Source organism: Dendropsophus ebraccatus, chromosome 2, assembly GCF_027789765.1.
Source record: "Dendropsophus ebraccatus isolate aDenEbr1 chromosome 2, aDenEbr1.pat, whole genome shotgun sequence".
In the NCBI taxonomy this organism is placed as follows: Eukaryota; Metazoa; Chordata; class Amphibia; order Anura; family Hylidae; genus Dendropsophus; species Dendropsophus ebraccatus.
Genome location: NC_091455.1, coordinates 110,411,763 through 110,483,851, shown reverse-complemented (window position 1 = coordinate 110,483,851; position 72,089 = coordinate 110,411,763). Strand labels below are relative to the sequence as shown.

Sequence of the window (72,089 nt, the reverse complement as noted above, 5' to 3'; positions counted from 1 at the left end):
ACATTCTCTTACTAACAAGGTGTTCCCTAACTTACTGTATGCTATAGCATAGATAAAGATTTTTAGCCTGAGAGAGTAATGTCAACCTGAAGAACGTTTTATGTAAAAGACATGTTTAACACTTTTTTTTTTATAGCTTTCATAGAGAGTGTTACCTCTAATACGAATTAGAAAAAAAACTCAAGACCCACAAAAAGAAACATATGCAGGGATTTTACAGTTGTGGTCACAAAAAAAGTCCTATTGACACTGGTTTTCCCTGTTTTTTTCAGGAGTGCTAACATTGGCAACATTGACAACCTGCATATATTCTAATACCCTGAATATGAGAATCCACTGAGATTGGCTGGGCCCGGGACCTTATTAAAACAATCTGTAATAACTGTTAAGGCTCTGCTTTAGTTTTTCACAATTGTGAAAGCTTTACACCTCAGTTATACAATTTAAGTATTAAATTAAAGTATTGTGGAAGTGTTATAGAATTGATAAGCTTAATAGATGAATAGAAATTGGTGTAATGATATACTGTATTAAGATATTTATAACTAGGGTGCTACATTATTCTTACTTTACTAAAAGAATCAAGTCTTGTCCATTTTCTTCACTATTATTAAAGAGGAAGTCCCAAGAAACTTAAAAACGGCAGGCAGGGAGGGTGAGAATATAATGAACAAGTAAACTCACCCCTCAATGTTCCCGAATTGTGCCGCTTCCAGCTCCTGTTTACTGTCATTTTCCTGGTACATCACATTTCCGGCTCTTCAAGCTGCAATGTCTCAGCCCAGCGGAGCGATTGCCCACTCAGCCAGCCACTGACTGGGGTGGTGCCCTGCCCCAGTCATTGATTGACTGAGCAGGACATCACTGACTGTGCAGGTAGGAGAACTGCAGGTCACTGGCAGCTGTGAACAGGACTCTGGAGTGATGCTATGGAGCACAGGGATAGGTTAGGTAATGGCGTTTATTATTCCCCCCCACACCCCTGCCTGTCTGTGTGGGACTTTCCCCTTATTGATCTTAAAAAGGTGTAGGTGTAAAAATTTTGAACTTTTGAATCCCAAGTTATCATGATAAATGGTACTTCAATAAGTATATAAGCATTAATGCTTACCAGATTCTACAGGTTGTCAACTAGTAGTAAACTGGTCAGCTATATAACACAGAATTTAAGTTTAGGGCTGCATTTACACACAGTAACATAAAACCAAAATATAGTTGTGCTCTTGAGTGAAAACAAAACAAAACATGAACAGATTAATTTTGTGTGTGTGTGTGTGTGCAAAAGCAGGACATGATTAATGTTGATTTTGACTGTCATAATCAATTACGGTCGTTATTCTATACAGTGTGGGCGCTGCCGACCAATTCCAATTTTGCTGTATTCATACATTGAAAATACAGCTGTATTTTTAACTCCAAATTGCAGCCATATTTTGCCCCAATTTAATGTGTGTGAGCATAGGCCTTAATTTTACCAGGTCAAAATCTGCATGGAATGTATGTATTTTTTTTTTTTTTTTCCATCATGAGTTTCACAAACATGTCAATCAATAAATTGGCTTTAGGTCAACCAGCGTCCTATTGCATACACCTTTTTCTCCCCCTAGCCAGAATCATACTCCACACTTATGAGGGGAAAACACTTCGAAACAGCTGTCTGTGGATGGATACCTTGCTTGGGTGGTTTCCTTGACTGGAGTCATTCCTTGGCTTGGTTGTTCATTTCCAGAGGAAGGTCTGGCTAGCTCACTGACGTTCAGAAACATGTGATGATGTCTCTGCAGTATTTTTGCATATTTGTTTTTCCAGGGGGCAATGTCCTAGATAAAGTGACGTTAAGACACGTGTTGGTGTCTCTGTGGTGTTTTGGTTGCTCCCCTGAGGTCAACCAGCGCCCTCCGCAGCATTTATGCATATTGTATCAGTAAATTGGCTTTAGGGATGATGAAAGCTGACAATCTTGACTGTCGGTGAATTGTACTAGCAAACCTCTTATAGCTGAGCCATATTTAGCTTATATAATAAATCAAGAATGAATTACAATATGTTAATGTCTCCAAAAGGTAAACACAATTACTCAGACTTTTTGAGAGATATTAAAAAGTTTTCTATGTTCAAATTCTTCCCCACTCCATGCAAGCGATGTTGCTTCATTGTTTTATTGGCATTAAAATAGTATTAAAAGCAGAAACTATGCTTCCTTCCACTTGAAGGACATGATCTTTGGTCTAGTACTCTGTATGACTTGTGTGTAACACAAATCTTTCTAGTGACCTCCAAGATGTTTGCAGACATTAATTAAGTTACTGCAAAGCACATTTTTCACTGGATAATAGTCCCAATTTATCAAGTTTCCATTTAGTGTCATTTACATTTTTATTTCCTTTGTTAATTAATTACATTTATTGTAAACCTTCCAAATCCTCCATGTACACAGGGATCTAAAAGGGGTAATCTCATCAACTACTAAAGTTATAAACAACTTAAATATTTTTGCAAATACTTTCCATGCATTTAGCAACTTGTCTCCTCCTGATATGCTGCCTGATTTTCTCCCATTGTTGACAGATTCTTGTCAAGGTTATAGACCACCATTCTGCTTTAAAAACTGTTTCCTGGCTACACACACACACACACACACACACACACACACAATCATGCTATATATATACACATTATAACTATATATACACCTGCCAAACAACTGCTTTTAGAGTAGAGTGGTGGTCTGTAACCTTGTAAATGAGCTATAAGCACTAGGAGGAAAAGAGTAGCATATGATGATGGAGAATTTTTGCTAAATGAATGTATTTGCAAAAAAAATATTTAACTTGATTAGTTCTACAACTATAACTTTATTATTTGAGATACGAATACCCCATAAAGTTACTACAGTAATGTATGTGTTAATTAGGAATTGTTTAGGTTTATTCTTGTTTATAAAAAAATAAAATTCTTTAGATTTTTTTTTTTTTTTTGTATCAAATGGGGTTTTCCAGTAAACAACACACATTACATATCACCTGTGTCACAAAAGATGAATGGAACACACCACTATTCCATTCAAGTCTATAGTACCAGCAAGGATAGTCAAGTACATTAATGATTAATCATCATTAGAAGGGGCAGACCAGATGACCGGATGACCGTCAGTCCTAATGGTGCTCCAGAGTGGAGTTTATCCCGACTTACAGTGCGGAACCTGCTCCAGGAGGAAGGTAAGACACATCTCTTCCTCCTCAGCATCCCTGATGCTATAGGGAGCTATCAGCAGGTTAGATTCATCTAACCTGAAAGTTCTCCTTTAACAGGGGGACATTGTTCTCCAGTTTTCATAATCAGTATGGGACACAACAGTTGGTCCCCCACTAATCATTTGTCTTAGTTGGGTAACATTGAAACACAGAAGACTGACAGCAAGGTAAGACCACATATAGTTTTCTCTTCCCATATTTTTTTATCTTGAGAGACTCTTGAATGAGGCTCCACAGGCTCTTTTTTGCATATTCATATTATCTTAGGATAGATATATACGTATCCCATACGTGTTTAAATTAACTTAAATGACTAAACCCCTTAAAAAAGCAACAAGAAATGTTTCATGTCTTCTCCTTACTGGGTTAAAACACCTGCCTATTGGAAATCCCAGAAAATAAGCAGATGTAATAATCTCATCTAAGTCAGGGTTTTATAATACTTTTCAAAATATGTATACTTGGGCTTGATGAAAAAACTATTTTTAGCATATTAGTGACAATATTCTGCTGAAACACTATACACAACTTAAATATAAAAACACTAATACCAACGGAGAAAATTACATTACCATTTGAAACATACTGCACAGGTTTAAAGACTCATGAAAATGGTTTAGTGAAACAAAAGAAAACAAATGATTACAGCGTAATAATAAAGTCAAATCTTCAAAACAACAAGTTTTCTTCCTGAGTCTACACAAGTAAAAGAATACATCTGTATTTGATCAAAGAAACTTCATGCATATTTTGTGCCACATTCATTTATGCAACCTCAACTCAGGAAGTGTTTTTGATTGCAGAAATACATTTTCAGCAGCACTTGATATTTTATTGATGGCGGAGATCTCCTCCCAAATGCCTCTCAATTTCCCAAATCAAAACCAGCAACACCTGGAGCTAAAATGTAAATGATTAGCTCAAGATACAATGTCACAGAAAAGACAGCAAAATTTCATTGCTCGAGTTTTGTGATGCAACTTTTTTTTTTTTAAAGAAATTTGCTAAAAGCTCTTGTATTAAAGACACAAAAAAAATTATGTAAAAGACAATCATTAATGGCTCATCCACTCTAGGGGTCTGACCTAATCTTTCTTAAAGGAGTGGATACTTTCTTTCCAAAAGGAGCCAAGGTTAAAGGGGTTGGCCACTTTATAGTAAAATAGTTCAGTGTACAGTATTAGTAGGTGTACTCACTGTATATACTGACAGCCGCCCCCTGTGTACCTCATAGAGCTAATATCAGACTCTCCTCCTCCAGACTGCCCTACTCTGTGATGTTTCTGTCCATAAGATGGCTGTCATGGAAAAGCATGTGACCATGCCCTGCCTCCCAGTGCCCACCCTTGAGCCTGTATATGCCTATGATGGACACAGGGGGTGGGGCATGGTCACATGCTTCTTCATGTCATCTGTCTTATGAACAGAAACACCACAGAGCAGGACAACACAGCCGAGAGGAGGGGAGGCTGATTTTTAGCTCTATGAGGTACACAGGGAGCTGCTGTCAGTATTTACAGTGAGCACAGTTACAAATATTGTACACCGAACTATTTTACTATAAAATGGCCAACCCCCTTAAGTTAAGTTATTACAGCACCACTCCATTGAACTGCCCAATTTTAATACCACAAATATCCTTAAACCAGGTGTGGAGCTGCTTTCACAAGGCAATCTATATTTTCTCAATCCTGTACAATCCCTTTAAGTCTGTGATTTACTTGTGATTCAAGTAAATGCAATGGAAACTTTTTTAAGCTTGTAAAAGCATTTTATTGCTGTGGGCTTTAACATAAAGGCTGGATAACAATTTAAACCCATAAGGATTTACAGTTAACTAGAAAGCGATTACTGTTGCTTGCAGACCACTGCAAGAAATCTTTAGAGTCCCTTAAACTATACCCTCTGGTTTTCTTAGCACTGAAAATGACTGTTTTGGTGTTTACAATAACTAATCAGATCTAAGCACTGTTGTCCCAAGACTCTAGTCTCATTCAGCTCAACAGCACTCACTCCTGCTCCTAGGGTCTGACTATAGCTAGGACTCTATGCTTAATTATAAGAAAGTGGGAAAAAGAAAGAAAAATATACATATCTACAGCAGTATTAACCAGTTCTTAAACCAGTTTTAGGCTATGTTCCCACACAGTATTTTTGGTCAGTATTTTGCAACTAAAACCAGGAGTGGATTGAAAACTCAGAAAGGCGGCTATGTTCACACACTCTTGAAATTGAGTGAATGGACATCATTTAATGGCAAATAACGCCATTGTTCTAAAACAATGAGTGTTGTTTTAAAATAACGACTATTTTTTGCCATTAAATGGCTGCAATTCAATTAATTTCAACAGTGTGTGGCTTTGGTTAAAAAATACTGACCAAAATACTGAGCACAAATACAGTGTGGGAACATAGTCTCAAAGGGGTTATCTGGGTAACAAAAACAATATTCTAAACTATCCCCCTTCCCAATACCACCCATGCTTTGAACATGTAAAATTCTCTAGTCTAGGTCCACTCTGACCATGCTCAACTCCCTCTTCCACCCCTCCCTTTGTAGTCACAGGACATGCAATCTCCTCTCTGTGGGCTGGGTAAGTTGTCTATTGACTTGGTAACCTGACCCCCAGGAGACATGATCTGCATAATCTCCATGCACCTGTGCTGTGTCCCTGAGGCTAGATTTCTGTAATATATAAAGTTATAGTTCTATCTCTGCTTGCTGTCAGTGAATGCAGGCAAATGTACCAATTTTTGTGCCTCTGCTCTGCATATTGTAAGTGTTAAAGATGTACTTACAGTCTGGAAGCAGAGATCTAAACCTACACTACACCCCTATCCCTGGAAAACAGATATCTGTTATGCAGCACATAGCTACATCATGTGCGTGTCAGCTCTGCTACAGCATCAGTTAGAATACATATTAGGGTGATGTGATGCAAAATCAGTGAAAAAGGAAACAGTCTTGTGTTTACTGTGCAATAGTAATGACAGCAGTGGGCAGTAAAGAAAGCTCAGGGGGCGGGTATGCAAATGGACCAATTAGGGAAATGCATGATGGGTAGTTAGGGTAGGGTAGTTTCCTATCTTTGTTATAGATCGGCTTTTAGAAAAACTTGAAACTCAGGAATGGCGGCAGCTAGAAAGACTCAAAATACTCAGGGGGAATTGATGGGTAAGACCAGCTAGCATTTCATTATTTATTTTTTTATTTTTTATTTTTTGCTCTTAGGTGGAAAACCCATTTAAGGCTGGGTTCACACACTATAAAAAATAATTAAAATGTGGTAATTTTATGCAAGAATAAATGTGTGAACAGATAAAAAGGCCACATTTTGCAGTTGGTTGTAATTAATTAATGGCTGTTAATCCATACAGTGTGTGCTCTGTTGGCCAATTTGCCTTTGATTACTTCATTTACTGAAGATACAGCCATATTTTCAGCTCAAAATTTTTGAAGCATTTTTCTTTTATTTTATGGTGTGTGCACATAGCCTTAAACTGGGTCTTAAACTCTTATCAAGTGATCATACTAAGTAATCAATTTGATAAAAAGCACGGATAAGTCATTCTCTTTCCTGCACCACATTGGTTTACAGCATCAGTTTGCATTACTTTAGAAGAACCTTTATAAAATTTATTGTTCTGTACTCATTGAACCATGAAGCCTTACGTGTGTAATATGCATGGGCAGACAAAAATGATTTTGCATTTATTTTTTAGCTTTTTATATGAACATTATAGCAATTAAATCCTATGATCTATTTAGAGAAAAATGGCTTGTCACATCCTTTACTAATAAAGCATGTACAACCATAATCTCTTTTTATGTATAGAGGTCACTAGAGCCTAGAGATTCTTACCGCTAGCCTTTTTCAATGTAATATGCAAATGAGTGACCTTTTATGTCAGTCTTGTAAGATGCTGGTCATTTGCACAAGCTTGTGCGCAAGGGAATTAAAGCACAGAAGCTTATACTTACTACAAATGAAGGCGTCTAAATCTTTATGTGCATAGAAAATATATTATATTTCATTTACAGCATAGCTAATTCCAAACATAATAAATAATACAGCTGAAGACCTTAGTAGTATGGGATGTAATCTTACATAAATAGTTTCTTCAGACATATACCTTTAGGGAAGTAATATATTCTTCTGTGTCTTGGATTTCCTTACAGAATTGTTAAGTACTGAATTGAGCCTGAGTTTAAGCACTATGTCTACTTTACAATGTGTTATTTACTTAGGGTCTTGTGTTTTTTACTTGGTCGGGGGTTTCCCAGTGTAGCTGCTCAGCATGACAGTGTCTGCCCTTATGCATGGTTGACTTGGAAATGCTGTAGGGGACAGTTTGATGGGAGTCACCGCACTGTCTCTTACAGCATTTCCCAGTCAGACTAAGTGAAGGAGATTTGTGAAAAAAAACAGGCATGACTTCTTTAAGGGTGTTCTGATGTAAGACTAACAGATGCTGACTGTTTGGAATAGTGACTGATTGAAACAGTGGATTGCCAATGTGAAATGGACAGGAGTTAGGAACTCCCAAGTGCCACTACTTTATAGAAAGTCGTGGGGCATACAGAAGGCAAGAAATATCACAGAACCACAGTTTTACACCATTTTACACAGGCCACACCAAGTTTATAAAAAGTGGGCAGAACTTAGCATAAAAGGAGGCATGGCCCAAATGCTGCCTACAATATACGCTAGAGAGCTATTGTATATTGTAGCTGAAATGTACCCTAGCTTGGGAGCTAGATTACGTTTTAAAATGTGGCATGTGGGATAGACGATGTGGTGGCTGATTTTTTTTAAGAGGTGAGTACTCTTAGTCAGTCAGTCCAATGCTAAGGCTCTGGTATTTTACTATGGACAGCCATATGAGACACCAGTCTTAGTAAATTCACCCCCAGATCTGCAGGTAAATAGTGCAGCAGCCCTTGGGTGCCTGGTGCTCCTGCATTTTACCTGCACCTAATACACCTGTGCTTCATGGAGTGGAGGATTATATCTGTTACTTACCCTAATGTGTGTTCACAGGAAGGCTGCGGTCCATAGCATGTTCCTTCTATACTGTGTTGAGTGTTGTTTCTCACTATTGCTCAACAATATTAGGGGAGGGAATATGCAGAGACTTTCTCATGTTTTTAGTGATTCACCTGAGATTGAGCACCATGGAGTGCTGTTTATTTGTATTTCTCTAGTGCCAACTGTGTCATTACCTTGTGAATAAACAGTTACATTAACTTGTGTTAAGACCAGTTAGAATATACAGTATATGACCATGTTAACACATTGTATGAACATTGGCCGTTGTATGACCCGGCCGGGTCAAACAGCAGCCAACGTCTGAGTTGTTCACCCGGCCGGTACTCCAGTATGGCTAGGAGCTGTACTTTTCACTGTAGCACAGACTATCTTGTACGGCCGCTGTTCACTGAATAGCAGCCACACAAAATAGACCTGTCAGTTATTTTGAGCGGCCGCAGAGAACCACAGCCGTAGTGTATACAGTGTATATACACTATGGCCGTGGTTTCCTATACTGTATTGTGATCAACTGCTGTCATTAAACAACAGCCGTTGTTGCAGCCGGCAACAACGGCCATTGTTTAATGTGGAAATACAGTGTGTGAACGTGGCTTCTGTATGTAGAATCAGCAACCAGGACAGAGCTACCTATATCAAAAAATCCTGTTAGTTATGTCAAGAATTGTATTTACCTCATTTTACTAATTGGTCAAAGTGATTTATGTTCTCTGTTTTGTTCACTGGCCATAGAAATTATATTCAGAACGTTTTTAGGACCTGGGTAGAGATAAGGCAAACTTAGAAAACTTACTGATGGGTGGATTCATCTAGGGAACTGTGAATGCTGTACAGAAGTCTAAGAAGGCTGTAATGATAAAATGTGGATCCTCCTTTTTAAAGCTTGGTTCACCTCAAGTGATGAGGAGAGCAGAAAGAGACCTTTTTTATTATTCAAATAACAGATCCTTAGAGAAACTTAGAAGTATGATGATGGAGTAGTTACAAGTCAGGACTTTGTATATAGAAAAATTTTCTATTGCTAGAGGACACCTCAAACTCACTGATAACAATCCCTCTCTTTTGTAAGTTCTTCATTACCTATATGATTGGGGCAAAATATTTGAGGACTCTACATTTCAGTTTCTTTTCTATACTACCATTTGGCTCAAAAAACATCCGTTCCTCCTCAAATCCGTTCCTCCTCAAATACTTTTCTATCAGTAGGAAAAAAATGTTCTCTGTATTAGAGAAAGACTATGTTGAGATATTTGATCTAAATGTAGACTTATTTAAAGACTACAAAATGCAAGTCAATGAAGATCCAATGTATACAATTTTATATGTGTCAATGTCATAGACATTTTTCCCGGACACATCCCGATACTACACCTAGCCAGTGGTAGATCATGGGGTTGTCCAAGATAGTGTAGGTGCGATAAAGACCGGAAACAGGGAGATGGTGAGGAAGGTGGTGCAACAGGAGCTTTTACTGAGAGTTTTGAACACACTTTTAGTACATTATGACAAGTCATTTAGACTCTCTTGTGGAAATGTCTTGGCTGCTTTACAAAGTGCATAACTAGTAGAAAGTAAATTACCAGTCCTGTAGTCATTACCCTGATTGGGTTGAAATACCTCCTTAGCCTTGAGGTTTTTCATTCTTTACAAGAACAAGTCTGCAGAATCTGTTCTACATAAAGCACAGGGAACATCTTAAGCCCGGCTGCATACCAACACTGCATTTGTATGGCAGGAGAGGTCCAAAAACAACATAGCTTGTGGTGTTACATTGTTTATGCTGACATCAATGTATATCGGAGCTTTATGAACGGCACAAAACAGCCCACTCAGCTGTTTTTAAAATCTTAGCCACCTCCAGCAGCCACAACCAGGCCAAATTCAGCATGTGGTGTTATTTTTTCTAGTAAAATGCTGGTCATTTTGATGTAAACCCATTAGACTTCATTAGAGTTCAAGGGGTTTGTCAGATGCTGTTGGGCCTTGGCATGCAGGGGATTGGTACTGCGAAGAAGAGTATGTATCCAATGAAAATGTACCAAAAAACATAAAACATATCTTGTGCTTTTTAAAATTTGTTTTAAATACACAATATTTTCTTTGAAACAAAAGGACAAACAATGAAACCTTCCTCTTGTGCTGTAGCTATGCATGAACCTTCAAATCAATACATGAAAAGATATATGTTAAAACGTTTAAAAAAAAAATGGAAAAAACAAATAAGTAAAAACATTTGGATCAGACAAGAAAAACAATTTATTGAACAAGTAAAGTGGAGCTTTCCAGAGTACCATCAATAATAATTACAGCACTACCTTTCATTCCTTTTAAAATACAGTATCTCTCGTCTATAACAAGTTAAAGATTTCTTTTCCTGCGTCCACAACTACAAAAGCTATTCGCTTATTGGTGCAGGGTAGGTAGTCAATATGAGATTTATTGATCTAAATTTTGGCCAGTATTTGGTGTTTTAGTTATTGGGCTGCAATTGAGATGAGATTGCTTATTGTATACTTTGCAAAAAAAAAAAAAAAAAAAAAAAAGCTTTTTTTTATCATAAAATTGTATACAGCAAAATTCTACAATAAAACTTGCAATTTACTGTAGACTTGCTACAAGTGCATGTCTGTGCTGCCCTTTTGTTATGAAAGGAGATGGTGGAGAATCAATTGTGGTTTTGGAGGGATGATCAATGATAATTGACAATGTGAATATCCAGAATAAAAGAAAGCCAGGGGAAATAAAGATTCTAACAAGTTTGGTAAAGGAACATAAGGACAACAGAGAGTCTGCTCATATCCCAGTCAATGTCATGTACTTGCTCTAACTTTTGGTGTAGTAAATAGTGTGCAAGTTAGAAAGTCAAATGCTGATAATTACGTGTTAAAAAAAAAGACTCAAAAAAGGCTAAAGACTTTTTCTCTTGAATGGAGCAGTAATATTGTGACATGAATTTATGGCCTGATATATGTCAGCCAAGAATTTACATTCATTTCACCCATTTGATTGCTTGACTGACTTATTTCATGCCCTCTTCTTTAGTGTGATGTGTGGAACATCACTAAGCGAACATAGGTCTCCTTTCCATCTATGTGCAAATAAAGATTATGGAAATATATACCTGCATGCAGAAGCAATGATGTGGATAAGGTGTGCCAAATATTAAAATAACTCAAAAGACTGACAGATAAGAACACTAATTATTGCCAGATATTGCAATTTGCAGTGCTGCATCAATCTATGCCGTTTAAATTGATGATGCAGGTCATCGCTGTAATATGCCTTTTATGATATTCATTAGTTTTATCTTAGCGCAACATGGAGTGAATAAATTTGTGCTATCATTACAATATGTTAGTGAATATCAGCTGCATATTAATAGTGAACTAAAGTTCCTTCCTGGATTTCATACCTAGAACAAATAAAAATGGTAACATTTATTGATAATATTGCCATTTTTTTTTTAAATCTTATTACAGATTCACTCTATGTTCACACATAGTATTTCTGTCAGTCTTTTTGTCAGTCTTTTTTCAACCAAAACCAGGAGTGGGTTGAAAACACAAAACTGTGCAAATCTTTCCATTGTAATTTTGCCCTGTCAGTTCCAGTCCTGGTTTTGGTTGAAAAAGCACTGACCAAAAGACTGACGGAAATACTATGTGTGAACATAGCCTAAAAATTAACAGGCTGAGTTACTGATGGGTTCTTTAGCTCTGTATATACAAAAGAAGAGGATGGAGCTGAGTTAGGTGAAGTCAAGGTTGGTAACATGTCATGTAATGTATTGAACTGGCTTAGGCTATATTCACACTACGTAAAAGTACGGCTGTTATTGCCATCGGCAACAACAGCCGTACTTTGTACGGTGTGGAACACTGCCTTTACTGCTATGGGATCCAGGCCGGAGCGTATACACATAATATACGCTCCGGCCGGGATCCCATACGGCGCCGCAAAGAACTGACATGTCAGTTTTCTGCGGCCACAATTCAGGGAATTGCGGCTGCAGAAAGGCTTGTTAGTTCACACAATGAAGAAGCCGGAGCCGCTAGCTTCATTGTATGCTATGGGAAGTTCTGATGCGGGCGCGCACTGATGTGCCTGCATCAGAACAGTGCGGCTGGAAAGATCATTCGTCCGGTACTTAAGTATCGGCCGGAATGATCTTTGCAGAGACTAAATACAGAGACTAAATACAGGAATATATAGGGGGTAATAGTACTAAGTGATACCCAACATGGTTTTACTAAGGATAGAAGTTGTCAAACCAACCTAATATGCTGTTTTGTTTTGTTTTATAATATAAAAAAAGGAATAAAAGCTTTAATAGGGAGGGTTACTGTGGATATAGTAGATTTTTCAAAAGCATTTGGAACTGTCCCTCATGGACGTTTGATGGGTAAATTAAAAAGGTTGTCCAGAATTTTTCAATGAACTAGCATTGCATTGACCTCTATGGGTGCTGCATATTATACATACACTTATTTTTTTTATTTGTTTAGACTGCTTAGCGTGTCCTCAGGCCCAGTCATGTGACCACCCTGCCTGTGTTTTCTATACTTCCTGTATTGTCACATTCCCTTCCTGTTCCTGCCAGTGAAGGTACAGTGATGCATCAGGTGGGTGGGGTTATGCATCCACATTCCTTTAGCCCCACCCCTGTAGGAGGAGCTAACATCTGAGCCCTGTAGAAACTGCAGCAGTAAGGGTAGAGGGGGAGGAGCTAGATACAGAGAGGAGGGGGTGGAGTTGTAAGCTTGCAGAGCTATGATGTCACTGCTGACCCCTGTGACCTGGAAGTTCTTTATGTAAACAAATCCAAAAAGCAGCAACAGAGGATGCCCAGGGAAACATAGGTAAAAAAGGGAACTAAGGGAAAGGGACAGTTTTCAAATCATTCCCATTTGCAATAAGAAAAAAATTTTGGACAATCTCTTTAAGGTCTATGGATTTAGAAATATTTGTAACTGGATTGAAAACTGGCTAAGGACTGAACCCAGAGGGTGGTGGTCCATGATTTCTACTCAGTACACATTATAAGTAGTGTACCCCAAGGGTCAGTACTGGCCCCCCCTTCCGTTTTTTCATGATATAAAGGATTGAATTAACAACAATGTTTCTATATTTGCAGATGACACCAAGCTTTGTACTAAAATACAGTCTATAGAAGATGTGCATATATTGTTGGGGGATGTACTAGGGATGAAGGAGTCCTGACCTATGAGACTGTTGGACTACAAAGAGAAGTACAGTATGCCATGCAATATTCATCATTAAGGCTGGAGAGAACACCTGTGCAGGAGCTGAGGCCAGAAGGCTCCTTGAGCAGTGTTGCATCTGTATACTGGACTAGAACACTGAATATTTGTTTTAAGGGTTTAAGAATAGAAAACTACTATGGTTGTTTCTCAGGTAAACTGATGGCTTTGATAAAGCTGCATCCTGTGTAGCTGCAATATGAAAATTAACTAGATCAGAGATTAATTCTTGATGGCTCTTTGTCAGTATGTCTGACAGGTGAAACCTGCTGTGCCCGACTAGCTACATTTGTGACAGCAACTTGATTTGAGGCGAGGTATGAAAATTGTGTCTGTATAAATGTGAATTGTAGCCAATTCAGCTAGTTACTGAATGAGTCATCCTCATCATTTCTAGCATGAAATATTTTTCTTTTAGACTACTAAGCTGCCTGGATGACTGGTCTATTGCAAAGATATCTGATATCAGAAAACTTTGTAAAATACAATATGTATAAAGGGTTAACCAATTTATCAATTTATTAGTTAATACATATTAAAATGTATATTATATTGCAATAGGAAATATTTTTATATATTCTAATAGGGTATGATAAACTAAAGGGGAAATCATGTGGACACCCATCGACACTATCACAACTCTTCTACATTCAATGAAGCTGACCAACTACATATTAGCTCCCTGGACATTGAAACTGTCTGTGAGAGTTTTCAGAATCATCAATCCCCTTAACAAATGGAAACCAGAACAACAACAATCCAAAACCTTTTTAAGTACTACTTAGAATTAATAAACCCCTTAGCTATCATTTCTCCTCTGCATGGCACAACCAGAGGGTTTTGATGTAGAAAAAGAAACTGGATGGTTTGATTATGTTTTGCAAAAAAAAATCCTTCTTAGAATTAGCACTTTATATGTACTGTATAGCATTAGACTAAACTATTGGTGGCTACCGTATTTTCATTCATATCCCAAATAGGATTATATGTAACTAAAGCAGAACAACTGAGCACAAAAAAAAAAAAAAAAAAACGTTTCAAACACCAGCCTGTGGGTAATCCTAACACTGAGGATTTTAAATATTAGGGTCAGCATTAGGCTTGTATTGTGTACAATTATATCTACTATACTGGGATTAGGTTCAAAAAGTTATTCTACCTAATAAAATGATGATAAAATTCTACTAAGTCATACATTTTACAAGGTTGGATGGTATGTAACTAGGAATCCCACCAGAGATACAGAGATTGTACATGGGCCAGAACCCTTATACACTATACCCCCAAACTATAACCACACATCTTTATAGCTCATCTGTTAATGATGCAACCAAATATAGATACAGAACATATATGACAAATACATGTACGACAAGCAGTAATAATAATTGTTGCTGCAATCATCATTTTTGCAGAATCTGTCACTTAATCACATGGTCCATTTTTGAATCCTGTCATTGTTATTTCAACTCAGTGACATTTCTATGAAGAGTAAGTTTAACTTTCACACATGTGACCTTTGCAAAATGCAATTTTACAGCTCCAAGTTACAAGGCTCACAAACAAGCTCATTTACATTGGAGCTGCTTCCCCCAGTTACACAGAATCTCATTAGAGAGGAAAAGTACAGAAGACAACTTTTTCAAATTTATTATCTTTATTCGTTTTATAAAAAAAAAAAAAATAAATAACATACACACAATCTTATAAATCAAATATCAATCCCTTCCCTAACCACCCCCCACCCCCCCACTGAGCACGTTTTATTTATTTATTTATTTATTTTCCATAGATGTTATAACTCAACCCTCCTTCTCTTCCTTCTCATAACCTTAACTCGTTCTCCTTCCTCCTTCCCTCATATCTTCCATATAATCCACAAGCTTTCCTCCATCCTATCACACTCGGGCTTTCCGGAGATATCCAGTTTTTAACTATTTGTAACCTAGCAACAAATAGTAACTTATTCAATCTCACCCTATCTTTTTTCCTCTCAACCTGGGTATCTTCTCCCAATAGCACCAAACCCGGGGTAAACAAGATCCCAGACTGCACCTCTCTCACTATTTCTTCTACTACTGCACTCCAGTATTCTCTTATTCTGGGACAGTCCCACATTAGATGTAACCAATCCGCAGGTCCTCCCCCACATCTGGCACAGCTGGGAGTATCTCTTTTCCTTATTTTACACAGGAAGGATGGAGTATAGTAAAGTCTATTAACAATATTAAATTGGATCATTTGATGATTACTGTTTAGAGACACTGACTTAATATTTTCCAAAATTCGTTGCCATCCTTCCTCTGAAAATACTCCTAAATCCGTTTCCCATCTACCCCTGCTCTTGATATTCATATCTTATAGCAAGTTTCTCTTAATTTAGCATAAATCCTTGCCAAACCCCTTTTCCTATCCCTCTTCTCTAATAATGTTAATACCTCTGGGGACTCTTGTATAAAAAAAAAGGATCCTTCTTTTCCGACGCCAAATAGGCAAATTTTAGCATTCCAGCCAACTTATACCTTTTAGACCGTACTCTCTCTGGAGTTCCAACCATGATCTCAACTTACCCCCTATAAATGCGTCTTGCAACTTTTCTATACCTCCCTCCCTTAGACCCTTTACATCTTTTAATTTCGCAATTTCCTCTAAGTTGGTGTTCTCCCATAGTGGTGTTTTATCTATGGATCTAGTTATTTTAAGCTATTTCTTAATTGACTTCCAACTTTTAGCCCACATTTGGACCGATGGAAATTTATCCCACTCTCTTTCTCCCAGCTGTCCAGATTCCAATTTCTTAATTATCCCTCCTCTCACCTCTCTCCCTCTCCTCAAGACCCACTGTATAAAGGGTATACTCTCCCCCTCCCACCATAAATGTAATTGGGCTGCTAGGAAGTACAGTCAGATCTGGAACCCCAAATCCCCCTTACCCCTAGGGAGGCAAAAATTCTTAAGACGTATTCTTATCCTTTTTCTCCCCCAAATTAATCTATTTAATAACTGCTCCATCTTCTTAAATGAAGTCTCGTCTATCCAAACCGGGGTGGAATTTAACAAATACAAAAGTTTAGGCAGTATAATTGATTTAATCAACATTACCCTATCTATTTTTGCTCTAACCCATTTTACCCATACTCCAACCTTCTCCTTTAAAGTTTTCATTACTGGAACTAAGTTATTTTCTATAAACTCATCCACCTTATTTGTTACTTTTATTCCTAGGTACCTAAAGCTCTCATTCTTCCTCAATACTCTAACCTTAATGTGCTGTGGCACCATCCGGTCCACCCACGGACCAGAGAGGGGCATCAATATAGATTTCTCTCAATTTATTTTTAACCCCGATAGGCTGCCATATTCTCCCATTATCCTCATAACTTTTCCCAGTGAGGTTTTCGGGGCTCTCCAAGAACAACAACATATTGTCTGCAAAGAGACTCACCTTATCTCTCCCTCTCACTCCAAATCCCTTTATCTTAAGGTCCTCCCTTATCCTTAAAGCCAAAGCCTCCATTGCCAGAATAAACAACATGGGAGACAACAGACACCCCTGTCTGGTTCCTCTCTCTAAAGTAAACCCTTCTGATGTTAATCCATTTACTGAGACTACTACCCGTGGTTCCGCAAAAAACAATTTTACCATTTCCACATATTTTCCCCCCAAACCCATCTTTCCGAGCACCGCCCAGAGGAACTCCCACTCTACCCTATCAAAGGCCTTCTCGGCATCCAAAGACAGGATAGAGTGGGAGCCCCCCTCAGAACCCACCTGCATATTATGGAACAACCTATTAATACTATTTTTTATATGGCAGCCAGGAACAAATCCTCTCTGGTCGGGGTGGACCAGATCCCCCAGCACCTTTTTAAGCCTACTGGCCAATACCCTTGCATATAGTTTTACATCGACATTTAACAGGGATATCGGTCTATAGGAATCCGTTTTGCTACTGTCCTTTCCTTCCTTATGAATAACCACAATTCTTGACTCTCTCATAGAGTCTGGTAGTTTCCCTTCTTCCAGGGACGCTCTCACCACCCTGTATAGTGCTGGGATCAAAAATTTCCTATATCTCCTATATGCCTCATAGGGCAACCCGTCACCCCCTGGCAACGTGTTCCCCCGTGACTGCACCAGGGCCTCACTAAATTCTTCTTCTAATAGGGGAGCCTCTAATATCTCCCTTTTTTCCTCAGATAACACCGGAAGAGTCACTTTCTCTAGATATTCCTGTATCTCCTTCTGCGAACACCTACTCTCCGAACTATACAGCTTCTTGTAGTATTCGAAAAGCAAGCCAATATTCCTTCTGGGGATTTTATTTCCCTTCCTCTCTCCTGTATCAATGGGACATATTTTTCTTTTTGATTTCTTACTATATTCATAATCTGTCTATTAGGCTTCCCACTCCCTAAGTGCCACTCCCTACCCCAAAACATAAGCTATTTCTTGCCTTCCTTTCTAACATATCTGTATACTCTTTTTGGGTCTTTTCCCATCTTTCTTTTGTAATCTCTCCAGGATTGGCTATATATTGTTCCTCTAATTCTTCTACCTTCTCCACTAACTTCTCTTCTTCTTTTTTGAACTCATATCTCTTCTTACTAATAGATTTAATTAAGATTCCCCTCAAATAGGCTTTTATTGCGTCCCATACTATTACATCCCTCGTCGATCCCCAATTACACTCTATCATCTCCTGAAGCTGCATCCCTATCTCCTCTTCATTTCCTAAGATCTGAAACCAATAGACAACTTTTTAAGCAGTGTCCTGTTAAAACAAGAGGATCTCTCTTCGTAAGCATGCTCATGAGGTTATCGTAGCAAAACAGGTGCCGCTAGTATTTGCTAAAAGAAAAAAAAATTACTGGATGTGCAATAATGTGGCTTTGATCTTTGTCATCCTTCACTGGATAGAAAGGTAAATAAATGTTTGGTAACATCAAAGACACACACACATTTCTCTGTACATAATAACACAATACACAGCATAGTGCACTTGTTTCCTACTTTTCCTATGGTGACAAAAGTGGTCTCCATGGCTAAGCTGTATAGCTTTGTTCACAAAGCATTTTCTCTTTACATTACATTCAGGGGATATGGAATCCTGATATGTGCCAATATACATATATATATATATATACACACACACATATAATATATATATATATATATATATATATATATATATATATATATTTTTTTTTATTTATTTATTTTTTTTATTAAAAAATTTAGGGGGGGAAATCCAGCTCTTCTGGGAAAATCAGATTTGCAGACACAATTCCCAATCCTTAAGATTTGCCATGTTTCACTAAGAAGATAGTAATGATAGTATGAACAGACACATAACACACTCTTTTAGGGTCTGTTCACATAAAGTAAAATCTGCAGATTTCTGTGGCGAAGCTCTCTGCCAGGGAGTCCTGCCTGCCATTCATTTCAATGTGATCAGCTTGCGTGCCTTCGCTTCCATGCGCGAGTTCCCCCCCCCCCCCCCCCCCCCCCTAATGTTGAAACTTTTTGGTTTGGCCCCAGGTGAGTGAACAGGGGCCTATGGATACAATTAAGGCGTGCCTATATTAGACTTAATATATACGAACATATACTTTATGGGTTAAGAAACAAACATGTCATTGCATCTATCCCCATCGAAAAGACATATTGCTGGCTGAGCTTAGAAACTTTTTTCAGATTTTTCCTGATGACTAGTTTGGCTTCATAGATATGGCTTTAACAATCAACAGTATAATTACAATAAGTGAAAAGGGTTTTCTGATCTCACAGGAAGCAGTACACATCGGGGGGGGGGGGATTTATCAAACGTGCCCCCAACATACTGTACTGCTAGTTGGTTTGCACAAAAATCTGTGACTCCTTCTGTGCCTGATTTATGACTATTTACGGCTGCTAGCAGGGGTAAGACAGAGCTTGTGTACATTGTGTAGCTTTCAGTAATAAGGCAGGTTAACTGGATTTACTGAGAGGGGTGCACCTCAGTAAATCTGGTATGGGGCATTGGGTCAGGGCTTTACCGGCATGCAATGATGCCCCCTGCCCCTCCAGCATCTTTGGACCCAAACATATGGCTGCCATACAGAGAACAGAGCAATGTACGTTTTTTTAGATGTTATATCTAATTTAGTAGCACAGTGCTTTAGGATTAATGGTATTGAGCCTTGCAGCAACTAATGTATTTCATTCCTCCATATTAACAAATAAGCATTGTAATGCAGATTTACAGATTTAACTAAAGTTTCTGAAAACAAATTCAATATTCAATACGCATAAATAAATAGTATGTCTTATAGCATGGAAACTAAAAATAAGACACTATTAGGCTATGTTGCCACTATGAGAAATAACTGCTGTCTATTGATAATGACGGACGCAAATTATGATCAGAAATCTAGAATACTAGAATGATATGCTATGACTCATTGTACATAAAAAGAAAAAAAGGAAACACAGTGGCGCTGCATGTGCAGGCGGATTAACCCTGTGAGATGTGTATGTGTAAATTCACACAAATGCACACTCACCTTGTTAGGTCGTACGTATTAGGCACGACTCTAATGTAGGCTTGTAGGTATATAAGGAGGGCTGCTGCCTTCCACCTTCCGATATCCCTGGATGTGGGATCAGGACTGAAATCCAAATGACCTTGCAACAATGGTGGATTCCTTGGCGCTCAAACCTCCAGGCACAGTCACTCCACTTCAATCAAGATGCAGAGATTTCCAGTATTTTTGCCAACCAGATGTGTTCTTTATTGCTACGCGTTTCAAGGGTTAACCACCCTCTTCATCAGGCATCATGATGCCTGATGAAGAGGGTGGTTAACCCTTGAAACGCGTAGCAATAAAGAACACATCTGGTTGGCAAAAATACTGGAAATCTCTGCATCTTGATTGAAGTGGAGTGACTGTGCCTGGAGGTTTGAGCGCCAAGGAATCCACCATTGTTGCAAGGTCATTTGGATGCTATGACTCATATCATTGTGACCTGTTAAACTATGATAGTGTATGTATTGTGTCTCCTCAAAAATTACATTCCTAGACCAATCTGATCTCTGCTCTTCTAAAAGTGTGTGTTTTGCCATACACATGTTCTTAGCAGTTTTCACCATTTCTGTATCAGTGAGTAGGTAAAGGCAGGGACACAATCTGGCTATACATAGTAAGTATGTGTTGGCCTAACGCAAAGATTTAAGTGGGATAGTCCAACCATCTAATTTGTAACATGGCCTCCTAATTTCACCCTCAACAGAGGCCAACACGGAGAGAACATGGTACAGTACAGTACAGTACTAACAACTCAGCCACTGAGCTGCCCATGCTGGCTAATGCTACCTAGGGCCAGAAATAATCATCATGATCCTGAATTCTAGCTGTAAGCTGTAAGGTAGCAATAACGGCGGAATGGCCATTGCTTGTACAGAGTGTGAACATAGCCATAAAGGCACAAGCAGTTGCCAAAATATGAGGTCATAATGTCTCTTATCAAGTACTTGGGCACTAGTGTCTTTATATGTACAATACCCAAGACTGGTTCCCTTTCAGTGATATGGCCATCAGCTATCTTCTTGTAATGCAGTGTGTATGGGGCAGCTTGACTGGGTCCTGATTTGCCACTGAGAAAAAAAGGGTCAAGAACAATCCACTGTTTCCCAGGAAATCTGTTTTCTCTAGTAACAACTTACCCCCCCCCCCCCCACACACACACACACACTACACATGAACAGGGCCCGAGAGCTATGGCCATATATTTACTACTAGGCACCCGTGGTCCGGTACCTAGGGTAGCACCTTGCAGGGGGGCAGCACAAAGAAGCAGGGGAAAAGACAACTTTTCTTCTTTGTTTTTATATTTATGGTCTCCCATCTCCCATTCTGACCAGTAAATCTGGTGTAATTTTGAGGGGGGGGGGGCTAAGATTGATCAGATATTAATGTGATGTTCAGAAACTAGAAAATCATGATGCTAATTGGTAAGTGACGATGGGGCATCTTTATGTTTAGTGCCTAGGGCAGTAGCAGCTGTTAAAATGGCCCTGCCGAGAGCACGGGTCGATGGGAGATTCAGGAGAGGTACTGTAGGTATTATGTATGTAGCTTATATTAAGCTAATATATGAACTTCAGTAATCCTGTCCTAATTAGTGTCTCTAATGATGGATTTAAAAAGCAGTGACTACAAATATGGGGTATGTTATTACAGGGGATAGTGCAGCACATTTTCTCTAGGCTTTACACTTTTTCACTTTCCTTGACGAGTTTGGTCACAACACTTCAAGTTAGCATAAGTTACAATAAAAGATCAGTCTAAACTTTTGTGCCATCATTTCAGAGATGTTCTTTGTAAAGTGTCCCTTTATTTAATGAACGCTATACTCAATCCTTACTTAATCTGTTCACATTAACCTGTTCCTTATTATTCTACTTAGCATCTCTTAACACATTGAACTTAATATAAAACTATTGTCTCATTAATATAACTTAGCCAAATGTACTATGTGGCACTGCTCAGTATGCACAGAAAAGTTCTCCATCCTATAGAATGCTCAAGCAACCAGCTAAACCGCATGATGGTATATGTTCTGATATTTAGAGGACTCCATTAACTGCTCTGTATATCTTCCACTCTTCAGATATTAACAGAGGTACATTCAATTTTTACAGAACACTTTATCACTAACACACAGATGGGATTAATGTACTTCTATGTCTGTCCCATTACATCTCTTATTTGGCAGATTGTGATCCATTTTATGGACCGTTAATATATTAGGTAAGTACTTTATATAAAAGTCAACCAGTAAATATTAACTCAGTTTAATAATATATATCACAATGAACATACAGTTATTAGGCAAAATGGTATACATAAGCTATTACGCATGCATTTCTCTATAGAATGTCCATAAGTCTAAAATCCACAAAATAGTCATTGATTTTGTATAACAATTGTGATAAGTGCGTTCTCGTCTCCATCACACTTTAATGACACATATCTTAAGTCAGTCACTAGAGGACAATGGACTCTGGGAGACCTAAATCTGTGACCTTAACCTGACAAAAAGAGTCCTTGACTATCATCCGCCAACTTTGAATGCAGAGTGACAGGATGAAATACCTGATTCCTAATCTGGCTTGACTTCTTGATTTAACACTTTATCATATTTCTTTCCTCTTACTGGTCAATGGGGGCTGGGAGAACAGATTCACCTGCCTTGAAATAACCTAGAAATGATTTATTCATTTTCCCTGTAATTCAATGTAACATTGATCAAGGTACAGAGATATATGGGGAAAGCTCACAAGCTGTTGTCTTTGTAACTCATATCATCCAGCATTCTAAATGTTTTATCTGCAATAAACAGATATCTTGCCTCTTCCACACTGTCTCTTAGGTACCGTAGACCTATTAATACAGTCAACTATTCTATAAATAAGAACGTTCTTCAAGAGAGATGGAAACATAGTACAGTCCTGACATTAACGGCTTGTTTTATGCTCTAGATATCCACTATGCTAGAATCTCATCCCAATGCATGTTCCCCTGATATCAAACCTGCAGACGGACACAACCAGATTACGCCCGGTCCCTTATTTAGTCAGCAGAAAAATATATTAGCCCCCTCCGCCCCCCCCCCATTAACACCCAATTAATGTTTCCATTACTAGTTCTTTAACTCCTTCCATAAAACCTTCTCCATGATGACTCTCTCACACTACAAAGTTTCTGTCCAAAGTAAGAAAATGTAATTCTACAGAGATTCATCCTACCAATGCATTATTTTTCACATTCTGATAAAAAGATATTAACATTTCCTTTAAAGACGATGACTCAATCTGCTTAGCAAAGCTTAGAGACAGCCTTCAAGGCAGCACACCAGCAACATGAAAAGGTCAAAGCAAACAGTTCACTCCAGAAATTGACAGCATAGTATCAGGGAAATAGTAAAGGGAGAAATAAAAGCCTTTTTTATTGACAGAGATAGAAGGCTGATTTGCTGCAGTGCAGACTGCCAGTTTACTCAGAAGTTTCAATACACAGCCCTTGGAAGGATGCATTCGCTCAGATAAAGGATCACTTACCTTAATTGAGATGCTTTCTGTCCTGAGGTCCAAGCAGCCAACCCAACACCCAGCAGGTATATGGCAAGTGCTGGTAGTGCTGTCCCTTCTCCTTCTGACTATAGCCCAGCTGAAATCCTGAGAGCTTCTCTTGTACAGAGTGGTATTGTGCCACTGATCTCTGTATAATATTTCCAAGCACTGTGCCCTGGACAGAGAGAGATCTTCTAACTAGGGCAATAGGCTCCTGTCAGGTCCCTTGAGACTAAGGATGATCATTGACCTGATTAGTGTTGAACACTCCCTACATACAGAGAGAGCATACAGAGGATTGGATGGTGACAGGAGAATTGGGGGGAAAATGCACAGGAGCCACTTGGGAACGCTGTCTTTTCCAGACTAATGGATGTGTAGCTGCTGAAGCTGTGCAATTTGTGAGGAGGTTATGTACAGTGTTAACCAATGTGCTACTGCTTCTCAGTGCTGCTGCTGATGCTGCTGCTGCTGGAGGAGAGGATACAGTAGCTGTACACTGTGCTGGAGAAGGTAGCACAGCCTCATCCTGCTTGTAGAACACATTAATTGGAGACTGATGGAGCTGTTTCATAACAAGAGACTTAAATATGCAATTTTCTGTAAGCTAGCAGATAAAGTAGATTAACACACTTTCTCTGACCCCAGAGACTGATTCTCCATTGCAACCCCGGCACTGTGAAATGAATCTGGTGGTCCTACTGAGCCTTAGCCTGATGCTTGTCTGTCATAAAAAAAACTGTGCTCCCATACAAAATAGCCCGGTTTAACTCCACGGCGGAATGCTGAATTATTTCAGAGGAAACCATTCAATGGGCAGAAAAGTACAAAGCAGCTGTAATCTGACAGGGAAAGAAATTAACTCCTGCTCCTATAGGGATGGGATTTTTTCCTAGATGGGGAAACAGCGCTATGTTAACACCAGCTACAGAATCCGATCAATAGATGATTTTGTATGCTAAAACAAAAAGAGCAAGCAAACATAGAAGTGGTTCACTATAGCGTTTCATGAAAACATATAGAAATCTATATTTAGCCTCTTCATAGAAATAGAGAAGTGAGGATGATGCATCCCTGAGTGGTTACATTTTAATTAGTATGGTATTGATGGTATGGATTGCTTTAAGATGCTGCATGCTTGTAAATATTACATTACGGATACAAACTTTATTTATTATTTTATGTCCAGGGACCCATTATATGGTGTATCTTTGTATGTTATGCGCCAGGTAAAAAGGGATTATTAAAACAATTTACTTGCCGTTGTATATTATACTAAGCAAATGTATATACTACAGTTACCAGGTTTGAGGTTGTGCCCTTTATGAGCAGCAATGATGTAATGTGATGTCACCGGAAAATTAAGTGGCCTCGGTGTCCATGCATCATGTCAGCAGGCACAATCTCCTATGCTATAGGCAGAATACTGGCTGCCATAAGCATTGATATATATTCTGCTGCTTTTGCATGGCAACAGTGTGAATTTAGATTTTGCTTGCTGTTATTGGGGGGATACCACTCGTAAAGGCAGCTGGAAAATAAAAGTGTCATAATATACACATTCAGATTGATAATCCTCTGCACAGTTAGAATGTAACCATTGCAGTGCTCTCTCTAGCTCTCATCCGCACCTGTCTGTTTTGTTCCTCTGTATCTCCATCTTTCTGTTTCTCTGTCTGTCTCTGTATATGTCTCTTTCTCTTGATCTGTCTCTTATCTTTCCTTCTCATTATCAATCTGTATCTCTCTCCCCATCTCTCCCTCTCTCCATCTTACTCTGTCCCTTTCTTATTCTTACCCCATCTGTCTTTCTTTTCATCTAATCTTTGTTTCTCTCTTTACCTCTGTCTTTTTATCACACTTTCTTTGTTCTCTGCTGTATTCATCACTATATCAATGCTGCAGACTTTTCGGCTATAGATGTACATTCAGATGTGCACGGGGGATATATAGTGATGAGCACTAATAAACCTTATAGCTGCATTATGTTTCATCCTCTTTCCATGCAGTTTGCATGACAGTCGTAATGTATGTGTGAACAAGCTTTATGAAACTGTTGAGAGAAATACGCTGGGAAAATGTGCTCACACTGCATTTCAAATGGAACATGACATATTGAAATCACTCAGAAATACTGAAGGCAGAAGGTTCATTGTCCCAGGTGTTTTATGGAGTTATGTGTTATTAAATATTTCCATAAAGTGAGTAAATCCCTTGGAAGCTTCTGGATGAATCTTTAGACTAATTCTTTACATTTCCTCATAATATTGTATAATGCATGTGTGCCTGTGCATCTCCATTAGGATAGATCAGAGGTTAGACTCGTATCTTAAGTGCCAGTTATACTTCAGAATCTAGTGAGACTTAGCTTGTCACAACATCTAACATATATACCAACATATAACATATGTGGAACATATACCACATTATCCCTTCTAAAGCAGTCATTGAGATTGATAGATATTAAACAAATTGATACTAATTGGACATCCAGGATTAGGTATTGTCAGTTGCTGCCATATTAGCGTTGCTGAAGTTTTGGTGCCACATACCACCATTACAGCAAAGTTGTGGTCTATACTTGGTCATATTAGGAATTTAAAGCCAGATCACCCCATATGACTGAGCTATCAGTATTCTTTTAAATCTTACCACATACTAATATGCTGACAACCATATATACCACATAGCCATGTCCATATGACCAAAAATTACCAGTCAAAATTCCCAAAAGATTGTCCAGAACTCCTAACACATCGTAAGTGGGCATGACCATTACCGCCAGGGGGTGTGGCCATCACTAGAGCTGTGCGTGGTGTTTGGCAGCAGTGGGCTGGGAGTGACTGCTGGAGGTGCTGGTCAGTGAAGCACAAGGTAGAGGGGAGACAGGAAGTGTGGTAGTGTGGAGTGAGAAGAGATGGAAGCTGCTGCAGTGTGCTGAGGTCAGTGGCATAGCTACCATAGAGGCAGGGTAGGCATATGATATGGGGCCCGTGCAGGAGAGGGGCTAGGGGAAGAAGATGTCCTGTGTCCTTCTGCTTAACCCCTTATGTACTGCAGTGTTTAAGTGACCCAACGTTTACTTACATACTGCAACACAAAAAAGGTTAACAAGCAGAAGACGAAGATCTCTGCTTCTCTGCTTCACTGCTCTGATAACCCTCTGTTTTCCATCTGCAGTAATGAAGATGGAAAATTTGCAGAGCTCCCTGCAGAGGTCAGGGGTTGTCAATGCAGGAGCAGTAAAGCAGATATCTCCTTGTCTTCTGAACTTTGAATCACTTACACAATGCAGTACATAGGGGGGTAAACCGGAAGTTAGTCTGCTCCTGCACCTATGTATTTATCCATAATGGCTCCAAATGGGCCCTTATAGTTAAATACAGTGGATTGACAGAGCAAACAGCCATTGGCTCTCTGCTCTGCCAGTCACTTTTGTGACTGCCTCTGGTCAGTGAGATTTTTTTTTTTTTTTATTGCCACATCACTGATATGGGGCCCCATGAATCCTAGCTATCCCTCCTGGCTGAGGTGTGTTACAAGGAAATGTTGTGACTTAAACCAAGGAAGCATTTACAAGTAAAAGTTCTGCTGGGCACTGTAGTTCACTGTGTGAGTAATCCTGTGCAGGGGCTTTTCTCCACAATTCAATAGACTAAAGACAGAAAAAATGCCCTCGCTGTCTCACGTTTGAGGCGAAGTTTGTGTTCTAAAAAAGTCCACTTTATACTCTCTGCTTACAAGCAACCAATCACAGTTCGGTTTTCATTTCCCAGAATGGCCTGTGATTGGTTGCTATCGGTCTGAGATTTATGTAAATTGAATCTAAGTTTTGTCTCAGACAGATTGATAAATCTGGGCCTGTATATCTCTGAGATAGAAGCCCATATAAATTGAATTTTTACTCTGTATCTAGTAACCTTTTTAAAACTTCATTTACTGCCATAAAGCTAGAGCAGACTTTATTGCACACTTCAAATACATACACGTCATAGTATTTTATCATATTCACCACAAATCATAGGATCCCACATCAAAGTAATAAGGGTGTTTTCTTTTACAAATATTGCATCACTGAATCTTGGTACCACTGTATTTTTGCCATGATTTTCAGAATTTGCTGTATTTGATCCTTTGATTCATTGCATATTATCTAACACACTCACCTTTAGGGTATGTTCACACTGAGCAAATACGGCAGAATTCTTCAGTGGCGCTCTCCGCGGTGGAATCCCGCCATGCTCAGTGTCCTACAGTGAGCGGATGAGAGGTGCACGCATCCAATTCCTCCCCCCTCCACTCAAAGAAGTGATACTTCACTTCTTTGAGCGGAGAACCGCAGCAGCGGAGGAGCACATGCTCTCCCATAGACGGGCAAAGACACACTGAGCCATGGGATTCTGCTGTATTTGCTCAGTGTGAACATACCCTTAGTTGTACTTAGTCATAGCACTTTAGCTGCAAGAGCTACCAATCTTGTCCCAGTCTTTGCAGAGTAACTTTAATTCAACTACATTGGAAAGTACTGAACCATTATCTGCTTATTTTGGGGAAAATATGTGAAGTAGCCTTGCTCCAGCAGGAAGAGAGTTTGCATCTGATGCCACCAAAATGCTTATCTCAGCAAATACTGAGCAGCAAGCTGTAAAGTTGTATACATTGTCCAGGAGCAAGGCCTCTATCCTTCTGGAGGAAGATTACTTTAAGTTTATGCATCCTACATATATACACACACATACATACATTATAATATATATATATTTATATATATATATATATATATATATATATATATATATATATATATGATGTACATATCATCAGAACTGGCCCACAAGGGCAAAAACCTCTCTCGCTAGATACAAGTTAACATTTGTTTTAGAGGCTGACAAATGGCCTGATTAAAGGGGTAGTGCGGCGCTAAGACATTATTCACAAAACAACACACGTTACAAAGTTATACAACTTTGTAATGCATGTTATGTATGTGAATCACCTCCTTTCCCGTGTTCCCCCACCCCCGCACGTGGACCCGGAAGTGTAGTGTACCATACATACCTGACGTGCGTTGTCCCCGTCCCCGATCTTCTGTCAAAGATGTAATCTTCCCCCTCTGCCGCGTCATCGGCTGCTCAGCTGTGATTGTCTGAGCATAACTGTGCTCAGCCAATCACGGCTGAGCAGCAGAAGATCGGGGACGGTGTGCATCAGGTATGTATGGTACCACTACACTTCCGGGTCCATGTGCGGGGTTGGGGGAACACGGGGAAGGGGGCGATTCACATACTGTACATAACATACATTACAAAGTCGAAACAAAAATCTTCCTACTGTCATTATGAAAGACCATCTACCCTTTTTGATATCCAATCAGTAATATGAGTGGTACCATGAACACAATTTGTATGTATTGCACCCATGGGTAACTGGAGGCTAGACAAGAGAACTGGAAATATCAGACAGTAATCTTTATTTCTGTTGTCACTTGCAGCTTAACCCCATGCCCCATTCCCCTTCTGGACCTCAATACTATACTGTAGCTATGATATTTCTTGCTCAATCGGGATGTATTACATAGCCTTGACAGTAATCCTTTAACCCATATGTAGCAAGCTTGCTCTAATCGCTGCAAACATGTTATAATGAGATTATTCAAATTACATTGACAAAAAGATTGGCTTGAAAAATTTTTATTAGGTCCAAAAGTTCCCTAAAAAAATTACAAATGTCTATGATTTTTGCTACACTGCCCCCAGTTTGCTCTTTGTGACAGCTTTGTATAGGTGACCTTCAGTACAACTCTTTATGAGTGTATCACGTTGAGACAGATAACACACAAGAAAAAGAGATGCATGCCATAATGGTCAGAAATACAACTAAGACTTATGCATCTATTTCTGGGCCATCTATTTATTTTAAAAACCTTCTATAGGCTTTTTATGCACATTTAAATACTTGTGATGAATTAGACTAGCTAGCCTCAAACATATACCCATCTTATTATATTTTATTCTTTTAGTGTATGTATCTTGTTTCTTGAGAATAACAAAGAGCATTACCAAGCTGCATGGCTTGTTTGGGTAAGATATTTGTAAAATAATTTAAAACATGGGATATACTGTAGGTTTAATTTTCGGATCCTGCTATAGATCAGTGTAGTTTAAGTGGTTTCAATTGTTAGCACCACAGTGCAGGCTATTCTTTTAGAGTGAACAGAAAGGTCACGTTTAACGATACCAATAAAGTTTGTTTTATACTCCAGTAGTAAATGGCTTGTCATATCTACCTTACCCATACACTTCAAATGATACGCTCAGTTTACTGAAAAACTATGTTTGCTACACATAGTTCATAGAATTCAGGAGTTGATTTTTTTACATCTCAAAACTACACACATAAAAGCAGTGGGGGCTTTACCGAGTAAAAATATAGCGTATTTCTATCACACATTGCACCTTACAGTAGAGCTGTTGTTGCATCATGCTGAACTTCCGAGATTGTGGGGTGCATTCTGAAACCACTGCTTCGGGCATCGATAGGACTTGACCAGTTCCTGTCTTTGACTTTTATTTATAATATGAATATATTATATGTGTTATGAATGTGCCTGAAAAGGCATCAGTGCCACCCTCTGCGGTGAAGATCCGACCTCTGCGCCAAAGACATCTTGTAGTCCAGGACATCTGTTCCCTAATAAGCTTCTCTCTTCCTTCAGTCTGGGCTCTTGATAGTCTTGTGCAGCTTGTCTGTCAGATAGATCCAGCCTCTTGTCATTTTGTTTGTATTCCTGGTTTAATTATATTTTCCTGTTTCTTGTTATTCCTTATCTTTTGGTTCAGTGTTCCTTGCTCTGTCCTCAGATCATCTTGTTATTGTCTCTGGTTTCTGTTTTACCGTTTACCTTGTCTATCGTCCGTTATTGCGCCTAGTTCCTAGTGCTTTGTCCTTCTATCTGCTTACTATCTGTATTAGTCATTCTGACCTTTGGATTTCTTACTTTGCACTTCTGCTGCCCGTTTGTTGCCAACCTTGCCCGCTGACTATTCTTTTGTTGTGTGAGTTTTGTCTTGTCTTGTGTTTGCACTTACTGCAGCGTAGGGAAGGCCACCCAGCTGTCCGCAGTTCTTTTAGAGCTGTTGTGGCAAGTAGGTAGGGCAAGCTGGGGTGGGTGCTTGTGTTAGGGTTGCACCAGTCTGTTGTCTTCCCAGTTCCCTATCTGACAGCATGCTTATTTTAATGGAAAATTGATCATTAAAGTCTGCAAACACATTTTCATTGTACCGCTAATAGCCAATGAAAAGGATTTTTAACATTGATGAGCTACCCACAGGTGGGATGTCAACACCCAGCAGCACTGCTGATCATCAGAGCCACTGCTCTAGGATCTATGCAATGAACAGGCCTGGAATAAGTTACCTCTGTCCTTTGTGTTTTTGCTATTCCGGGTTACTGCCGCTCAGCTCCCACTAAAGTGAATAGTAAATAAAGAGGTTTGTATTGATGCCAGTAGAATTTGTAAGTGTACAGCTATTTGTATGCCAAATGAGTGATGAGATATTCTAAAGGCATACTGCATTAATGACAGTAACTACGGATACATTCATGACTGGGAAATTATTTATTTCAATTACAAAAGACAAAATGACATATTACATTTAGAGTTTTACAGTGCTAGAAAAACATGGCCACTTTCTTGAAGAGAAAGCAGTACTCTTGTCTTCAGTTTCGGTGGGCTTTTGCAATTTATGGTGTTTTTACTCAGATTTTTTGACAGAGTTTTGAAGCCAAAGCCAGGAACAGACTTTAAACAGAGAATAAAGAAAGATTGAGATTTCTATTTTTCCTCTTTTTAAATCCATTCCTGGCTTTGGCTTCAAAGCTCTGTCAGATAATCTGTCTGTCTAAACACACCATAAGTTCCATTGAAGTAAAAGAAGATTAATTGCAAACCACATTTGAACTGGAGACAAGAACTGTGTTATCTCTGGAAGAAAGTGGCCATGTTTTTGTAGCGCTGGATAACGTCTTTAAATGTGGTCTGTATGGTTTGATGGGTTCTATCACTCTATGGCTATGTTCACACAAAGTCAAAAATATTAAAAAGGCGGCTGATTTTCATATTTAAAATAACGTCCGTTTTTGCCGAGATTTAACTGACTGCAATGTACACGGCTGTCCAATGTACACAGCGTATTGAATAACGGACGTTTTGCCGCGGGCGTCAAAATAATGAACATGATCATTATTTTCGGACGTCTTTTGTAAGAGCGGACGTTTTTTATTTATAGTTCACACACAGTTTTCCTTTTGTTACCGTTCTGTCTCCGTTTTTACTATTAAATTTAATGGACTTTTTAATTAAGCACAGCCAAAGTCCAATTAGTAATTCCAAACTAGTATAATGTACAAACAACCGTCAGTGCACTAAGGGGAGGTCAGGCTGCTAAATAACGTCTGAGATGAAAAGACATTGTGTGAACATAGCCTGCATTGACTAAAAAAAAAAAAAATCAAGAGCCTGAAGAACACCCCATTGTTGTTTTATAAAAATGTGGGAGAGCTGGTAGTATTTATCCCCTTGCTGTTAAAGAGACACACAACAAGGAACATAATATTGGGTATAAAATCTGTAGTGTATAAACTAGGCTGCTTACAAAAGGGGGCAGAAAAATAAATTATCTGCACCAGCCTCCACCAGCAGCTTCTACCAACCCATCCTCTCTAGCACAGTGACAACTATATTACATGCTATGCAACTAACCTTTCAAATAAACAGTTGATAGTATGTGAACTGCTGAGATAATGTGAGGAAGCCCAGAAAAGAAGGGTCTCCTGACCATGAATTACACGGATAATGGTAAGGTCATTCCATCAAATTCCTTGCTCATTAGTCTCCTACAACAATAATAAGACCTTGTGTGCAAAGTTGAGAAGATACTTTCTATGCAACCACTAGGTACAGGTCCCTAAATGTACAACTGATCATCATGGGTTCAAAACGAAATCTTTAACTGATCACCTCTAGGCATTATTAATAAAACGGACCTCCCAGAGGTTATACTCTGCACTGAGAAAGTTTTTTCTAGACATGACTAGCTCCTGAGCCATATTGCTGAATTATTAACCCTGCCCCTTACACCATGTGTCATTTATATACTAAAGTATACCTGCTGCCACCATTATGCTACCTCTGCACCCTGTGTAGATGTGCTCTTGGTGTTATCCCTTTTCTTACCAGAGAGGGCACACTGCTAGTATCTAATGGCCTGTGAACTAAATACTAGAACTATCAAAGATGACCCAGCCACCTCATGGGTAACCATTGACTAGGTCCTAATTTGAAAAACAAAAAAAAACAAAAAAAAAACAACATTTTGTTCTGAATGCTTACTCAATCTTTAGGGCGGTATTTATGTGACTTTTATGAAGGTTACTTTATATACATTCCTGGGCAATGAGGAGTAGACCACAGACTGTGTTCAGTAAAAGCTTATTTTAGCACAATAAATTATTATATTGATGTACATACCACCTCTTTATAACAGGGGTTAAAATCCCTATCCAACAGAGAGATTTCCAACTGTGTTTCTCAATGGTCACAGAGAATGCTGATCAAGGCATCAGTTGCTAAAAATGTATTATAGCTATACCCGGTCATTTTGCGTTGAAGCAGAAAATAACTGATGTTGAAAATCATTGCAGTTGAACAAAGCATATTAAGAGGAAAAATAACAGTAGAACAAAACCCTTGTGAGGATCACTTTAATTAATCATTTGGTGGAGATCTATAAAATAGCAGTGATTAAGCTGTAGAAATACCCAGCGGGATTTTCTTAGCACTTACTACTATCTAGATCTATTGCTCAAGAGGAGCAATACAGATATTGTGTGGATGATCTGGTGAATTGTTAACATGATATTGGTAAGTACAGCCTCGGCTAACAATATATCAAGCAGTTCTGTTAATGTGGAACATACTACCTGGCACTTTGTAATGCTCCAGCAGATAGAATAACTTTTGCTACACTACATCAGCAGTCCAGAAGCAATTTAACTGTCAAGTACAGATGTAGGAAACATTATTGTGTCCACTGATGTGTAACAATGTGCAAAAGGACATGTTAGCATAGCGGTGAAGGCTGCTGGTGTTTTAACTGCCCAGAGCTGTACAGTTTTAAATGAATCCATTAGTTTGGAAATAGGTGACTTAAAGATAACTGGAACACTGAACTTGGAAATGTTAGTCCTGGGAGAAACAGTGTGTTAAAGGTTTAAGAAAGACATTATATATCAAAAGGCCTTTATGAGTGACATACTGTATATCCAGACTCAGTATTAGGATCCTGGAGATGACCGGGGTATACGCAGAGGCAGCTGTTTAGAACTCCTGGTATCCACCAAGCGCCACTCAGGGGAGGCAGCTGCTTTAGTGTTCTTAACTAAGGCCAGGAGGAGGTATTTTGGTCTTTAAGCAGCAAGGATATGCAAAACAGCTCTCACACCTCTTGATTAATATTTTTGGTGGGAGGGTGTTTTTGCAGGATATTTTTGGGTATGAATAAGAAGTGCAAAAAAGCCTGTTTAAATATACACACTAATTGATGTCTTACACATGTATGAAAACCAATCAGCACTTTGTGTATATTTAAGCCATGTTCATAAAGTGGCCGGTCTCTGAAAAGATCCATAGTGTGCACTGACAGGGTTTTCTGCGGCCGCTATCCAATGAATGAATAGCGGCTGCAGAAAACGGACATGTCAGTTTTCTACTGCGCTGCGAGAGATCCAGGCTGGAGCGCATACTATGTGTATACGCTCTGGCCGGGATTCCATAGAAGACAAGGCAACATATATTTTCGTAAAAAGTACTTTTACAAAAATATACGTTGTCTGAACATAGCCTAAACAGGCATTTTGTCACTTTTTTCATGCTTGACAAAGGTGGTTGCATCCGCTGAAATGTTGCATATTTATGGTGGACTGAATAAAACACATCATTGAATGCTACTCTGAGACCCTCCTTATCTTTGCGGTTACCCTGTTTGTATTGTTGTGAAGAACAGAGGATACTCTTAAACAATGCCCTTAGGGACTGACGGTCACATGGCAGAGTGGGTTCACGTCCACTGATCCTGACACAGGGAGAAGCTTAATGGCCCTATTCCACGGAACGATTATTGTTCGTTTTCGGACGATATCGACCGCTACGGACGATAATCGTTCCGTGGAATAGAGTGCAACGATCAGCCGACATCGTTCATGTCGGCTGATCGTTGCAGTCGCTTGTTTTTCAACATGTTGAAAAACAAGCGACTGATATAGCAGCGATCTGCTGCCGTCGCTCCGTTGAATAGGAGCATAACACTCTCTTTGGGTCAATGTTTTTTAAGCAGATAAATCATAGTCCATCAATAATAACCTTCTCCTTTCCTTTGCCACCACCATTTTGAACAAGCCTGGTTAATATTCACAAAACTTGCTTGTGATGGCACAAGGACATACTACTTAGTCAGTGGTTAAAGCAGTGTCCACTGATTGGTTAAGTGGGCAGGCCATTGAGGTGACACAAGATAATACCAGACCCGGCATAAAGACCTCAAGGGTCTTTATCAAACCTTGATCCTTCAGGTTGAAACATTGCCATTTGTTTGTACTTGGCTATGCAAATCTTAAATAATCCTGTAATACTTTGGATGCTTTTGGATGTTCTTACTCTTACACAGGCCCGGACTGGTAATCTGGTAAGCCGGGCAAATGCCCGCTGGGCTGGCCAGATTACCAGTCTGTGGGCCGCCCGGGCTGCATCAAAAAAAAAAAATCACCGCCGCGGCCCGTTTCTCTTCCCGGTCCGCTTCTGCCCGCTCCGGTCACCGCAGCCCGCTCGGTCCGCCTCCTGTCACTGGATCACAGCCTCTGCCCCCTCCGGTCACTGCAGCCCGCTCGGCCCGCCCCTGACGTGCGCCGCTAATCCAATCAACGCGGAGCAGCGTGGGGCCGCTGCGGCCGGCCGTGGAACGCGTGTTACGTGCACCACGCTGCTCCACGTTGATTGGATTAGCGGCGCACGTCAGGGGCGGGCCGAGCGGGCTGCGGTGACTGTAGCGGGCAGAGGCTGTGATCCGGTGACAGGAGGCGGGCCGAGCGGGCTGCGGTGACCAGAGCGGGCAGAGGCGGGCTCCGGTGACAGGATGCGGACCGAGCGGGCTGCGGTGACCGAGGCGGGCTCCGGTGACAGGAGGCGGACCGAGCGGGCTGCGGTAATAGGAGGTAACAGGAGCGGGCTGCAGAGACCGGGGGGCATCTATAAAGGAGGGGGAAGAAGAGAGAGGGGGGCCATCTATAAAGGAGGGGGGAGAAGAGAGAGGGGGGCCATCTATAAAGGAGGGGGGAGAAGAGAGAGGGGGGCCATCTATAAAGGAGGGGGGAGAAGAGAGAGGGGGCCATCTATAAAGGAGGGGGGAGAAGAGAGAGGGGGCCATCTATAAAGGAGAGGGGAGAAGAGAGAGGGGGGCCATCTATAAAGGAGGGGGGAGAAGAGAGAGGGGTCCATCTATAAAGGAAGGGGGAGAAGAGAGAGGGGTCCTTCTATAAAGAAGGGGGGAGAAGAGAGAGGGGGCCATCTATAAAGGAGGGGGGAGAAGAGAGAGGGGGCCATCTATAAAGGAGGGGGGAGAAGAGAGAGGGGGCCATCTATAAAGAAGGGGGGAGAAGAGAGAGGGGGCCATCTATAAAGGAGGGGGGAGAAGAGAGAGGGGGGCTATCTATAAAGGAGGGGGAGAAGAGAGAGGGGGGCCATCTATAAAGTAGGGGGGAGAAGAGAGAGGGGGGCCATCTATAAAGGAGGGGGGGGGGGAAGAGAGAGGGGGCCATCTATAAAGGAGGGGGGAGAAGAGAGAGGGGGGCATCTATAACAGAGGGGGGCATCTATAAGGGAGGGGGGAGAAGAGAGAGGGGGCCATCTATAAAGGAGGGGGGAGAAGAGAGAGGGGGCCATCTATAAAGGAGGGGGGAGAAGAGAGAGGGGGCCATCTATAAAGGAGGGGGGAGAAGAGAGAGGGGGGCATCTATAACAGAGGGGGCCATCTATAAGAGAGGGGGATAAGAGAGAGGGGGCCATCTATAAGGGGGCTACATAGAGGGATGCATATACAATAAGGGGGTCACATAGAGTCAGCCTACCCACTAAATGAAAAGGGGACAGTACAGATGTGCAGTTAGTATAGAGATGAGGATGGTGTCAGAGTGAGGAGCCTAATATGTCTGTCTGCGGTGACATTAGTCAGTATGCGGTGGGATTAGTCAGTATGCGATGGGATTAGTCAGTATGCGGTGGTATTAGTCAGTGTGTGGTGGTATTAGTATGTGGAGGTGTCAGTCAGTATGCTGTGATATTAATGAGTATGTACCAATATAGAGGGCTCTCTAGAAGCAGGTGGTGTGTTACAAACACTGTCAAGACATATGATTTGTGCACCTGTATAAATTGTACGTCAACATTTATTGCTTGAATCTATATATCATATTGATAGTAGGTCATCGCTGTAAAAAACCTAGTAAGGTAAACCTAATAGTAGAAAGCAGTCTATATGCATAGGAAATACATAAAAATCACATATAAATGCCTAACTAGTATAAAGATAAAAATGGATAAAATCTATAAGATAAAATAAAAATTGTGTGTATATGGAGCCTAGTGAGGTTGCCTGCGCCGGGCCCAGCGCAGGCAGCTCACCTAGATGTATTTAGCAGTAGTCCCGAATCAAGAAGTCTGGCATAGGCTCGTATCGCTGGATGGCCGTTGGAATAATTATATTAGTGTCCTAGTGAGACAGCTTACTTTTCAGATCATACACTTTGGGTGAGATAAGGTGCTATAAATGACAAATGGTGGAATGTCCACCTCTCACCCTGCCGGCGGTAGCTCCCACGGTCCAATATAGTATTGTAGCGGCGGTCCAAGTCTCAGTCAGTGCGGCTTCTATGCAATCCGTGCAGTTGAGATCTGATTCAGCACAGTGGGTTGTCTCATGCTGTTTGCAGCATCCACATGCATGTGAGCGCGCGCTCTTGTTAACTGCCGCTTGGTTTGAATGTCCAGGCAGATACGGCTTGAGTTCGGGATATAATCAGTAAATGATAAAAAGGCTCTGTTATCCTTGGTTCTTGTACGCGTTTCAGGAGATCTACTCGCTCCTTTCCTCAGCAGAGAACTTGGATAACTCTGGTGCAGCCATGTCTGTTTGGACTTTATATCTGTTCCAAATCTAACAACAAGACCCGTAATGGATCGTTCCGGATGGTTTTGCCATGTTTTTCAGGTCAGAAGATAGAAGTGCTTAACTGGACCTATAAAGGGATGAGTGGCTCCCCATGTGTAGGTATATACATAAAGAGATTCGTTGTTGAGTCCCCTCTATGTTCCAACATGATCCTGTAGTGTCCATCTTTAGAATAGATGTGGGGTTATGCATGTTTTACATCTTCGGTGTGCAGATGTAGCTTCTCCCTTGTGTGAATTCTATATGTCTAGTTGTCCAATATGGCTTCTCTCCTGTGTGAGTTCACATTTCAAGATCGATTTTCCAATGTGACTTCTCTCCTGTGTGAATTCTGATTCTCCTAAGTCGGTTCCCCTATCTCTACTAGGGCTGAACCCAGTTTGTGTGTCGTATATAACATGAGTTTATATCAACTTGCACATACGTGTACATGTATGTATATAAATAAAAAAAAAAAAAAAAAAAAAAAAAAAAATTGATATACCCACATACACATATAGGAAAAAAAAAAAAAAAAAACTGAACAGAGTAAAAAATAAATAAATAAATGACGCACATGAATGGGTAGATCTTAATGGGGTGACGGGAGTCACCAAGGGGCGGTCCAGGCACTGATGAGACAGTCTGGCACTGTACCGTCCGTCGGTAATACCCCCGACGCACACATTTTTGAGGGATATAATGTGTAGCATCAGATGCTTCCGTATTATACGTTCTGCCTCCCAAAGGTACATGATTTACATCATGTAAGAATACACTGCCCCATTATTTACAGAAAACCGAAGATCTCTAGTTCGGCGTTGAGACCATAGGGTGTAAGCGTCTGAAATTCAAAGATAAATCTGGACTCCTGTCTTGACATTTTGGATATAAAATCGCCTCCCCTCCAATCCTTCTCCACCTTTTGTATAGCTGCATAAGTTGTACCCCTCAGTCTACTTTGGTGTGCTTCTTTATAGTGGGCCGACAGTGTGTGTTTGTCATAACCCCTTTTTATGTTGTAAAAGTGTTCTGTTATTCTCTTTTTTAGGGTTCTGGAAGTCCTCCCTATATACTGTTTGTGGCATGGACATTCGATGATATATATGATGTTTTCAGAATTGCATGAGAGTGTGTCTTTGATTTTATGTTCACATCCATTTGCTGTTGATGTTACTATAACAGTACGTCTCTGGAATTGTGTGGCTTTGCAATTGCTGCACATGCCACACCTAAAGAATCCATTAATCTCAGGACATATAGTAGGTTGGGAGCTACCATTCCTTGCTCTCACAGTCGGAGCTACCTGTAGACCTAAGTTGGGTGCCTTAGAATACACTATAGGCGGTCTTGGAGGTAATAAGGGGCCAATTAGTCGGTCGTCCTGTAAGTGGTGCCAATGTTTGGCAATAATTTTGCCTATGTGTTTGTAATTAGAGTTGTAGGGCAGGACTAATTTGGTGTCTTGATGTTCGGCATCTTTGGTTTCTATATTTGATGGTTCTAGAAAGAAAGCACTCCTGTCTAGCTCCCTCGTTTTATTTAGGGCCTTTTCAAGTGCTGCTTCTGGGTATTTCTTTTCTCTGAACTGTTCCCTTAATATGGATGCTTCCTGTTCAAATCGGTCATTTGAGGTACAATTCCTTTTGAGTCTCCGGAATTGGCCGAAGGGGACATTGAGCAGCCATTGAGGTAGGTGGCAGCTATCAAAGAGTATAAAACCATTTCTTGAAGTAGGTTTATGGAAAGTGTTGCACTGTAATTTGGATGTATGGGTAGTGATTTGTAAATCTAAATATTCTATGGAAGCTTGACTAAAACCATCAAATATAGAAACCAAAGATGCCGAACATCAAGACACCAAATTAGTCCTGCCCTACAACTCTAATTACAAACACATAGGCAAAATTATTGCCAAACATTGGCACCACTTACAGGACGACCGACTAATTGGCCCCTTATTACCTCCAAGACCGCCTATAGTGTATTCTAAGGCACCCAACTTAGGTCTACAGGTAGCTCCGACTGTGAGAGCAAGGAATGGTAGCTCCCAACCTACTATATGTCCTGAGATTAATGGATTCTTTAGGTGTGGCATGTGCAGCAATTGCAAAGCCACACAATTCCAGAGACGTACTGTTATAGTAACATCAACAGCAAATGGATGTGAACATAAAATCAAAGACACACTCTCATGCAATTCTGAAAACATCATATATATCATCGAATGTCCATGCCACAAACAGTATATAGGGAGGACTTCCAGAACCCTAAAAAAGAGAATAACAGAACACTTTTACAACATAAAAAGGGGTTATGACAAACACACACTGTCGGCCCACTATAAAGAAGCACACCAAAGTAGACTGAGGGGTACAACTTATGCAGCTATACAAAAGGTGGAGAAGGATTGGAGGGGAGGCGATTTTATATCCAAAATGTCAAGACAGGAGTCCAGATTTATCTTTGAATATCAGACGCTTACACCCTATGGTCTCAACGCCGAACTAGAGATCTTCGGTTTTCTGTAAATAATGGGGCAGTGTATTCTTACATGATGTAAATCATGTACCTTTGGGAGGCAGAACGTATAATACGGAAGCATCTGATGCTACACATTATATCCCTCAAAAATGTGTGCGTCGGGGGTATTACCGACGGACGGTACAGTGCCAGACTGTCTCATCAGTGCCTGGACCGCCCCTTGGTGACTCCCGTCACCCCATTAAGATCTACCCATTCATGTGCGTCATTTATTTATTTATTTTTTACTCTGTTCAGTTTTTTTTTTTTTTTTTTTTCCTATATGTGTATGTGGGTATATCAATTTATTATTATTATTTTTTTTTTTTTTTTTTTTTTTTTTTTTTTTTTTTTATTTATATACATACATGTACACGTATGTGCAAGTTGATATAAACTCATGTTATATACGACACACAAACTGGGTTCAGCCCTAGTAGAGATAGGGGAACCGACTTAGGAGAATCAGAATTCACACAGGAGAGAAGTCACATTGGAAAATCGATCTTGAAATGTGAACTCACACAGGAGAGAAGCCATATTGGACAACTAGACATATAGAATTCACACAAGGGAGAAGCTACATCTGCACACCGAAGATGTAAAACATGCATAACCCCACATCTATTCTAAAGATGGACACTACAGGATCATGTTGGAACATAGAGGGGACTCAACAACGAATCTCTTTATGTATATACCTACACATGGGGAGCCACTCATCCCTTTATAGGTCCAGTTAAGCACTTCTATCTTCTGACCTGAAAAACATGGCAAAACCATCCGGAACGATCCATTACGGGTCTTGTTGTTAGATTTGGAACAGATATAAAGTCCAAACAGACATGGCTGCACCAGAGTTATCCAAGTTCTCTGCTGAGGAAAGGAGCGAGTAGATCTCCTGAAACGCGTACAAGAACCAAGGATAACAGAGCCTTTTTATCATTTACTGATTATATCCCGAACTCAAGCCGTATCTGCCTGGACATTCAAACCAAGCGGCAGTTAACAAGAGCGCGCGCTCACATGCATGTGGATGCTGCAAACAGCATGAGACAACCCACTGTGCTGAATCAGATCTCAACTGCACGGATTGCATAGAAGCCGCACTGACTGAGACTTGGACCGCCGCTACAATACTATATTGGACCGTGGGAGCTACCGCCGGCAGGGTGAGAGGTGGACATTCCACCATTTGTCATTTATAGCACCTTATCTCACCCAAAGTGTATGATCTGAAAAGTAAGCTGTCTCACTAGGACACTAATATAATTATTCCAACGGCCATCCAGCGATACGAGCCTATGCCAGACTTCTTGATTCGGGACTACTGCTAAATACATCTAGGTGAGCTGCCTGCGCTGGGCCCGGCGCAGGCAACCTCACTAGGCTCCATATACACACAATTTTTATTTTATCTTATAGATTTTATCCATTTTTATCTTTATACTAGTTAGGCATTTATATGTGATTTTTATGTATTTCCTATGCATATAGACTGCTTTCTACTATTAGGTTTACCTTACTAGGTTTTTTACAGCGATGACCTACTATCAATATGATATATAGATTCAAGCAATAAATGTTGACGTACAATTTATACAGGTGCACAAATCATATGTCTTGACAGTGTTTGTAACACACCACCTGCTTCTAGAGAGCCCTCTATATTGGTACATACTCATTTATTCATTTATATCCTGTGAGCGCTGGGAATAGTGGTGCACTCGAAGGGGGTGGACTCCATTCGTAGGGGTTAGGTGTAGCAGACCTTTACTATTTTTTGTTTCATGCTGTGATATTAGTTAGTATGTGGTGGTATTAGTTAGTATGTGGTGGTATTAGTTAGTATGTGGTTGTATTAGTCAGTATGCGGTGGTATTAATCAGTATGTGGTGGTATTAGTCAGTGTGTGGTGGTATTAGTCAGTATGTGGTGGTATTAGTCAGTATGTGGTGGTGGTGTTAAACTGAGCACAGTGACCGGGCCAGAAGCAGTCTGTCTCTGTACACTGTGTAGTGGTGATGACCTGTAACTGCAGCTGAGCTACATAGTACAGAGACAGAAGCTTCTGACCCCATTTACTGTGTTATTATCTGTAATTCCAGTCATGGCCGTGATGATACATGTAGCCGTGCTGCACTCACAACACCCTCTCATAACTTATCACCGCACGGTGAGTGAGCCTGTGTGCTCGGAAATGCCAGGGCTGATTTTTAGTCCCAGTCCGGCCCTGCTCTTACATGCTCAGAATTGCTGGCCTCCATGTGTACGTCAACCCTTCTACCTGCTTATTGGACATAGTTACTGTTGGATTCCATCATTCAGGTGCTGTATACATGTCCTATTTTAATAGAATACATGCATGATATATGCAAGACTTCATATGTTTGCCTTGTCAAATGTCTATTTTAATGTATGTTGCAGACCATCCCCTATCAGAGTCTCCTGCATCCCATCTTCTTGTTCTGTCTGTGGAATGAGTGATGACTGCTAGCTGTTACCATACAATAGAGACAAAAGCCAGTTCCTCCTCTGGGACCCACATCTATCTTCAGATAAAGGGCACTAAGACCTGCTCCAATCTGTTTGTAGCCACTGGAGGGGGCAAAGGTGTTCTCAAGATTTGTGTGGATCCCAATGGACGTGGGATGGTACCCCCCCCCCACAAAAAAAAAAAAAAAAAAAAAACACACACACATCACCCCCCTGCACTAAAAACACTGCACTAGCTTAAGGATTAAAGTCGTTATAGGACAGATATGGTGTCGAGGATGAAGGTAAGAAACATATAGAGAGATATCAGCTGGTTGTATTCTTCTAACCTTCTAATAGTTTACCTTTAATCAACCTAAGGACCACTGTTTATGCAAAGGTATTTATTGTAAGAGGCTCTCTAGCTTACTCTATTGGTGGGAGCTGGAGGACAATGTACACTTGGCATTAATACATGCTGAATACAGACTACATATATTTTACATTTTATAATTAAAAAAAGGTATATTTTTACAGTAATGAAAGTGTGAAAGTATTTTTCTTTGAAAGTAACCAACATGTGTGTTTTATTTAAGGTGTAGTATGTGTTTTTGAATTTTGAAAGAGGAAAATTAGGGCCAAGTAAGAATTATGCTTTTGTGTATTGCTGAATATTTTTGAATGGGAAAATAAGTAGTTAAATTGTTTGTTTTTCATGACATTTGTATTTTATCTCACAAAGCCTTCAATATTTTGCTGCCTTTCCCTGAATAATATTTTCACACTGTAATGTAAAACATAACCAATTATAAATTTAATTGTAGCAATTTGTGGTGACCTTTAAAGTATCCTAAAGGCTATCCTAAGAAGTGATAATTTAATTAGTCCAAATGCACTCAAGTAGCTTAGCCAAAATAAATCTTTTCTTGCAGCTGCATGAATATTATCATTTTGTTTTCTGGCTATGATATTATTTGCCTTGAACATGTAATTCTTAGAAAATATTCTATATTATACAGTATGCATAGTGTACTGACATTACATAAAAGTTCCTTTGGGGCTCAACAGTTTCTAATTACCATGCTCACATGTACCCTCAAAGTCACCCATCACCATTCAGATGTACTTGTGACCTTTCTATAATGCATGTAAATTTTTGTATTTGTTCTAAGTCTTAGAGCAATATCAGCAGTCAACACTGTTTAGTTTTTCTTGCCACAGGTTACAAGGCAGTTTTATTTGCTGTTGCATAAAATGCTTTGATATCCAAAGTGTAGTTTCCATCATATTCCTAGTCAACAATTGCAGTGGGCTTTGGATCTGTTTAATGTATAATGGATAGAAACATGGAAATATAATGCTTAAAGACATAAGTGGAAATGTAAAGAAAATCCTGCATTTGATAAATGAATAATAACTTTGGGAAAACTTTAAGGACACATGAGAGGTAGGGCAAACAGTGCAGTCCCACTTGTCCCCTGCAGTATTTACTATAGTAGAGGTAGGCAAAGCAGGGTATAACTGATAAAACCAATGGTAGTGTAGAGATGCAGCCATGTTTTTTCTAATGCTGGATATCCCCTTTAAGGTGTATTGCAAGCACTCTAATTACTGATCAGTCAAGCACACCATACAGAGGAATGGTATACATACCCTAGCATTTGCTGTTTCCTGTTTCATATGATACTGTCATATCATGGAGTATTGCTAAGTATACATTCCATCGCTATATGAGAGGACCTATATTAATATAAAGAAAACAGAATGAAATACATAGTCATGTAAATAAAGAAATACAATAATAAAGTTTATATATTGCTAATTAATTAAATTTCAATTTTATTACTATTGATATAATAGGTAATTGCCTCCTGTTTAAGATATTTCTTTTTAGAAGTCATAGAGCTGTAATAAAAAAAAGTAACATCTCAGCATAGAAAACAAAGGACCATAGCAATATCAAGACATGATGAGACAGTTAACCTCCTCTATATTCCTTGCCCTCTCACAGTAACCTCTGCACAAGTCACTGAGCATGCTCACAACCTTCTGTCCTAGAAGTCAATGAATTATTTTCTGGCTGAGATTTCATATATACAGAAAGCTGCTGAACTATATTTACTTGTCTAAATTGCGACTAAGGCAAAATGGCAACACTATAACCAAGTAAGAGGCGTAAAAAAAAAAAAAAAAAAAAAATTCTGCCACCACCCTGTCTGTTACGTTACTGGGGAGATTGAGAACCCCAAAAGGGTTCCAATCGTAAACGGTAGAGTAAGCCATACAAGTCATACAACATTTGGTCGCACTCCACACATGCACTTTTCACAAAGCTAACTAGGTTCGTTTAAGGGTACAAGAAAAACCATTACACTTTTAAAAAAGGAAAAAAATTGGAAAAAAAAATAATTATTTTCATGTCCATGGTGGGTCTGTATCTCGCTGTTGCGGTGAGCTGTTGCATTTTTCTGTGTTTTTGTGTGTTTGCAATTTCAGCCATGGCAACGTGCTCCTGCCTAGTGTGAACAGTGTTCTAGGAGAGCTGACCAAATTTTTTTCCTTTTTTTTTTTCTGTGTTCCAGTTGGGGGAGTGGCTGCCTCTATTTGGTCGTGCACTCCACCTGTCTCACCCAGGTGGTGCAATTATTTTTGCAGGTATTAGACGGATCTTGCATGCCCAGAGCATAGGCGTATTATACGCCATGGAGAGGCCATAGTGTACATACAGTGTAGGGTCTGCCCCGATATGAGTCCACCTTATCGTGGTGAGGCAATTTACGCTGTTTGCATATAGTAACCAAGAGACTCATTATTTTTGTGGGAATTTTTTGGGCAGTTGGGGGGGCTGCTTTTAATTATTTTCATGTCCATGGTGGGTCTGTATCTTGCTGTTGCGGTGAGGTGTTGCATTTTTCTGTGTTTTTGTGTCATTACACTTTTAGGCTGCGTTCACACTACGTATATTTCAGTCAGTATATTTCAGTCAGTATTGCAACCAAAACCAGGAGTGGATTAAAAACACAGAAAGGATCTGTTCACACAATGTTGAACTTGAGTGGATGGCCGCCATATAACAATAAATAACTGCCATTATTTCAATATAACAGCCGTTGTTCTAAAATAACAGCAAATATTTGCCATTAAATGGCGGCCATCCACTCAATTTAAACATTGTGTGAACAGATCCTTTCTGTGTTTTTAATCCACTCCTGGTTTTGGTTGCAATACTGACTGAAATATGCATATACTGACTGAAATATACGTAGTGTGAACGCAGCCTTAGGCTATCTTCACACAACATAAAACTACGGCCGTAGTTTTGTGGAGTTGAACAATGCCTTATTTGCAATGGAATTCCATCTGGAGCGCATATGATGTGTGGGATCCCATGCGGCGCCAGAAAAAAACTGACATGTCAGTTTTCTGCGGCCGGAATTCAGTGAATTCCGGCCGCAGAAAGACTTGTCAGTTCACACAGTGAAGCGAGCTCCGTGGCCGTCAAGATCACCCGGCCGGTACTTAAGTCCGGGTCACATAACGGCCGGATGTTCACATGTTCCTCCATGTGCTGATTATAGAAATGAGTATAGGCAGGGGATAGGAAGGGCTGTGCAGGTGTAACCATACTTGGGAACAGTTCTATCTATGATTAGGCAGAGTAATTCAGAAGCTCTCCGTGCAATCCCTGAGCAGAGTTAGTATTAGTGTGGTAAGGAGACTGTAGACCCTTGACTTGGTCTGGTCACAACTTTGACCCTGATTGCTAGTCCACTAGTATTCTGTTCTCAAGTTGCTGTCTTTAAGGAAGTCACTACACACACTGTTCAGATAAAGTTCAGATGCAGTTATATATTTATCCCATTAGATAGAGAGAAATGATTACAAGAATATAAAATGTAACACTTGTAATCAAATTTGTGCATAGAATCTTCAAATATGATATAGGGAGACAGAAGCTACAGTGATTTCTGGTGATGTGCTCTGTCCCCATGTGGCAGAAACAATCCACTTGGCAGGCACACATAGGCACACAGCAGGAGTGTTCCATGTCATGCATGATAGACTTTGTTTAGGTCTTTCAAGCATGACACAAACCTGCTCCTGCCGGGCTCATAGACCTTGCAGCCTCACAGAGCCTCGGTTGTCTTCTTAGTGGCATGAGACTCATATACATATACAGTGATGATTTACAAGAAAGAGAATAATTGCAGTATCATATAATTTGTGGAAAAAATTTCACTAAGACTTATGAGGTATTAGGCCATAAATCACCATCTAACGCACTAACACAATCTAATGCTAGGGAATTAATACACAATGGAAATAATGTGAAATATTTGCTAATACATAGTAATATTTGCAAAAATATAGTTAATTGTTTGAATGGGTATACTCAATTTTGAAGTCATTATAGTTATTTTTTTTAGTATTTTCAGAATAGGAAAATAAATTAAACATTTTTTTCAAATACTGGAGCTTCTAAAACCCCTATTAAATGTTAAATCTACCTATAATAGACTACAAATATTATATATATATATATATATATATATATATATATATATTGTGGGAGGATTTGCTCAGTAGAGTGCAGGATTACAGTGTGAACAGCAGTCAACAGGCTCAAACGAATAAAGTCCAAGTATAGGCTTTGCCTGCGTTTATAATCCAATACAAGAAAACAAACAAACAGCCTTGGCTTTAGGCATAACACAAAATAAACTCTGCTAGTCCAGCACTAACTTAACAGAAGACAGCCCTGTCTATACGCTACGACTAGCTGCGGTTGCACAAACATAACCTATTATATACAGTCCAGTGTTTTACCTTGGTCAGGTATATGGCTTCTCCTGAGGCTAGCAGCCTTCCTTTATGAAGCTACTGATGATCTAGCCTCAGCACCTGTGGCATCTGATGCCAAACAATATCTGGAGTGGAGGAAGTGAAATGGACAGCCCCACTACCAAGCCTGCCACCCATCCCTAAAAACCAGGCCCAAACACATTTTATCAATACATCCCCAGAAACCACCTTTGCTGGAGATCACAACACATCCCTGGTTTTTCCATGTCTCAGATAGTGAGACATGAACTTCCCTCAGTCCTAGTAGGTGTAATACAGTAGCTGAACCCAGGTGAAACATAGTGACCATCCAGGATTAACCCCTTCAGTGTATTACTACATATATACTATATAAACTACTTGTGTTATTTCATAGTTGTAATGCCTTCAGTGTGAATCTACAATTTTCATAGTCATGAAAATACTGAAAACTCTTTGAATGAGAAGGTGTGCCCAAACTTTTGGTCTGTACTGTATACATACCGTGTTTTCCCGAAAATAAGACAGTGTCTTATATTAATTTTTGCTCCCAAAGATGTGAATGGTCTTATTTTCAGGAGATGTCTTATTTTTCATGAAGAATTCACAAAAAAAAAAATGAAGAAAACAAGTGAACATTAATTATGTACTGTACAGTAGTTGTCATAAAATAAACAGCATAACCAGATATAACCCTGGTGGCGGTGGGGGGGCTTATGTTCGGGGGATGCCTTATTTCCAGGGGGATGCCTTATTTTGAGCTATCCTGTAAATCCTCCACTATGACTTATTTTTAGAGGATGTCTTATTTTGGGGGAAACAGAGTATATATATACATACATACATACATATATATATATATCTTAGAGTCTCACTTTCATTGGTAAAAACATTTTTATAATGTCATAGAGACATGTCAAAAGGTTTGATCAGTGCGGGTCTTGGGTGTTTAGACCCTCACCCGATCTGGAGAACAAACTGGGAGAAGGCTATGCTCTCCCGGCTCCTTGTCATGTGATATCAGTCAAGCTCCATAGACTTACATAGATAAACAGACGGAGCCGGACTGATCATGTGACGCAGAGCTGGGAGAAGTCTTCTCCCAGCTTGTTCTCCCGATCAGCACGGGTCTAAACACTCAGACCTAGACAAATCAAAACTGTTGACATGTCTCTATGACATAAAATGCAAAAAACGGCCAGCCCTTCAACACCTTAGTTCATTCTATGCAGTTTGCATGCCAATGTGGCTAAAATACAGCCAACAAAAGGGAAAGTGCAACAGCAACCTGCAAGTGCCAGGACTTACCACTCATACTCCCAGTGTACATACGATAAAAAACTGTTCTAAAGATTTTTAAAAAGGAGGTTCTTATCAAACTATTTGATCAAACCAAATGTGCCATCTTACCATGCCAAGATGAACCCCAGAAAGATGGTCATACTCTAGAAATGGCCTCTCTTGGGCTTACATTAAGCCTACAAACTGGGCATGAAGGATCCAACTAACAAACACCCACAGGAGATGGGTCAAGTGCAAGCCAACAGGAGGTAGTGCCCTCCCACACACACACACACACACACACACACACACACACACGTAACACAACATGCAAAAATTGGCCAGCACTTCAACGCCTCTGTTCACACTATGCAGCTACCGTGGCTACAATCCTTCTTGCCCAGTTTTTAGGCTTAAAGTGACTGTACCACCAGGCCCAGGCTGAAGCACTGGAGGCGGGCCAACCCACCCTTAGTGGGAAGAAACTCCAGCCCCTCCATGACGTGACTCCATTAGAATCAATGGAACACTATCATAGAGGGGCTGGGGTTTCCTCCCACTAAGGGTGGGTTGGCCCGCCTCCAGTGCTTCAGCCTGGGCCTGGTGGTACAGTCACTTTAATGTGAGCCAATAAGAGGCCATTACTAGAGTTGGACCATCTCTCTGAGGGCACCTTGTTTGGTCAAATAGTTTGCTAGGAACCTATATTTTTTTTAACAAAAAATCTTTATAGCACATTGCTATTTATCTGTATGGAATAAAAGACAGTTTGATTGTCACATGTACGAACATCAAATCATAGCTGTTTCCTCACACACACATATTTATTTGTGTTTTACTTATTAATTAATTGCATCATGAATTTTCATCACATTTAATTCATTTTGCTATATTTATCATGTTTGCTTTATCAGTTCACGCCATTACACACACTTTCATCACGTTTTCACATTTTTGCCAGTTATTTGCACATGCTATTGGTTTTTTTAATGTATTGGTATGTATGGTGCTTAACTCCATACTGTGCAATACAGTGGAATAGTTTTTTCTCCTTTATTTTGTGTAGCAGCAATTAATTTGCATTCTTTGGCATTGTTAGGTCTAAAGGCCCTATTACACAAAGTGATTATTGGACATATTTGGCTGATTATGGGCCATTACAGCTAATAACCGTTTGTGTAATAGAAGGCAATGATCAGCCGTCATGAATGACGTTGGACGATCATTGTCTGTCGTCTTTTAACATGTTGGAAGACAAACGACTAAGATAGCAATGATCTGCTGCACTTGCCAAAAAGACAGAAATGGCTGCACATGGCACCCATGGTTGACACGAAAGCTTGTTAAGCTACATTAAAAACCAACATTAGAAGTTAGTATATAATTTGATCAAACCATATTGCCTCATGTACCAACGTGCATGTTTATGATACACATGAGCCGCTAACCATAAAACATCTCTGTGCCGGTCAGTGAACACAATCCCTGCAAAGCATGCGCAAGCAGAGAAGGGGGGCCACGGAATGGCCTGCAACCCCAATGTCACAGGGCCAAACCCTAAAGCCCCCCCCCCCCAAACCCCGCAGGCACCGTCGGCGGAGAGAGTTTGCGCCAAACAACACAAGTGTGAACAAGCTCTTACCTCTCACCATTACTCCTGCAGGTAGAATCAAAGAAGGTACTTACCATATGTACACAGGTGCTTTCTGCTAATTTGGATCACATGGGTCTTACAAAGGGGGAGTGCAAGCCACAATTAAAAAAGTGACAGAATACATAAAATATGCACAAGCCAAAAAGACAGAAATGGCTGCACATTACACCCATGGTTGACACGAAAGCTTGTTTAGCTACTTTAAAAACCAACATCAGAAGTTAGTATATAATTTGATCAAACCATATTGCCGTGGCCCCCCTTCCCTGCTTGTGCATGCTTTGTGGGGATTGTGTTCGCTCACCGGCACAATGATGTTTTTTGGTTAAGACCCCTTCGTAAGACCCATGTGATCCAAATTAGCAGGAAGCACCTGTGTACATATGGTAAGTACCTTCTTTGATTCTCCTATTCTACCTGCAGGAGCAATGGTGAGAGGTAAGAGCTTGTTCACACTTGTGTTGTTTGGTGCCCGAACTCTCCGTCGGTGGTGCCTGCGGGGTTTGGGGGGGCCCTTTGGGGTTTGGCCCTGTGGCATTGGGGTTGCAGTCCATTCCGTGGCCCCCTTCTCTGCTTGCACACGCTTTGCGGGGATTGTGTTCGCTGACCGGCACAATGATGTTTTTTGGTTAGGGACTCATGTGTATCAGAGGCCAGTACGTTGGTACATGGCAATATGGTTTGATCAAATTATATACTAACTTCTGATGTTGGTTTTTAATGTAGCTGAACAAGCTTTCGTGTCAACAATGGGTGCGATGTGCAGCCATTTCTGTCTTTTTGGCTTGTGCGATCTGCTGCACTTGCACCATGTAATAGGAGTGGTGGCAGCAGACTACCGTTCTCCTGTGGGCTTCCCTGCAGCTCCTCGCACCCAGTGTTGGACTGGCCCACCAAAGGACTGGAGGATCCTCCGGTGGGCCCCAGCTTTAGAATCTGCACTAACACTGACTGACATGTCTTTTCTCACGTGTTCTACATTGATGGGCCCCCAAGATCATTTCCTCTGGTGAGAACGCCCCAGATACCTCAGGCCGACACTGCCCACACGCCCCCGCCACACACACACACACTTACTGGCTTGCTGTCTGTGCGTGTAATAATGCTGACAGCGAGGGGGGAACGAGGAGAAAGTGAGCGATGACCTGACAGGTTGGCTCTCTCTAGCTCTCGAAGATCACTCCATGTGATAGGGGCATTACACTGCCTACATAGCCAATGTAGCACTGGTTGCATTGATTCCAGACGTTTGGACATTTATATTGACCAATGGATTCCCTAAAATAGGTATAATACCCCCTCATCACCTCCAGAGAAAGCAGAGAGAAACACATTGCGGCATGAGGTGGAGGCATCTGGACATACTATATTTCTAGCTCAGTATGATCACTACCTGATGTATTTGTCTATGGCTACTAATGTACATTGATAGCATAGCCGTTTTTCTTATGAAATATTGTTTATTATACAGCTACAATCTACATTGTTGATATGATATATTCTTTTAATTTTTTAACTACCAAAAACCTACACAATCATGTTGTATATGTAATGGTCTTTACCCAAAATCAAGGTAATCATGTCCCAGTTAACCCATATGTAATGTTTTAATATTATTTTTTAGTGTTGCTGTTTTTCATGGGATTTTTTGTTAATAATAAAGAATTATATTTTAAAGGATGACACTCTTTTTTGTTAATCCAGTAAGATGATTTTTAATAAGTTTGTATATATCTGGTGAAAATCTTCGGTGACATAATGCGTCTTCATGCCTCTAAGCTCTTGTGTGAGTGAAACTAACATACTGTGAACCATGCAGTCTATAGCCTGCACCAGGTAGAACACCACCAGGACAAGTCACAAGGACTAGAGTAAAGAAAGTAACAGCTCCATAAACTGTAGGAAAGGAATGCACATAAATTTAGTGGCATAGTTAGCTTGGTGTTAGCCATAGGGCCCACTTGTCCTGTGTCTCTTTGTTCCCTGGGGCCCTGACATTATAAAGAGCCCAGACAGAAGGGAGAGAGAAGCTTATGAGGGAACAGAAGTCCTGGACTGAAAGCTGATAGTTAGAGCAGGAGAAACACACAAGAGAATTACAGAAAGCCAGAGGACAAAAGGCAAAAGGGCCAACAAGTGCTAAGCATCTCTGGAAACTCCTTCAAGACTGTTGGAAGACCATTTCAGGTGACTACCTCTTGAAGGCCATCAGAGTGTGCAAAGCAGTAATCAAAGCAAAAAGGTGGCTACTTTGAAAAAGCTAGAATACATTTTCAGTTGTTTCACACTTTCTTGAGTATATAAATTCACATGTGTACATTCATAATTTTGATGCCTTTAGTCATGAAAATGCTAAAAACTTTTTGAATGAGAAGGTGTGTCCAAACTTTTGTTCTGTATTGTATATGTGTATGCACTGAGTTAGATAGCTGCACTTGCAACTTCTTCTACTTGGTGTCACTGCTCCGCAGTACACTATTCAGGTACAGCTGCAGAAGAGTAATGTATGGGTTAACTGTTTTGGAGTGATTATGTGTTTTGGCCTATCTAAAAATTCCTGGGGATGTAAGAAAGAAGTAATTTTCAGTTAGTTGTGGAGAGAGCTGCCTAGTCTGAGGAGGAGAGAGAGTATAGACTAGAGAAGTTCCTGTGAGTGAGTTATTACAAGAGACATCCATGTCTGGCAATAACAACTATGGTGGAGTGAAATAGATAGGGGATAACTTTATCCACACAGAGGGGCTGAAGGAGGAGTAAGAAGTAGGTTATTTTTCAGTCAAGTCAAGTCAAGCCAGCTGTTAGCTAAGTTCCCTTTTCAAGCCGAAACTCTGCTACAAGTCGCTAGTGTTCCTAGAGGGTCGCCAAGATAACTAGCTCATCCTGATTTGCAGCCTGCATCCCTGATCGCATGTCACTCAGTGACCACAGGATAGCCAAGTCAGATGTTCATCCCTGCGGTGGGCAGAGCGCTCTGTAGTCGAGTACCTTTGGATCTGGATAAACCCCCTTCCCTCGAGAAACAACAGTGTACCAAGCTAAAGTCAAGTCCTATACATACTTAACAGCGTCCAGCTGCACCTTACACTATAAACCTATTCAAGTATATTCAAAGATCAGTCTCCATCCAAGAGACCTCAGATAGCAAGAGTATTTTACAGTATATTACAGTATACAGTATATTGCACTACAACTAAAAGTGTTAACTGTTTAAGTCCTGGTGTATGTCTCTTCTATAGTATGCTACTCTACACAACTCACTACAACTACAACTCCTAATAATCTGTCAGTGCAGAGTCAGCGCATCCAGGGGTGGGTAGCTTGTCCCACTCTTGGCTACAATGACAAGTGCCTTAATGAAGCTTCATCAGCTATCCTGCAGCACATGTAACACCTTACCCCTGGCTTGCTGTGCCCATGTGCTTCATATGTACAGTAGCTATTAGAATGCCCGTAAGGGGCACTGTACATAGGTACAGTACATGAGAGGCATAACCTCACCTGTTTCTAGGACTTTGGTTTTAAGCCCCCAGATCCAGAAAGGAGTTTGGATCAAGGTGCATTGAATGTGAGCCTTAATAGGGCTGACAGACACAAAAGCGTGATGTACTCGCTGTCTACATCTGTCCCATTTGATGTCTCTCCTGCTTGATAAAGGGGTACATGGTACCTCAAAACGCGTTGCCTCTATGAGACTATTAAAATCCATCTTTTGAAACCACGTATTCTGAAGCCGGTGTGCGCCTTTTTTCCTGCCTCTTCTGGTCCTCTGAGAGATCAGTAGACCGAACACTGTATTTGCCCTTCTCCTTTCCCGGATCCTTGGCTTGGATCGCGGTATCGACAACTGGAGCCTGGCTGCCACGGCCATCATCTTATCTACACTGACAGCGCTCAGAGGTGTTGTGGTCTTAGCACAACACCACCAGGTGAGCAGTTTTATTTAAAACTGTTTTTATTTGCTTTTTCATTTACTATATTACCCTATGGCGCCTTGTTTCTTATCTTCTTTATAGCCTTTTTTTCCATTGATGCAGGCTCACAATCAATCTCTTAGGGCCCTATTGCACCAACAGATTCTGACCAATTTATCTGACAGATTTTTTAGCCAAAACAAGGAACAGACTATAAACAGACAACAGGTCATAAAGAAAAGACTGAGATTTCAAATCCATTCCTGGTTTTAGCTTTAAAAATCTGTCAGATAAATTGGTCAGAAATCTGTTGGTGCAATAGGGCTCTTAGATCTTCTTGATCTAAAACCTTCATGGCATCTCCAGTAATCATGCATTTATCTATTCCAGTAGTGGGGAATTTCTGGTCTGTGAGATCCTATGGTCCAACAATGATACAGATGGGTGGGCAAGACACAACAGGCAGGTTCCCAGTTAGTACCAGTGTATGCACAGTGTAAAGGAGAAGAAATGCTCCAAACATCTACTGTACTTATCCCACTTAAAGCAATGGCTTTCATATACCTACAGGACAGATTCCATGATCTGATACTGCTGTGATGTTATGGGTGCAATGTGACATTAAAAAATTCAAGTTTTGTGCACATTTTTTTCTGCAAATGAGCCCCTATAGTCCCACTAGTGTAGCTGCACTTGGTTAGTTGTTTTAGTGCAGTTTGTTATGGTGTTATGTTTTGCATGGTTCGGTTTGAATGGAAAAAATGGACAAATGTACAAAAAGAAAAAAACAACAACTTCACAATGTTGCCTGTTTTGGGGGTTTGTAAATGTATAGATATGGGATGGATGGGTAGATGATCCTAGGTCTACAAGGTGAAATTGTAGGGGTTGTAGGAGTTTAGGAAAATATCTTATAAATACATAGACATTACTAGAGATGATTGAATATACAGTAATAATGAAGCAAATTGCTGGGCAAACAGGTAAGCAATTGTACATGCTTCTGCAGCATTTTTCTTAGCTGATGTTGGAGTACCCCTTTAGTGATACCCAGCTATTTTGCAGGAAGCTCAAGTGGCATAAATATCTCTCATTACAAGAATAACATTTGGCAATGACATCGGAAGATCTTACAGGTGTTAGATTATTAGTTTAAAAGTGTACTCCGCCTGTACTCCCTGAATGCTACTTTTCCATAAAGGCCAGATTTGTGGAGCACATGACTAATAGTTTCCCTATGGACAGATTCTGCCACCTAAGCTGTGGCTCTCTGAGCTCCTTCACAGTGATGATGGGCTTCTATGCTGATTCTCTGATTAGAGTTCTCCTTGCCTGGGTTGTCAGTTTAAATGGCCAGCCATGCAATGATCGATCATTGCTGTATTAAGTATATTGCAGTAATCTCTATGGGAAATCACTGCAGTAATACTGAAAGTACTCCAGGGGGACTAAATAATAAAGTATAATGTAAAAAGAAAAAAGTGTTTTTATTAATAAAAAAAAATCCCCTCCCCTAATAAAAGTTCCCATTTTATAAAAATAAATAAACAAACAAACATATTTGGTATCACCGAGTGCATAATTGTCCAAACAATGAGGTTATTACATTCTGTAAAAGGAGCAAGTGCAAAAATCCGCCAAAGTGCAAAATTGCGCATTTTTTGTTTAATCAAATCCAGCAAAATTGTAATTAAAAGTGATCAAAAAGTCGCATATATGCAAGTAAGGTACCAATAGAAAGTACAGATCATGGCACAAAAAATGACACCTCACACAGCCCGAGCAATTTTAAACACACATTTTTTTTTAAAGGTTTTAATTTTTTAAACACTGTCAGATAAAATAAGTCACATAAATTACATATCGTTTTTAATCTTACCGACTTGAAGAACATATATAACATGTCAGTTTTAATATAGAACGAATGGTGTAAACACGAACCCCCCCCCCCACACACACACACACACAAAAATGAAAACAAATTCCCTTTTTTTTTTCAATTTCACTGAACAAATAAAATTTTTTCGGTTTCACAGCATACTTTATGTAAAAATTAAGTCTGCCATTGTAAAGTACAATTAGTGGTGCAAAAAATAAGGGCTCATGTGGGTCTCTAGGTGAACAAGTGCAAGTGCTATGGCCTTTTAAACACAAGGAGGAAAAAACAAAAACGCAAAAATGAAAATCTGCCCGGTCCTGAAGGGGTTAATGAATCAGCCACTGCAGCATCTATTTTTTTCATGCCAAACTGCAGTCGTAGGAACTTGTTAAATTCAATCCCCCCGCCGCCTATTGTATAAAGCTCAAATAAAATACACTTAGGTTTATGCGTGTAATGGAGACAAATGCAGAAAAGGTCAAGGGGTATGAATACTATTTTCACTATATTGTAGATCACACAATTTAAGATAATATGCATTAAGAACCTCAAATTTACAGGCATAGTAAATACAGCAGTAATATCATTTAAAAAAGTACATATTAAATTAGCATATATCTTATTGTATTCTTTAGAATAAATAAAATAAAAAATATAAATAGTTTACGAGACAAATGAGACAGAGAAAGGTGTTATGAGTACCACATAATACATATGTGACCTCAAATTTAACACCATGTATTGAATTTATAGAACCTTATTTTTGCTCAAAGTTTACAAAGCATAAAAAGCAAAGCGCTACCCTTGGAAATTCTTGACAATTTGCGAATAGCAAGTCAATAATGCACCAAGATAGTAGATACTTGAGTCTGTAGGGAGCTTTATTCAGGGATAGAAAGACCATATTTTAATCTTCAAGGACTAAAGATTCAATTTCCTTATGTTGAGCACCACAAAAAAATTTAAAATTGCTTCACTGGTTTTTTTTTGTTTGCTCTCCTCTAGATCAATAAAAAGGATCTATAGCAAGTACAGATTGAACTTGAGAAACCTAGGCCCCTTTTCAATCTCTAAAGTCATAGCTGTAGCAAGTGTATTTTACTCGGTTCCATTTGTTTGTTTTAATAAAAAGTGAAGATAATGGTAAAATATATATTTTGTTACTCTTGTTCTTTGATGCAAACATTTTTTTTAAGTTAATATAAGATTGTTTTGGTCAGGAAAGGTTAACAGATGATTGTACTGAGGGAATTATATGCAGTAGATTGCACGGATATAGAACGGCAAGTGATTGATTACTTATGTTGGAAGTATGGTGGTGCAGAACTATTGGATTCATCTCCATGTCTCTGCTATTAAGCCCAGCTAGTTTTGCACTAGATACAAAGTACAATAGCACATTATCATCATATAAGTTATTGTGTAAATATTATCATTTTAAAATATCTGAATAATTTTATTTTTCACAATTTTAAGAAAACTTACAAGCTTTTTATTGCTGATCCATTGAACTGTTTTATGAAATAAGGAAATAAAACAATAGTATATTACTAGTATTATCTGATCTTTAAAGGAATTTATTAGGTTAGATAAGCAGGTTTTTAGTAGGGCACAGTGTAATGTCCCAGAGCTGGGTCCATTGTCTTTTCTAGCAGCAAGGTATAGGTCAGGACTAGAAATGAGCAAATCGCTCATGTTTGATCAGTGCTCTACTCATCAAGCCGCCTGCCTGTCAGTGCTGCTCCGCTACCTGCAACTCCACCCTGAGTGTAATGGAAAAGCTGGATCCAATTCTGGGAAACTGGGAGGAGTGGCAGGGAGCAGAGCAGCTCTGAAAGGCTGGCGGCTTGATGAGAGGAGCACTGATCAGATGAAGATCTTGCTTAGATGAGCGATTCTTTCATCTCTAGTTGGTAATAGAGACGAGTGAATAGTGAAATATTCGATTCGATTTGATTCGAATAGCTCCCGAAATTCAACTATTCGATTGAATATCGAATCCCATTACAGTTTATGGGAAAAATCTTTGGGACTTGGAAATCAAGATTCGGCCACTAGAAGGTCACCAAGTGCCCAATGAAACCTCAGGAAATAGATGCAGACTGCGCAAATTTGTGGTAGCAAGATAAAAGGTATTATCCCACAATTACAGTATACAGCCGTATACACTATCAGTGGGTATACACACTGTGTATATACACTGCCTGTCTCACAACAGCTTATACAGTGTATACACACTGCCTGTCTCACAAATGCTTCTACAGTGTGTGTATACACTGCCTGTCTCACAACTGCTTATACAGTGTGTGTATACACTGCCTGTCTCACAACAGCTTCTACAGTGTAGACACACTGCCTGACTCACAACAGCTTCTACAGTGTAGACACACTGCCTGACTCACAACAGCTTATACAGTGTATACACACTGCCTGTGTCACAACAGCTTGTAAATGTCTGTTTTTATATAGTTTCAGCCTTAAAAAGGGCTTTTGGGGGTCCCTTCCTACCAAACTTCACCTAAAACCTTCCTCTCCCTGCTTTACAGACTGTCCCTCTCTAGTTCCAACCAGCAAGTGACATGAATCTCAAATCATTATTCTTTTATTCAGGAGGTCACATGGTTTAGCCAGCCAATCACAGTTAGAGTTTTTTTTTTAAGTCCTGCCTACTCCTAGTGCCTGTCCCTACCCCTTGCATGTTTATTGGCTGGAAAAAAGTGCCAGGGGATGTGGGAGGGCGAATCAAATTTTTACTGCGTTTTAGCACGGATATTTGCCTGCGGTCGAATACCTCGAATAGCGTACTATTCAATCGAATAGCTGTTCTGTGCGGGCTGGCGAATGGGTGCGCTGTCACTGTAAGTTATGCTGTGGCCACCAAGAGGGGTTAATTTACATATGCGCAGCGGGATGTCAATCTCGCTGCGAGTATGTAATGTCATAGGGTTGAATGACACTGGATCTGCAGCGGATTTTGCTGCAAATTCGCAGTGTAAAATCCGCTGCGGATACGGTACGTGTAAAGGCACCCTTACTTTACAACATGTTTATAACGGATGGACAAGGCAGAAGGAGGCTGATCCCCTGGATCACTGAGGAGCGCTGATGAACCTTCTCCAAGGTGCAGAGCCTAAGGAGCTCCCAATTTCACCAGAGCTACTAGAACTAGATGCTCTTCTTTTGCTGTGGCCACACTTCAAAATATAAAGAGGCACTTTTAGACTGAAGCTGAGAAGCTGAAATGAAGCAAGATCCAAACGGATAGAAGGATGCTAGGAAGTGAGGAAGTGGCAGATAGCCAGGGAGCTAAGATATAGTTTGCTAACTGAAACACACCCACAAATTAGCACAGAGGTGTGGAGGTGGTGGCTATATATACCCTCAGGTGAATAAGCTTGAATTCTCAAGAACCTGTGGGCTGAGCTATAAATACAGTTGATCAGGCACATGCCTGCCACTAGAGGGAGCCCAATCTTCCAGAAAGCCAGCTCACAGTAGGAGTGTACAGATGACCACAGGACAGAGTGGCCTGCAGCAGGTAGGGGATAACTAACACAAACACATGCCGTTAAGGTTTTTTTCTGCCTTTAAATTTAGTATGCTCTTGTTAAACCCCCAGTCTACATCTTGAACAGAGGATCTGACAGATTCCTATAAGTAACATTATTTCCTATAATCTAAGATGAGTTCGGTTTAATGGATACACTGCAAGCTTTTGCATGCAAAGACCTATTGGCTACAATGTTATTCTTGGGAGTATTGCTTTATTTAATTATTCCTTTCTAAATTAAACATTGATTAAATCATTTTCTTCAGTTGTGTCATGTGACCTCCTGGTGACTTCCAGAAAATTACATGCAATCTGTGCTCTATATGGGATCCCCATCCTTGCCAGTAAAACCTCCTGTATAATTAAATGCATGTAGGACCGGATTTAATGCATGAAGGGGGTTAATAATCTAATCTCCAGGTGTGTTCAAAAGCAATAAGTTAACTACTTTATGATGCACAAAAGCTACAGTATGTGCAGTATGAACAAAACTAAATTGGGTTGGTTAAGGTATACAGATGTGGAAGAGCTGAATTTGTTTTTTTGAGGTTTACTGATGTAGCAGAGCTGAATTTGGTTGGTTAAGGTATACAGATATTGCAGGGCTGAATTTGTTTGGTTAAGGCATACAGATGTAGCAGAGCTATATATTGCTGCTCTATTAGAAAACATAAGGCCGGGTTCACACACCTGGCAGTGTCACAGAACAGCCGGTGTCAGTAATGATCATCCCGGCCAGTACTGCAGTTGTGCAACCGTATCCCGATTCACCATGGCACACAATGGGGAGTGCGGCCAAACTTAGCAGGGAGCATGGAGGGGTAAACATAACATGTTTATTATGTTTTCTAATAGGGCAGCATTATTTGAAAAACTGTCTAATTGAAATGCAGATGTAGCAGAGATGAACTTGGTTGGTTAAAAGGGTTTAAGGTACACCTAAAGAGAGTCATAAGATTCTGTATTTCCTCCGCCAGCAACATAGTGTTGTGCATCTCTTTACTAGCAATGAGACGCTGATACCATAGATTTTCTATGTTTTAGCCTTATATCTATGTTAATCTGTGGCATGGTTTCTGATCTGCTCTGGGTTTCTCCATATGCAGTATATGTAAGTATAGAAAAGAGTGTTTATTAAACGAGAACATGCCGTATTTTTTGTGTATGAAAATCATAACAATTACAGTAAAATACATAGACAAAAAGCAGGATATACCCATCAATGTGCAACGTTTCGATCTCTTATTAAGATCTTTCTCAAGCAACCAGAAAGATGAGAGATCGAAATGTTGCACATTGATGGGTGAATAAAAAACTTTTTTTCATTCACTATATACTGGAGTGCCGCCTCGTACAAAACTTTGTTGTGGATTTGGAAGCCTGGGTCTGGCTACCTGAGTTCGAGCACCCACCCGAGCCTTTGAGCCAACACACACATACACAGTCACACAAAACAACTACCTCTTTGCTAGTACAGTGGAGCTTGTACTTTCTCACTTGACCATACTCCCCTCACTTGCTCTCCCCTAAATCCTGGGACTTTCATGAAGGGGACAGATGCAAAGCTAAGAAGCTGAGATGAGGAGGCCACAGGACATAAGGCACAGGGAGAACTTCAGTGACTTCCTGGTCACCATGTGCTGTTTGATCTTTGGAGACTAAGGTTCCTCACGTCCCTCTCCTCTCTGGTCTGACAGCTAAACAAACTCCTGGAAACTGCCCTTTCCTTCTGCTATGTACAGCTGCATCTGAAGACAGGCAGTGAAGCACAGTGAATTTACAGGCATGAGACTTGTTTAATTGTGGCTCCTGTACACTTCTTCCAGCTTCAGGCAGGTGAATGTCCCTAAGTGGTGGAGACCCCGGGCACTTGCTTTGGGAGCCTTCCCTTTAACCCCTTCATGACCAAGGACGTAACTGTACGCCCTCGGTCGGGGAGGGGAGTTCAGAGCGGGGCCACTGCGATCCCACATGTTATTTATAGCCCGGGACCGCGGCTATTAGCGGGCACGGTTCTATCACCGTGCCCGCTAATGAGCCGTTTAGACGCAGCTGTCATGGCTGACAGCTGCATCTAAACTGCTCTTTGTGCCCCATCCCTCGTGTCCAGTGGGCAGATCGCCCCCCACGATGCAAAGGAGGTGCAATACATTTAACTTATTCGGCTGGGCCTCAGCGTTGGAATGACACTGTTCCCGGCTCGGTATTCTGCTAATCTGGTCTGCAGCAGACCAGAGCAACAGACCACCGATCTTATGGATCGGTGCTCTGTAATATACACAGCATTGATCTCAATGGGAGATCACCCCCCTTTTTTCATTTATAAATGAAAATAAATAAACATATTTGGCATCGCCACGTGCGTAATCGCCTGAACTATTAAATTATCACATTCTTAATCTTGCACGGTAAATGGTTTAAGTGCAAATACCTGCCAAAGGCCAAAATTGTGCATTTTTGGTTGCATCAAATCCAGAAAAACTGTAATAAAAAGCGATCAAAAAGTCACATATATGCAATCAAAGTACCAATAGAAAGTACCGATCATGGCGCAAAAAATGACATCTTATTCTTAAAAGCCATCAAATAAAATAAAAGTTACACAAGTTATATATCGTTGCAATCGTACTGACTTGAGGACATAGATAACATGTCAGTTTTACCATAGCACAACCCCCCCCCACCACCAAATTAAAAAAAGTGTTTTATTTTAAATTTCAGTGCGCAATTTTTTTTTTCTGGTTTTGAAGCACATTTTATAGAAAATAGAAGTCTTTCATTGCAAAGTACAATTAGTGATGCAAAAAATATGAGTTCGTGTGGGCCTGTAGGTGAAAAAAAAAATCTAAAATTCTTACGGTCCCAAAGGGGTTAATCCAGCCCTGAATACATGTATTTTTACACAAGTCTTATCAAGGATACTGGTAATCCAAATACAGCTCCTGTCACACAGTTCTAATGTAGGAGATGGCAGCTCAACCTTACCGACTGTATACTTATGGTGTGAAGAAAATTACTGTGTCCTCCCAGCACGCAAAGATGGTGCATTGTGGGATTGATAAAGCACAGGGGCAGATAAAGCAGGTTGAAATGTGAAAGTAAAAAAAAGTGGATGATCAAAATCAGGCTGGACTATAAAGACATGAGAACTATATACATAGAAGAAGTCTAGAATAGTCAGATTTACCATGATGAACACCAAACAGTGGAATCTAATATTACCCCTATGCTAGTATTTGAATTACAGATAGATTTTTTTTTTTTTTTTACAGCTTCTGCATTTAGACATGCAGTGCAGTCTATAATTCATATTTTTCATCGTTTACATGAATTGGATCAAACATGAAATCCAATGAGGCTAATCAATGACAGAAGTTTGCGATTCAGCTGCAGATTTCTGTCATGTATTATCTATAAAATCCATGACAGATTTGTATATAGCTAACCATGCTCTGTGAACATGGTGGTATGATTACTCCTAAATCCACTTATAAATATTATGTAACAACAGTAAGATATACAAGCAAAAAAATAAAATAAATTGTTATTGAAGCAAGTCATGTATTGAAACAGCAAAAATCAAAGTGTAGCATAAATCAAGTGCTATTATAAGATACACAGACTGATAATCTCTGGCAAAATAATAATAAAGAAGATTGCTGATCATTAAAAAAAACTATCTTCTTCAAAATAACTTTTTTTGTTTTGTTTAATTGTTATAGAAAAATCAACACAACTAGAGTAGATCAATGCCATCCTGACATATACAAAGAACATAGGACAATAATTTGCTGTGTATTTTGTTTTATTATACTAGTAATTACTTTAAAAAGAAGGAATAAATATGTATGTTGCATTTATTTTTCCATACATGAACAATTCAGGAGCACTGGTATTCCTCCCGGAAATGTATAATCAAATTGACATTTGGGCGAGACTTCTTTCCCTTTCAAGTTGTGTTTACACATTGCAATTTCATTGCTGTATTGCATCATTTTATTGCAATGCTGCATCAATTCTGTAAAGACGCTACAGTACTGTAATGAAGTTCCAATGTGTGGGAACCAAGTATTAGTGGTGTGCATTACTATATTTTCCAATTAGCACTGACTAACTACTATGCAAGGTCTCAAATGATCAAATAGTAGAATGTTAATTCCCAGTCATTAATAAACCCCTTGACCACCTAGGGTGCACATGTACACCCTGGGTCGGCTAGGGGAGTTCAGGGGAGGGTCCCGGGACTGTGGCAGTTAGCAGTGCCCACTAATTAGCTGTTTAAATGCAGCTGTCAAAGCTGACAGTTGCATTTAAATGGCTGTTTTCCTCCATCCATGGTGGTCTAGTGGCAGGACCGCCCCCAGCAATGTGATCATGAAGGAGTGGTCCCTGCCTCTTGCTGGGCCAGGGCTATGTGCCGTAATGGCGCTGATCCCGCCTTGGGAATCTATTGCTTTTGGCTGCCGCAGGCCAGAGCAATAGATCACCAATTTCATTGATGTATGTGTTAAAAACTGTATGAATGTAAGTTTGAGTACTTAAAAGGGTGAAGACTTCAAAATGGGGTAAATTATGGGTGTTTCTACAGGCCTCTTAAATATAACCAAAAACTGAATTGATGCCTAACGAATTTCTCAGTTTGAAATTTTCATGAAAAATTTAAAATTTCTACTAAACATTTACGACCTCTAACATCCTAAAAAAGTTAAAGCATGTTCACCAAATGCTGCCAATGTAAAGTAGTCATGTTCTAGCTAGATATGAAGTAATAAATAATTTATGTAGTATTACTATTTTCCTTATTTGCAGAGACTTTCAAATGTAGAGAAATGCTATTAAAAAAATCACAACATTTTGGAGTCTTTCACAAAAAAAATTCTAAAGCTATAAACCCAAATTTATGAATATGTAAAAAAAAAAACAATCTTGGAATCACAAGGATCGGTAAATGCATTCCAGATTTATTGATTCTTAAAGTGACACCTAATATTTTAAAAATTTAGCCGTGTCATAAATGCCAAAACTGTCTGTGTCCTCTAAGGGTTAAATAAGTTGAAGAAAGGCCTGGATGCTTTTCTTGAAAAATATATTATTACAAGTTATGGACATTAGATTTCTGGTAAAACGTTGATTCAGTGATTATTTTGATTGTCATTGGAGTCTGGAAGGAATTTTTGCCCTTTGATGGGACAGTTGTCATCTCCCTCATAAGGGTTTTGCCTTCCCCTGGATCTATACAGTTTCTCTAAGTTGAACATGATGGACTCTTGAATTCTTTCAACCTTAATAACTATGTTACTATGTAATAAAAGTCTGAATCACCCCCCTTTTTTCTATTTTATAAATAAAAATTAAATAAATAAATAAGCATGTTTGGTATCACCATGTACTTAATTGCCCCAAATTATTGCATTTCTGATGCTGATTTTTGTCACATCAAATCCAGAAAAATTGTAATAAAAAAAGATCAAAAAGTTTCATATGTGCATTCAAGGTACCTGTAGAAAGTACAGATCATGACGCAAAGAATGACACCTCACACAGCTCCATAGACCAAAGGATAAAATTGTTAATGGTAATAGAGATGGTAATGGTAAGAGAAATTTTATTTCTTTTTTTTTTTTTTTTTTTTTAGTAAAAAATTTAAAAGCTGTCAAATAAAATGAAAGTTATATAAGTTATATATCATTGTAATCATATCAACTTGGAGAATATAGATAACATGTCAGTTTTACCATAGGGCGAACGGTGTAAACACGAAAAAAATTCACCATCCAAATCATTTATACCGGTTTTGCAGCAAAATGCAAGGACTATGGCCTTTTAAACACAAGAAGGAAAAAACGAAAGAGCAAAAATGAAATTTGGCCTTGTCTTCTAAGGATTAATTTAGCTTTTTTCAGGAAGAACAGCTAAACAACAGCAAAAAAAAAAAAATAGTTTTAGGTAAATATGATCCATAATTCTACGGGCAATTCAAATATTAGGGCTAAAGGGTAAGATACCTCCACACAGGGTCTGGTGAGCTGGATAAATATTAACCCCCAATGGTCTCAATAGTGTGTCTAGCCATGAGGACCATTGGGAGTATTTATTTATCCAGCTCACCAGACCTTGGGTGGAGGGAAACTTGCACAAAACTTGTGTAGAACCTATTGACTGACCTTTCCATTCAATATCTATACAAAACAACATGACTTCATAGGACATACATATACTTGCAGATCACATAATAGCGTGTGCTTCATTGCATATAGATGGTATAAAAAAAAAGGCTTAGGGGCTGACAAGGCAATCTGGATTATTTTCAATCTTTAGTCCTATTAAAAGCTCTTTAATTAAAATACATTCATCTTTTATAAATCATATATTATTTAAGAATGGAAAATAACTATTTTAGCAATTACCGTACACAGACTCTATTTCTTGACCTCTCATTTGTATTTAATTCAGGCATCATTACATATGCTGGATGCAGCATACAAAACAACACAGTGAAATCCACCTTATTTCTGAATGTATTGTTAATGCACCCTGCATCTGTTGGCCCATTCAGCATATTTAGTTACTGTTCTAGCTGAGACATTCACTGTATTTCTGGTTATTCTTACATAGTACTATGAGACATTGATATAGGACATTATGTTGAACATGTGAGCTCTATACTGCTGCATTTATATTACACACTTTATCAAACCACTTTTACTATCATTTGGAAGGATATGCAATAAAGTAAAACCATTAAGGAAGAATTGTTTTCTACTTCTTGCTCTGCTTTATATTAGGAAATTGTTTTAATTAAATAATGGTCTTTTTAGCTATTAATTGTTAATGGTGCTGTCAAGACAATGAATAATATATTATACATTTTAAGAAAATACTTTGTTTAATAAACATTTTTCCTATTCAAAATTGATAAATGTTTTAAATACTGAAAATGAACAGGATTTAGTCATACAGGCAACAATGATGAGTTGGTAAAACTATGCTGTAATGAGAAAAAGACCTAAAGTGATTTAAAGGTGTTTAATATCTGCTCCATGAGACCCTAAAAGAATCACCTTTCAGTCAATTACAAAAGTACTGACCAACTTGTCTATTGTATTGCTCTATCAGTACAGTTCCTGCCACGAAAATAATGAATACTGTATTGTCCACAATTAGTCCTTTTGCAAATATTGATAAGTTTAAACGATTAGTACACACAGTGTAGTGATTGCTATTATATTCATCTGCAAAAAACAATAGATCACAGAAATACAATAACAATAGAACAGGAAATCACAGGTTGGTTCACACATGGCGTTCTGTTAAAAAAACAAAAAAAAAACAAAACCCAGCAATAATAATAATAATAATAATAATAATAAAAATACATAGCATTTTAGTAAAGGGAAAAAAGTGTAAAATATATATACCATCCCAAGTGCACCAAATGGACTAGGAGGCATACCAATATATAACATCTGTTACTTAAAAATAGCACCTTTAGGATGCCCTAACCTGATAATAGATTCCTATTAACCTCTCCTTCAATCCTATACCACCAAAGTTAGTGACATTGATGTTTCCATTACCTAATCTAAATCAATGGTTACTCCTATAGTCTTAAAATATGGTAATTAAAAAAATAAATTCTATAATATATATATATATATATATATATATATATATATATATATTAAATTTACATAAAATCTATTAAAAAAAATGCATACCATGTTAATGACCCATATAACTCTGTGATGAAATCTGCACCATCATTCATCACATGAGGGCAATAACACCAAAAAGGACTGATTCTCTTTTTGTTTTGAATTTTAAGGAAAGAAAATTAATTTTGAGGGGAAAAAAACTGATCTGGGAAAAGGGCATGGTAATGGTTGTGTGTAGGGATGGTCAAAACCTGCCGAGGTTCGGGTTCGTATGAACCCGAACGCTCGGCAAAAGATTCCCGCTGTCTGGCTATGGCTGTATCCCAGTTTTCTAGGCGGTCCTCCACGGAGCGGGCAGACAGCGGGAATCATTACCGAGGGTTCGGGTTCGTACGTACCCGAACCAAACTCGGTTCGGACCATTGCTAGTTGTGTGACAAAACCGTGTTACTGATATATCTGGAGTAAAGTTAAAGTGTACCTGTCATTTGGAAAAACTTTGGACATGTCACAGAGACATGTCAAAAGTTTTGATCGGTCCAGGGCTGAGTGTTCAGACCCATACTGATTGGGAGAAAAAGTGGGAGAGGACGCACTTCCGCCTAGTCCCCTCTCGCTCTGCGTTAGAAAAATAGTCAGGCTCATAATGTAAATCTATTTGTTAAACAGAGCGGGCCTCTCCTGCTGGTTCTTTTGAACTGCAGGGGTCTTAACACTCAGACCCAGACCCATCAAGACTTTTGACATGTCTCCATGACATGTCTAAAGTTTTTACAAATGACAGGTGAACTTTAAATTCTGCAAATCTGTAATCTTTTAGTCGACATTGCAAAAATAGCCCTTTAACCCTTTGAGGACCAGGCCCAAAATGACCCAGTGGACCCAGTGACATTTTGATCATTGCGCTTTTGTTTTTCCCTCCCCTCTTCTAAGAACTCTAGCACTTTCAGTTTTATATCTACAAGGCCATGTAATTGCTTGTTTGTTACAGGAATAGTTGTACTTTGTAATAGCGTCTTTCATTTTACCATAACATGTATGACGGAATCCCAAATATATTATTTATGAAGATATAAATAGGTGAAATCGTAAAAAAGAATGCAATATCGTAACTTTTGGGGGGTTCCTGTGTCTACGTAATGCACTATATAGTAAAAGCGACATACCATTATTCTATAGGTCAGTCCGAACACAACCATATGCAGGTTTACACAGATTCTCTAATGTTATATATATTTTTTTACTAGAAAATGTACCCGGCGCTGCCCGGGTATAAAGTGTCAGTGTGTATAGAGGGTCCTGTATAACTGTAGTATAGAGTTGGTGGAGGTGCTGTATACCTGTAGTATAGAGTTGGTGGAGGTCTTGTATACCTAAAGTATATAGTTTGTGGGTCCTGTATACCTGTAGTGTATAGTTTGGGGTTCTGTATACCTGTAGTATAGAGTTGGTGGAGGTGCTGTGGCAGTGTTATCCAGTCACAGTATAGTGGTATTGGTCAGGTCCGGTATGGCAGTGTTATCCAGTCACAGTATGGCGGTATTGGTCAGGTCTGGTATGGCAGTGTTATCCAGTCACAGTATGGCGGTATTGGTCAGGTCTGGTATGGCGGTGTTATCCAGTCACAGTATGGTGGTATTGGTCAGGTCTGGTATGGCAGATTCATCCAGTCACAGTATGGCGGTATTGGTAAGGTCTGGTATAGCAGAGTTATCCAGTCACAGTATGGCGGTATTGGTCACGTCTGGTATGGGGGTGTTATCAAGTCACAGTATGGCGGTATTGGTCAGGTCTGGTATAGTAGTGTTATCCAGTCACAGTGTGGTCATATTGGTCAGGTGTGGTATGGCAGTGTTATCCAGTCACAGTGTGGTCGTATTGGTCAAGTCTGGTATGGCAGAGTTATCCAGTCACAGTTTGGTGGTATTGGTCAGGTCTGGTATGGCGGTGTTATCCAGTCACAGTATGGCGGTATTGGTCAGGTCTGGTGTGGCGGTGTTATCCATTCACAGTATGGCGGTATTGGTCAGGTCTGGTATGGCGATGTTATCCATTCACAGTATGGCGGTATTGGTCAGGTCTGGTATGGCGGTGTTATCCAGTCACAATGTGGCGGTATTGGTCAGGTCTGGTATGGCGATGTTATCCAGTCACAGTATGGCAGTATTGGTCAGGTCTGGTATGGCAGTGATATCCAGTCACAGTATGGCGGTATTGGTCAGGTCTGGAGTTGTTATCCAGTCACAGTGTGGCTGTATTGGTCAGGTCTGGTATGGCGGTGTTATCCAGTCACAGTATGGCGGTATTGGTCAGGTCTGGTGTGGCGGTGTTATCCAGTCACAGTATGGCGGTATTGGTCAGGTCTGGTGTGGCGGTGTTATCCATTCACAGTATGGCGGTATTGGTCAGGTCTGGTATGGCGATGTTATCCATTCACAGTATGGCGGAATTGGTCAGGTCTGGTATGGCGGTGTTATCCAGTCACAGTATGGCGGTATTGGTCAGGTCTGGTGTGGCGGTGTTATCCATTCACAGTATGGCGGTATTGGTCAGGTCTGGTATGGCGATGTTATCCATTCACAGTATGGCGGTATTGGTCAGGTCTGGTATGGCGGTGTTATCCAGTCACAATGTGGCGGTATTGGTCAGGTCTGGTATGGCGATGTTATCCATTCACAGTATGGCAGTATTGGTCAGGTCTGGTATGGCAGTGATATCCAGTCACAGTATGGCGGTATTGGTCAGGTCTGGTATGGAGTTGTTATCCAGTCACAGTGTGGCTGTATTGGTCAGGTCTGGTATGGCGGTGTTATCCAGTCACAGTATGGCGGTATTGGTCAGGTCTGGTGTGGCGGTGTTATCCATTCACAGTATGGCGGTATTGGTCAGGTCTGGTATAGCGGTGTTATCCAGTCACAGTGTGGTCGTATTGGTCAGGTCTGGTGTGGCGGTGTTATCCATTCACAGTATGGCGGTATTGGTCAGGTCTGGTATGGCAGTGTTATCCAGTCACAATGTGACGGTATTGGTCAGGTCTGGTGTGGCGGTCTTATTTGGTATGGTATGGCAGTGTTATCCAGTCACAGTATGGTGGTATTGGTCAGGTCTGGTGTGGCAGTGTTATCCATTCACAGTATGGCGATAGTGGTCAGGTCTGGTATGGCAGTGTTATCCAGTCACAGTATGGCGATAGTGGTCAGGTCTGGTATGACAGTGTTATCCAGTCACAGTATGGCAGTTTTGGTCAGGTCTGGTATGGCAGTGTTATCCAGTCACAGTATGGCAGTATTGGTCAGGTCTGGTATGGCAGTGTTATCCAGTCACAGTATGGCAGTATTGGTCAGGTCTGGTATGGCAGTGTTATCCAGTCACAGTATGGCAGTATTGGTCAGGTCTGGTATGGAGTTGTTATCCAGTCACAGTATGGTGGTATTGGTCAGGTCTGGTATGGAGTTGTCATCCAGTCACAGTATGGCGGTATTGGTCAGGTCTGGTATGACAGTGTTATCCAGTCACAGTATGGCGGTATTGGTCAGGTCTGGTATGGCAGATTCATCCAGTCACAGTATGGCAGTATGGGTCAGGTCTGGTATGGAGTTGTTATGCAGTCACGGTATGGTGGTATTGGTCAGGTTTGGTATGACAGTGTTATCCAGTCACAGTATGGCGGTATTGGTCAGGTCTGGTGTGGCGGTGTTATCCAGTCACAGTGTTGCGGTATTGGTCAGGTCTGGTGTGGCGGTGTTAAATGTGACGTGTGGAGCTATTACCTACCAGTCCTGATGCTAATTGGTGAGTGAGGATGGGGCATCTTCAGGTTTAGTGCTCAGGGCAGCAGCAGCTGGTAATACTGCCCTGTATACCTGTATAGATGGAGTAGGGGGTCCAGTATACATGCACTGTATAGATGGAGTAGGGGGGCTACCACTTATTACTGTAGATGTTGTGAGGCAGCTTCCCTAGCAACCACAACTCCCTGTGAAAATGAAAGCAGTAATCCTATTGGTTGCTAAGGCTCCAACTGCTGTGTCTGCTGCAGCTAATTATATCTCCTGTGTGCAGTGAGGAGATTTTCCAATTCATCTTTATGGGGCGCCGCTCTTCCCCCTCCCCCTCCTCTCCTGTACATCTGGCGGGGACAGGACCTTCGCTAAAACCTTCCCGGGCACCCAATGTATCTGTGGGCAAAATTTGGGGTCAAACGGTTCAGGCGTTTGGAAGTCTATCCGGGACAGACAGACAGACAGACAGACTTTCATTTTTATGATATAGATTAAATCCTTTTTTTTGGCAATTAATTATTAATAAAATGGAACTATTGTGACACCTATAACAGTTTTATTTTTTCACCTACGGGGCTGTATGGGGTGTCATTATTTCCGCCATGATCTCTAGTTTTTA

At 39.9% G+C, this 72,089-nt stretch overlaps 1 long non-coding RNA gene across 1 annotated transcript; it reads right to left on the bottom strand.

Annotated features, from left to right (window-relative positions):
* Positions 1-31,081: 31,081 nt before the first annotated feature.
* On the bottom strand, positions 31,082-71,600 carry LOC138784619 (uncharacterized). Its single transcript, XR_011361890.1, has 3 exons — positions 71,463-71,600; positions 44,591-44,677; positions 31,082-31,147 (listed from the first exon to the last, which is right to left on the bottom strand). It is a non-coding gene; the product is annotated as an uncharacterized lncRNA (long non-coding RNA).
* Positions 71,601-72,089: the final 489 nt, after the last annotated feature.